The sequence below is a fragment of the Archocentrus centrarchus genome, chromosome 12, assembly GCF_007364275.1.
Source record: "Archocentrus centrarchus isolate MPI-CPG fArcCen1 chromosome 12, fArcCen1, whole genome shotgun sequence".
Taxonomy (NCBI): Eukaryota; Metazoa; Chordata; class Actinopteri; order Cichliformes; family Cichlidae; genus Archocentrus; species Archocentrus centrarchus.
The window spans coordinates 22115976-22173585 of NC_044357.1; the positions used below are offsets into that span (position 1 = coordinate 22115976).

General features: G+C 42.0%; 4 protein-coding genes across 5 annotated transcripts; 2 read left to right on the forward strand and 2 right to left on the reverse strand.

The window, feature by feature from the left end:
* Nucleotides 1-21367: 21367 nt before the first annotated feature.
* On the reverse strand, nt 21368-25261 carry ccnb1 (cyclin B1). Its single transcript, XM_030742635.1, has 9 exons — nt 25114-25261; nt 24751-24879; nt 23466-23576; nt 23188-23376; nt 22946-23104; nt 22622-22858; nt 22387-22527; nt 22030-22140; nt 21368-21944 (listed from the first exon to the last, which is right to left on the reverse strand). The coding sequence occupies exons 1-9, from the start codon at nt 25132-25134 to the stop codon at nt 21840-21842; spliced, it is 1203 nt and encodes a 400-aa protein (XP_030598495.1). The 5' UTR covers nt 25135-25261; the 3' UTR covers nt 21368-21839.
* Nucleotides 25262-30125: 4864 nt separating this feature from the next.
* LOC115789144 (AN1-type zinc finger protein 5-like) lies at nt 30126-39451 on the forward strand. The gene is made up of 6 exons (XM_030742387.1): nt 30126-30335; nt 35078-35262; nt 35375-35528; nt 36403-36506; nt 36756-36884; nt 38284-39451. The coding sequence occupies exons 2-6, from the start codon at nt 35106-35108 to the stop codon at nt 38430-38432; spliced, it is 693 nt and encodes a 230-aa protein (XP_030598247.1). The 5' UTR covers nt 30126-30335; nt 35078-35105; the 3' UTR covers nt 38433-39451.
* Nucleotides 39452-43472: 4021 nt separating this feature from the next.
* LOC115789753 (paramyosin-like) lies at nt 43473-45167 on the reverse strand. Its single transcript, XM_030743266.1, has one exon. The coding sequence runs from the start codon at nt 45045-45047 to the stop codon at nt 43473-43475; it is 1575 nt and encodes a 524-aa protein (XP_030599126.1). The 5' UTR covers nt 45048-45167.
* A 2432-nt stretch (nt 45168-47599) lies between these two features.
* tmc2a (transmembrane channel-like 2a) lies at nt 47600-57052 on the forward strand. 2 transcript variants are annotated; one of them, XM_030743045.1, is made up of 20 exons: nt 47600-47636; nt 47814-47856; nt 47973-48401; nt 49797-49937; nt 50061-50151; nt 50289-50370; nt 50450-50556; nt 50929-51027; nt 51365-51507; nt 51713-51860; nt 52205-52393; nt 52492-52671; nt 53268-53426; nt 53952-54080; nt 55192-55259; nt 55458-55697; nt 55785-55910; nt 56047-56125; nt 56596-56713; nt 56826-57052. In XM_030743045.1, exons 1-20 carry the CDS (start codon nt 47600-47602, stop codon nt 57050-57052), a joined length of 2835 nt encoding a protein of 944 aa, XP_030598905.1. The 2 variants fall into 2 exon arrangements, with proteins under 2 accessions (XP_030598905.1, XP_030598904.1); XM_030743044.1 differs by having other exon boundaries at nt 47814-47852; nt 47954-48401; nt 49782-49937.
* Nucleotides 57053-57610: the final 558 nt, after the last annotated feature.

Genomic DNA, 57610 nt, shown 5'->3' on the forward strand with positions numbered 1-57610 from the left:
AAGCAAAGAACAGAAAACTGAGGCTACAATTTACACGAACGTACTAAAACTGGATAACAGAAGATTAGAAAACCTTGCCTGGTTTCTTGAAAAGCAGTTTGAATCGTGTCCAGTGACTGCATATCTGGCTATTGAGCAGAACATTTCTATATGCAGGTGGTACTGAGTTTGAGGAACCTTGCAGTACCTTCACAACAGTAACTGTCAAGTGTAAGCTGCAGTAGTCTTGAGGCTATAGTTATGGCGGTGTTGGTTCCCCACTGCAGCCCATATGTCAACAACTAGATTTATTACTAAATAGATTGCCATTAAAAGTTGCACAGTTCTGTGATAAATTTCAGTGACTTTGGTGATCCTCTGACATTTCCTCTGGTGCCATATGCTGACATTTATGGACCAGAGTGAAATGCAGCTAAATGAAAGGAATATTGCCCAGAAATGTTTATGCTGAGAGATCATTGGGGATTTAACAGGGTTATCAGGGTTGCTTGGAATGAAAATACATTTTTGGAAGTGAAACTTTCATAAAATGGGAATTAACTGATTGTTGTGCACATTTGGATAAGAAATAAGAGTGTGTTTCAGACTCTGCAGGTTTGATGCCAAGCAGGTGGCATACTTCTGCATGATTTGGGGCTAAAACAGAATTAGATGGACGAAAAACTAGTTGAGATTGCTATCATGCACAGATTTCATGGCTTTGGGGTGCTGTTGGTTTACATTAGAATCACTGGAGGTGCTAAGGTCCAGTGGCGAGCAGTCTCTGTCAGTCTTCCTGTCACATGCGGACAAGAAAGGAGATAGCCAAGTGACCCAAGAGGTTGATTTACAATGTGTCAGCAGGAGCAGCTTTGTGTGCCCTTCCCTCCTCCTCCTCCCTTTTGCACAGTGAGGATTCATCACAGATCAGTGCTGACATTAGCCAGGCAGCCTGACTCACCAAAGCAGGTCAGATTACAGCACACTGTAGATAGCAGGAGACATCCTTAAAGAGATTCTGTCATGCTGAGCGCTTACTTCACCTAAAATTAAGAAAATAAACAGCACAGTGGCAAATTTATGTGGAAAAAACATCTCACACATTTATATAGGAGTATTTTCAGAGTTTTATGGCGTGCTGTTAATAAAAGAAACACAGAAAACTTTAAATCTGCATTACACGGCTCATAAATCAGCCCACGGGTCTTGTCGTCATTGAAAGAAATTTAGTTTTAAAAAAAAAAAACAATCACATGACCGGCACCACAAGCTTCATAGCCATGTTGTTCTCATTATTACTGATCTCATAAATCAAAACACAAACACTGGCACAGTTCCCCCAAAGTGAAACAGGGTGACAGAACCTCCGATAATCACTGTACATGGCAACATTAACTTAATGGCCCTTTAGGGGTTGTTCTGTTGCACAATTATGTTGGGTTAAATACAGGGGCAAACTTTGGGGCCTCGGTCAGGATGATGAAATCATGATGAAACTCATTCAAGATGCCAGTGGCGAGGCGGTAAAACTCATGGATTGTATGTAAGAAATGGATACAGCTTTCTGGCCTGAAAAGTAAAGCTGACGCAGAAGTCCCTTAAACCTGCCTGATGGCCCACAGGGGACACCTCCTCTGGTTGTAAAAACAACGACCCTAGTGCTCACTTGATTTGACCTCAGTAAACATTTTCCTGTTGGGTTTATGGCCTAAAATTGCTACTTTCTGTCTGACTGAAGAGAAATTCTATTTGTTTTACAAGTTATGGTCTAATCACAGACCGTATATAAAGGTCTGCTGAGACTCAACGAGTCACTTGGATGAGCTGTGAAACATTTCTCCCATTGAAAACGATGTGTCTGCTGCTGTGTGAGAGAGTGGAGCCCTAAGTTATTAGTTACTGCATCCATAAACTGTCCATTAACCCACGGACATATATACAGGCTAATAAAATACTAGAATTTTACCAACCAGAACTGAAGCATAAACCTCACACGGCAATCCAGAATATTACTAAGACTAGAAGACTAGAGAGCGCAAACCTCCGCCAAGGCCATAGGGTCACTGATGCTGTAATACGTATATCTAAATACTGTGAAATAATCTTTCATCTTTCCCAGACAACAATAACCCCCTATCCGGCAATAGTGAAGAATCCTTAAAAAAATTCCTGGATCCAGATCATGATCCGGATCACCGCCAAAATTTAATCACTTCTTTCTCTTGTCATTTCCAACCACTTCACAAAATTTCATCGAAATCCGTTCATAACATTTGGAGTAATCCTGCTGACAAACAGACAAACAAACCAACACGACCGAAAACATAACCTCCTTGGCGGAGGTAATAATCCACTAAAAATGCCCCAAAAGGCACCCGCAGCCAAATACACTTTGAAGAGATCCAACATGGAACCTGTGGGCATCACCACAGCTACAACTGCCAATCAAACTTCAGTATCCAGGTGAATGCAAAAATAAATAAATAAATAAATCACCCTCCTTAGAGCTGTTATAACAGGACAAACTATCCCAAACTGGCATGTAGCAGTCTGTAAAACATGCATTCTGTATGCGAAATGACTAGTGGATGCTAGAGGAACTGCAATGGCTGAGAGCAGTGTGTCGAGTCCACCAGATTGTACTCAGGTGAAGGAGGCTGAAGCTGACAAACAGGCCCAACTGGAATCTGTGGAGGCCAAAAAGCAGACAGAGATTCAGGCAATGAAATCATCACTGAGTGATCTTCAGGTAAAGGCCGAATCCCTCCTGCATCAAAAAAACCATGTTGTTGCTGAGCTGGTCCAGGATGAAAGCCTGGGAGACGAGCAAAGGAAAGAGATCGGGAGATTCAGAAAACCAGCGGGCAAAGGCTAAAAATGAAATAATGATGAAGGAAGATGAATTAGAAAAACAGAAGAGGGTAATTGCAGATAAACAGGAAGAGATAAATGATCTGAACATAGAAAGAGAAATTATGAGACAGATAACTGAAAATCTTAAGGATCAGGTGAGCTTGCTCCGGGAGGAAAAGATCTTGGCGGAGGAATGTGAAACTGATGAATCAGAAGAAATGGATGTTCCTGTTGCAAACCTGCCTCCTAACATGGTTCAGAATAGTGGATCCTGGTTTCACGGTGTCAAACACCTTCTTAAAGCAGGTTTGGTTTTTGCCACGAAAAGCCTTCTAATTCCTACAGCTGTCTTGGCAGCCTCAACGTTTTCTCCAGACTGCAACTTTGAATGTGGACCAGTTCCCTTTTAAAGAATGAAACTCTGTGTTCCACCTACAGTCCAGAGAGCCTTATGTTGCTCATATTGCACAAGTGAAAGTAGATGTGTGTGTGTTCTTTTTTCCTCACACCCCCCAACCGTTCGCAGCAGATGACTGCCAACTCCTGGACAGTCTGTGGTGCAACGTGACGTTGGTGGATGGAGCGAGACATGATGTCCCAGATGTGCTCAATCGGATTCAGGTCTGGGGAACAGGCGGGCCAGTCCATAGCTTCAATGCCTTCATCTTGCAGGAACTGCTGACACACTCCAGCCACATGAGGTCTAGCATTGTCCTGCATTAGGAGGAACCCGGGGCCAACCGCACCAGCATATGGTCTCACAAGGGGTCTGAGGATCTCATCTCGGTACCTAATGGCAGTCATGCTACCTCTGGCGAGCACATGCAGGGCTGTGTGGCCCTCCAAAGAAATGCCACCCCACACCATTACTGACCCACTGTCAAACCGGTCATGCTGAAGGACGTTGCAGGCAGCAGATCGCTCTCCACGGCGTCTCCAGACTCTGTCACATGTGCTGTGTGAACCTGCTTTCCTCTGTGAAGAGCACAGGGCGCCAGTGGCGAATTTGCCAATCCTGGTGTTCTCTGGCAAATGCCAAGCGTCCTGCACGGTGTTGGGCTGTGAGCACAACCCCCATCTGTGGACGTCGGGCCCTCATACCATCCTCATGGAGTCGGTTTCTAACCGTTTGTGCAGACACATGCACATTGGTGGCCTGCTGGAGGTCATTTTGCAGGGCTCTGGCAGTGCTCCTCCTGTTCCTCCTTGCACAAAGGTGGAGGTAGCTGTCCTGCTGCTGTGTTGTTGCCCTCCTACGGCCTCCTCCACATCTCCTGGTGTACTGGTCTCTCTCCTGGTAGCACCTCCAGCCTCTGGACACTATGCTGACAGACACAGCAAACCTTCTTGCCACAGCTCACATTGATGTGCCATCAATGAGCTGCACTACCTGAGCCACTTGTGTGGGTTGTAGAGTCCGTCTCATGCTACCACGAGTGTGAAAGCACCACCAACATTCAAAAGTGACCAAAACATCAGCCAGAAAGCATAGGTACTGAGAAGTGGTCTGTGGTCCCCACCTGCAGAACCACTCCTTTATTGAGTGTGTCTTGCTAATTGCCAATAATTTCCACCTGTTGTCTATTCCATTAGCACAACAGCATGTGAAATTGATTGTCAATCAGTGTTGCTTCCTAAGTGGACAGTTTGATTTCCCAGAAGTTTGATTTACTTGGAGTTATATTGTTTTGTTTAAGTGTTACCTTTATTTTTTTGAGCAGTGTATATATATATATATGTATGTGTGTGTATTTTTGTCATAGTACCAGCAAAACTACTTTCACCCCTGGTTGGGGATGAGGGGAGACAGACAGGACAAAAGACATGCTGTACCAGAGATTAATAATAACTAATGATTAAATGCAGAGTGAAGTATAAACAGAGTAAAAAGAGGTGAATGAAAAGAGACACATCATGGGAACCCCCTCAGCAGCCTAGGCCTATAGCTAAGGGAGGGTTCGGGGTCACCTGATCCAGTCCTAACCATAAGCTTGATCATAAAGGAAAGTTTTAATCCTAATCTTAAAAATAGAGAGGGTGTCTGTCTCCCGAATCTAAACTGGGAGCTGGTTCCACTGAAGAGGGGCCTGAAAGCTGAAGGCTCTGCCTCCCATTCTACTCTTAAGTATCCTAGGAACACAAGTAAGCCAGCAGTCTGAGAGCGAAGTGCTCTATTGGGGTGATAAAACTGAGAATTAAATTTTCATTCTTTAAAGACAATAACTTGAATTTTGCTCATGCAGCCTGCTTAAATTTTACTATTAAGTATTTAACAGGGACTTTTTCTGGAGCCTAAGAATCTTTTGAGGACTTCAGTTCTTCCTTGTGCATTTTCATTGGAGGAACCAAGGTCTAAGTGCAATTTAATTTCATTCAGTGATTTAAATGCAGTTGAGTCAAATGTATTTGCTCTTCCAAGATGAGCTCTATAGATTCTCTATAGGCTCCTCTTGTTAGTGTTGTTCCTTTTATTTTATTTATTCATTTGTGTTATTGCTCAGATTAATGTATATTTATTGTAGCTACGCCAGAGTTGACAGGCAGAAAGAAAAAAGCAAAAAAAAAAAGACAATGGGGAGAAAAAAGGAAGAAAAAGATCAGAGGACAGAAAGGACAGTGCACAAGTAGAAAACCACAATGGTTCACCAACTGCTGCATCTGTACAAAAAAACATACAAAAAACAGACAGTACCTGTGTGTGTGTGTGAGTGTGAGAATATCTGTCATATGAACTTGAGCAACATCCCATTTTTAACCCATAGGGTTTAATATGATGTTGTTCCATCCTTTGCACCTTTTAATTCTTCTGGGAATGTTATTCGTCCATGTTCTAGAGTCCAGTGTTGGCATGCTTTGCACCACCGTGTCTGACACTTTGCATTGCACTTCGTGATGTAAGACTTGGATGCAGCTGCTAGGCCATAGAAACCCATTCCATGAAGCTCTCTAAATGTTAAGTAAATATTCTTGAGCTAATCTGAAGGCCACATGAAGTTTGTAGGTCTGTAGTGATCGACTCTGCAGAAAATTGGTGACCTATGCACTATGCGCCTCAGCTGAACCCGCTCTGTGATTTTACGTGGCCTACCCCTTCATGGCTATCACAGTACCATGCTCCTGAGAGCGACCCATTCTTTCGTGAATATTTGTAGGAGCAGTCTGCATGCCTAGGTGCTTGGTTTATACACCTGTGGCCATGGAAGTGACTGGAACACCTGAATTCAATAATTTGGAGGTGAATTAATACTTTTGGCAATATAATGAATGACTTCAGTGGCCCAAATGCAGCTTTAAAAGGCACCCAGCAACAAATTACTGCCTTGAAGAGCATGAAGTTGGACAGTTATACTCTGGTGTAGCTAGTCTGTCTCTGGACAGACATTCAAGACATCTGGTAAAAAGTTGTTTCTATCATTTGAGGAATATTTCTAAGCTGAGGTCAATTTTATCCAAATCTGACCTAGAGATGATTATTCATGCTTTTATTTCCTCTCATTTAGATTATTGTAACTCTCTTTTTACCTGTTTTAATAAATCTGCTGTAACTCGTCTGCAGCTGGTCCAGAATGCTGCAGCGAGGCTTTTGACAGGAACCAACAGAAGGGCACACATCTGTTTTATCCTCTCTACATTGGCTACCTGTAAAATTTAGAATTGATTTTAAAATTTTAGTCTTGACTTTCAGAGCTTTTAATGGACAGGTCCCCCCAATACATCACCGAAATGTTGACTGCTTTTTCTTCAGGCCACAATCTTCGGTCCTCAAGCCAGAACCTCCTGAGGGTCCCTAAGACCCGGTTTAAAACCCGGGGTGACCGGTCCTTTCAGGTAGTAGCCCCCAGGCTGTGGAATGCCCTGCTGTTGTCTCTCCGTATGGCCGAATCTGTTGATTCTTTTAAAAAGCAGCTTAAGACACTTTTATTCAGACAAGCTTTTAGTTAAATGTTTTACTTTGTCTTATCAGCTATTGTTATTTATTTTACTTGCACATTGTAAAGCACTTTGTGATTTTATCTGTGAAAAGTGCTATATAAATAAAGTTTTACTTACTTACTTAGAAAGGAATCCAGGTCAAGACATCTGGTCATTGTTTATGAGTGACTCTAAACTTTAAAAAGCCTTTAAATTGCTGTCAGATAATAGCCAATGGCTTTTAGATTAAATTGCTAATACAGTCTTTTTCTTTCCACATGTAATGTTTACCTACATGAAACCAAATCCTGCTCAAACATGATTGGTCAACAGAACTCAGTCTACAAGCAGACTACAAAAGATGCAGATCAGAAACTCCTGATACCAAAAATTTCATCCCTTGTCTTCACGTTCTGTATGTTCATATGTGAAAAACACAAACAGATTACTGGTCTATTGGTTTCTTCCTTTGATAACGTACAAGTCTACTCGTGCTTTAAAATCACTGGACCAAACCTATCCATCCATCCATCCATTCGCTTCCGCTTATCCTGTTCAGGGTCGCGGCGGGGCTGGAGCCTATCCCAGCTGTCATAGGGCGAGAGGCAGGGTACACCCTGAACAGGTCGCCAGCCTGTCACAGGGCCAACACAGAGAGACAAACAACCTTTCACACTCACATTCACGCTCTCATTCACACCTATGGGCAATTTAGACTGGACCAAACCTATTAATCCCTAAATGTACGTACTGAAGAATCTAAGCTGAGGAAAGCAAATAACCGAGTCCTTGCCTCTGTGCTACTCACCACTCTGCACTGGCTCAGGGTTGCTCCTCAGTGGCCAAAAATAATCTCTGAGAGCTGAAACAAGATAATAACTTGTTTTGTCTCCGCAAAACAATCTTTCTTGCCAAAACAGGCGCGTAATAAAGTTCTGGCTTTGTACAGTGGGTTTAATGCTTCATTTCTTGATTTTCACTCAATTTTAACCAGATTTTTTTAAAGTGGGGTTTAATTTTCTCAAGAATGAAATGTACTATTGTTTATTATATGGCCAGAAATAAACGGAAAATGCAGGCTTGTGTTATGTAAGACTCAACAGATTCATTTTCCTAACTATAAGCAGGCCTGTTGTGGTTGTGCACATAGTCACCCCCCCCCCCTCCCCCCCCCCCAAAAGGCCCATTTTAAAGCATGAAAACCCCTGTTTAAGATTATTTTCTGGTTTATTACGACTTGATTTCTTTGCTCAAGTATGTTCTGAATGTTTTAGTTATGGCCCATGGAATTAGAGCTTTATCTGGTTTATTTTTTTCCGTCTACATTTTAAACAAATATAAGCTATGAAACATCTCTCTGCTCTCCATCCACAGGTCTATCACAGTGCAGTGACCATGGAAAGAAAAGGCACCAGTCTACTGTCTGCAGTTCAACAAACACTCAGCCCCTTGATTGTGAGGAGAAGATGACTTCCTGCTTGGCATTAAGACTGTACAAGCAGAGCTTAAAGCGATCTGGAGAAAATCCTTTTCACACCTGGCTCGTGCACTCCACTGCTCGGGCCACAATGGGAGCCTTTGTTTCCTCAGTTTCACTTTGAAGCGCCAAAGGTCGATAAAGTTCAGGAAGCACGTGATTTTTATTTGAAAATCTATAAATTGTGAAAATGAATGCCCCTCGGTTTATTTGTGCTTCACTTTCAGGTCCAGAGACCTCATTCTGCGCACCAGCTGCCAACCTATTAGCACCCCACAGAAACCCCAACGGTGCTGCCACGGGCCGGCTGTTTGTTTGACTTTGTCATTACTGAATTGAGACGCACAGACTTGGTGAATGAGAGGAGAGAATAAGCACTGACTCATTTTGAAGGGTGCACTTGTTAAATCTCTGGCCATCTTGGATGATGTTTAGACTGGGGGGAGGGGTTCCAAACTTTTGACTCTCTTCTTGGATGATCTGCTTGTGGGTGAAATCTGTAGCTTCACATTCTCTCTGGACCTCAGTGCTGACTCGCAAATTTATTTAATGGGGAGAGCTTGAATAAACATGGAAAAGGACAGAAGCATTTTTGCTTAAGGACATGGAAATGTGCACGAATGCATAAACATCCTTAAAAGGTGTGTTAAATGTCACTGGAGAGCTTATAAGTCCATAAAGTTGGTATGATTTCACAGGGCAGTAATTCAAATGTCGGTTTCCTCAACATTAGATTTAATCACATGACTGCATTTAGTTTTGATTTTGCCTCATTTTGATGATGCTGATAACCAAGCACAAAGCACAAACTATTAAAAATGCCAATCCACACGGTAGAAGTCCAGATATTTCACTAAATGAGTCAAAACTTTGACCTGCAGTTCAGTTGGAGTCATCCTACAGAAGCTTTTAACTCCATGCCAGCCCATCTATCCACTTGTCAAGCCATCTGCTGAGCCAAGTGTTCTCATGTTCTGTATGATGAGGGTTAATCCCTTCTTAATAAAAGCTCATGTTGATGGTCCCCAGTGGTCAGAGATAACCGTCATCATACGGCAGGAAAAAGACACCAAAAGTGGAGCGACCTTCAGCCATCTGAGCTCATCCACAACATGAGGTCAGTCATTAACAGCAACTCAGCCACAAAGTGGTGGGCCACGTAAAACGACAGAGTGGAGTAAGCAGAGGCACATAGTGCGCAGAGGTCATGACTTTCTGCAGAATCAGTCACTGCACACCTCCAAACTTCAGATTAGCTGCATAGAGAGCTTCATGGAATGGGTTTCCATGGCAGAGCAGCTGCATCCAAGCCTTACACCACGAAGCGCAATGCAAAGTGTCGGATACAGTGGTGAAAAGTACACCACCACTGGACTCTAGAGCAGTGAAGACGTGTTCTCTGGATCATGCTTCTTTATCCCATAGACGAGTTTGGGTTTGGCGGTGGTTAGGAGAACGGTCTGACTGCATTGTGCCAAGTGTTCAGTGGAGTGGTGATTATGTTTCAGGAGCTGGGCTCGGTCCCTTAGTTCCAGTGAAAGGAACTCTTAATGCTTCAGCATACAAAGACATTCGGGACAATTTGATGCTCCAACTGTGGGAACAGTTTGGGGATGACCCCTTTGTGTTCCAACATGACTGCACACCAGTGCAAAAACAGGTCCATAAAGACATGGATGAGGGAATTTGGTGTGGAAGAACCTGACTGGCCTGCACCGTTGAAGCTGAGTTATAGCTGTCATTGCTGCAAAGGGTGGGCAAAATCAGTGGTTGCCCAGTGACTGCAAAAATTTTTGTTTTTTCAGTCATTATGACTGCCTGTAATCACAAACACAACCCCATTCAATCGCAGACTGAGTAATTCTGTGTTATTGCACTTTTTTCCCGCCATCTTGATGCACCAAAGTTGCTCTGAAGACGGCAGCCGACTGCGAGTGTTCACAGACCTTGTAAATTATATTTTTACTTATTTTTTTTAGAGTTACTAGAATCCAAGACCTAACACTGGGCCTGGGAAACACCCAAGGGATAATCTAGGCCCAGTCACAGTTTTTGCACCTTGGCTCTACCCCTGTGATTTGCCACATAATGAAAGGTGTCCTTGTTTTCATGGTATGAGGGGAAGCAGTCATCTAGGTTTTCAAATGGATTTTGAAGAGCCACAGAAAACTAACTGGTGAAACACTGGGGACAAAGGCCAGTCGCAAGTTTGTGTAGTACCAATTTGTACCACAAGATGGTGCATCACATCTGCATAATCTTTTTTGACCAGGTTAGCCAGGAGGTAATTTTTATTAATAATGACGGCCTGGGAAAAAGCAGCCTTTCTTGAGGAAATTTGGGTAATGGCTAAAATGAAATAAAACAAAATATCAAGTTACAAAAACACATCTCAACACACCCACTGGTAAACTGCTGCCCCCTGGTGGTGGAAGACTGCTTTATCGTCTGCAGAAGGTAATTACAAAAAGTGCCTTCGACCCAAAATACTTTCATGGCCAGATAAGAGAAGATTTGAGTGATGACATTTGTTCCTATAGTTTTAGCAAAGTGGATTTTAAGGTTATTTGCAAGCATGGTGTTCCAGTGTTCCAGCTGCTGAGCTGTCTTGAAGAGAACAGCTATTAGATTCAACTTTCCATCATAATAAATGTCACACAGCAAAATATCTATGAAAAATGCCAAGTAGTGTTCCAGGCAGCTGCAAGTGTAGGGTTTAGAGCCTTGCACAGGAGGAATCTGTCTTGTAAACTGATATGGCTGCTCAGTCATGACCTCAGCCTTGAAGTATGAATACTCAGTTTGATCTGTGGATTTAAAAGCCAGGCTTTTGCAGGATAACTGAGACTAATTATTACGTGTCTCTGTGGAAAACAGAGGGTGCAGGACAAGATGGATCGAGGGGATGTGCTCTTAAGGTGTCAGGATTACAGCGTGTATGTCATTATGTCGGGAAACAGATGCACATCTTGGATTCTCAGATCAGTTTTGAGGTCAACTGAGTTTTCTGCCATAGAGGACCGTAATCTTCATATTTCACTTTTTAAACTCTGTGCACAAACTACAATAAAACCAGTTTCCTAAAATGTGCAATAATGTTTTTCCCCTTTTAGCAGCAGATGATTTTTGGTCTTGTGGCCTGTATTGCAACAGATGTAGACAAGCTGTTATCCAGCAGGCCTTTAGCAGCGATGGCCTCGTGATCCTGATGATGTACACAGTGCCTTACATCATGCAGATGGCAGATGATCTCTGGACATCCCCCTGAGGATAGGAGGATGAATGGATGGATGAAATAGGGAGGGTGTTTCCCCAAGGCCTCAGCTGTGAATGGGTCTTGGTGATAATAGCCCCTACTCTGCCCTGTCCATTAGCTTTAACTACATGTGGCCTGATGTGATGCGATTATTGTGAGGAGCCTTCACATTTGCACCTCACATGAGCTTCTCCTGCATCTCAGGAGTGTTAAAGCCTGTAACGCTGAGTCGCAACATTTTCTTGGCATAGACAGAATTCTGGAAATTATGATTATTTAAATAGGTATTGTCATTAAGGTGGACAGCTCTTTTTTCAAGCGATACTTGTCTACAAAAACATTTATTACACTGAAATGACAGAACTGAAAGAAAGGATAAAAAATGTGTGATTGCAGATACAAAAACACAACATTTTATAATGTTTGAATAAAATCAAACTTTCTGTCATTCATTCCATTTTTAAGCTGCAAAGCATTCTAACACAATTTCCTCTAATTTCAGTGTCAATGAGACGTACAGCTAATGTTATTAATATCCTGTGACCTGATATTGTAAGTCCTATATTTAAATGTGAAAAGGGAGCAGAGATAATTGGGCCATTTTCAAAGAAGAACCTTATAAATAAACATCACGCAGTGCTGCTCTCTTCTGTTTCTTAAGGAGGACCAACCACTTTAAGAAAATATAACACAAGACCCTAAATATTACAAATTCCTGTTAGGGAAGCCAAAATATTGAACACAACCTATAATAAGATGGTTTCAATCAAGAAGAAGAGTTCGGTAAACTTAAATACAATCAAACAAACATCTCAATGAGGGGAAAAATTGAAGTTTTTATAGAGGTAATGGGGAAAAAGTAAAATAAAGATACTCCAAAAGTTAACATTGTTAAAAAAAAAAAATGAAATAAAAACATAAAATACAATGTTACTACTCATTAAAGTGACTTTAGAAGTTGGTGAGTAAAATAGAACAAAAATAGCTTCATTTAAATAAAGCAAAAAATAAATAAATAAATAAATTACCTTTATATATGATACAGTTAGGAAAGAATCAGCTGTATAAAACACAATGTGCTGTGATACCACACAATTTAAAGGTTTCAAGGTGTGGGAGTACGCATGTGTATTTCTGTGCAAAAGTCTTGATCCTCCTTTCAGAGGAATGTTTTTGTATTTGTGAAGCAAATCTGTGAAACACTGAGCTATGAGTCATTCAAGTATAAAAAGGCATTTAACTCAAGGAATGAAGCAGTGTTGTGTCCACACATAACATAAAACAAAAAAACAATTTTAAACTGTATCTTTAAGCACTTTGCTGCATGCAGCCTGTCACAAAAATACATCTTTTGTTCCCGTTTCTTTAGTTGAACACAGAAAAAGTTTTACAGGCATGAAGTGATATTTTTGTGAGAACTAGAGCTATGAGCCAAAAACATGCCATGTTTTAACATGGTCTGCAGTGCGTCCTTAATCCTACATTTGTCCAATTGGAGAAAACTAGACAAGTGTAGGACAAAAGATATGGCAGGCATAAAAAACTATATAGAGCAGATGAACATCTGAAAGGTTTCTCTTTAAGAAATATGAAAAAAAAAATTAGCAAAGACCTGACACGCGCATTTGATCTACCATGCAATAAATCCTCTGGAAAGCATCTGATTGGCAACAACTTCATTTTTCAGCATGACAAACCCAAACACGCTGCCAGTGCAGTAAAAACTATGCATGGATAGAATAACACCCAATGGAACACATATTTTGAATGCACACTTAAAAAAAAGTGTGATGGAGTTAAAAGTAAGCTAGATAATGGTGATGTTTCAAAATAATACTTGTTTATATACTGGCCCTTCATGCAACCGCTGTCTGAAATAAGCCCATTTCTTTATGCTTTACACCAGCTTACATCTGATTGGCTGCCCGTTGCATACAGAAGGTCTGCACAACAGGCGAGTGAAGCTTCTGTGTCAAGAAGCAAGAGTGGGGGGTAAAAAAAATGAAGCATTTAAAGAAGTCAGTAACCTGATCTTTTGCTCACTTGTGCACATAGGCGTAGGAACCGGGGGGGATGGAGGGGACATGTCCCCCCCAACATTGGAGACAGGCGCATTTGTCCCAACTAAAAATTACACAGCAGAGGAGAAAAATACTTGATTTTGAAATCTTTAACTCGCGTACTTTTATTTTGAAGGCACAACATGCGCTCCTCCCCCCTTCCTCTGAACGGCTCTGAGTGTTTGGGAGGGGGGAGACAGCGGCAGGAGTCAGAAACTCTTGAATGATGTAAAACAGTCTGTCGGGATCGTTGCCATGAACAGAGCCGGACAGGCGACATATGCGGCTACCACCACCAGGGGGCCCCCAAGCTCACATACATTTGTAATGAATTTTTATGCTAGTGCACTGGTAACTTTTGTCTATGCACTGGTAACAATTATCTGTGCACTGGTAACATTTATGTGTGCACTGGTAACAATTATCTATAAATTTGTAGCAATTGTCTATGCACTGGTAATATTTGTGTATGCACTGATAACAATTATCTATGCATTGGTAACATTTATCTGTGCATTGGTAACATTTATCTGTGCACTGGTAACATTTTGTCGCCTTAGAATTATAAGGTTCTATCTACGTTCTGACTAGTTTTGAGATATTGAGCTTTAAAGTTTTTGCACTCTGTATAGCAAAAATTACACATGGAATAAGTCTTGTTCACACATGATTATGAAACACATCCTATATGTATTCTAAATCAGTAATATCAAAATCCTAATAAATGTGCAAATGGGTTTTTTTTTGTTGTGTTTTTTTTGAACAAGTGTAATGCAGATTGAACCTTCTAATTCTAAAAACTCCATCCATCCATCCATCCATCCATTTTCTTCCGCTTATCCGGGGCCGGGTCGCGGGGGCAGAAGCCTAAGCAGAGAAGCCCAGGCTTCCCTCTCCCCAGCCACCTCCTCCAGCTCATCCGGAGGGATCCCAAGGCGTTCCCAGGCCAGCCGAGATACATAATCTCTCCAGCGTGTCCTGGGTCTACCACGGGGCCTCTTCCCGGTGGGACATGCCCGGAACACCTCACCCAGGAGGCGGCCAGGAGGCATCCTAATCAGATGCCCGAGCCACCTCAACTGGCTCCTTTCGATGTGGAGGAGCAGCGGCTCTACTCTGAGCCCCTCCTGGATGGCCGCACTCCTCACCTTATCTCTAAGGGAGAGGCCAGCCACCCTTCGAAGGAAACTCATTTCTGCCGCTTGTATTCGCGATCTTATTCTTTCGGTCACTACCCAAAGCTCGTGACCATAGGTGAGGGTAGGAACGTAGATCGACCGGTAAATCGAGAGCTTCGCTTTTACGCTAAGCTCCCTCTTCACCACGACGGACCGGTGCAGCGTCCGCATCACTGCAGAAGCAGCCCCAATCCGCCTGTCGATCTCCCGTTTCCTTCTCCCATCACTCGTGAACAAGACCCCGAGATACTTAAACTCCTCCACTTGAGGCAAGAACTCGTTCCTGAGCCGGAGATGGCACTCCACCCTTTTCCGGCTGAGGACCATGGCCTCAGACTTAGAGGTGCTGATTCTCATGCCAGCCGCTTCACACTCGGTTGCGAACCGTTCCACTGCGAGCTGGAGGCCCCCCCCGATGAAGCCAACAGAACCGCATCATCTGCAAAAAGCAGAGATGAGACTCTGAGGCCACCAAGGAAGAAGCCTTCCGCCACCTGGCTACGCCTAGAAATTCTGTCCATAAAAATTATGAACAGAATCGGTGACAAAGGGCAGCCCTGACGGAGTCCAACACCCACAGGAAACAAATCCGACTTATTACCGGTTATACGGACCAAGCTCTCACTGTGGTTGTACAAGGACTGAATGGCCCGCAACAATGGGCCAGACACCCCATACTCCCGCAGAACCTCCCAAAGGACACCCCGAGGGACACGGTCGAATGCCTTCTCCAAGTCCACAAAGCACATGTAGACTGGTTGGGCAAACTCCCACGCACACTCGAATATCCTTGAGAGGATAAAGAGCTGGTCCAGCGTTCCACGACCAGGACGAAAACCGCATTGTTCCTCCTGAATCCGAGGTTCGACTAACGGACGCACCCTCCTTTCCAGCACCCTGGCATAGACCTTACCGGGGAGGCTGAGTAGTGTGATCCCCCGAAAGTTGGAGCACACCCTCCGGTCTCCCTTCTTAAAGATGGGGACCACCACCCCCGTCTGCCAATCCAATGGCACTGCCCCAGATCTCCACGCGATGTTGCAGAGGCGTGTCAACCAAGACAGCCCTACAACATCCAGAGCCTTCAGGAACTCAGGGCGAATCTCGTCCACCCCAGGGGCTCTGCCACCAAGGAGTTGTTTAACTACCTCAGTGACCTCACCCCCAGTGATGGTCAAGTCATCCCCCTTATCCCCAGACTCTGCTTCCACTACAGAAGGCGTGTCAGTGGGATTCAGAAGGTCCTCGAAGTATTCCTTCCACCGTCCGACTATAGCCTCAGTTGAAGTCAGCAGCACCCCCCCCACAGTATAAACAGTGTGAGTGAAGCACTGCTTTCCCCTCCTGAGTCGCCTGACGGTTTGCCAGAATCGCTTCGATGCCGTCCGAAAGTCTTTTTCCATAGCCTCACCGAACTCCTCCCACACCCGAGTTTTTGCTTCGGCCACTGCCTGAGCTGCATTCCGCTTGGCCTGTCGATACCTGTCAGCTGCCTCCGGAGTCCCACAGGCTAACCAAGCCCGATAGGACTCTTTCTTCATCTTGATGGCTCCCTTCACCTCCGGTGACCACCATCTGGTTCGGGGGTTACCACCACGACAGGCACCAACCACCTTGCAGCCACAGCTCTGAGCAGCAGCCTCAACAATCGAGGTGCGGAACATGGTCCATTCGGACTCAATGTCCTCAGCCTCCCTCGGAATGCTGTCGAAGTTCTGCCGGAGGTGGGAGTTGAAGATCTCCCGGACTGGGGCTTCTGCCAGGCGTTCCCAGCGCACCCTCACAATACGTTTAGGTGTGCCAGGTCTGTCCAGCATCTTTCCCCACCACCTGATCCAACTCACCACCAGGTGGTGATCAGTTGACAGCTCAGCTCCACTCTTTACCCGAGTGTCCAGAACATACGGCCGCAGATCTGATGATACGATTACAAAATCGATCATCGACCTGCGACCTAGGGTGTCCTGGTGCCATGTGCACTTATGGACATCCTTGTGTTCGAACACGGTGTTTGTTATGGACAAACTGTGGTTTGCACAGAAGTCCAATAACAAAACACCATTTGGGTTCAGATCGGGCAGGCCGTTCCTCCCAATCACGCCCTTCCAGGTCTCACTGTCATTGCCCACGTGAGCGTTGAAGTCTCCCAGCAAGACTATGGAGTCACCAGATGGAGCACTCTCCAGCACCCCGCCCAGCAACTCCAAAAAGGGTGGGTACCCTGAACTGTCATTCAGCGCATAAGCGCAAACAACAGTCAGGACCCGTTCCCCAGCCCGAAGGCGCAGGGAAACTACCCTCTCGTCCACTGGTGAAAACTCCGACGTACAGGCAGCAAGCCGGGGGGATACAAGAATACCCACCCCAGCTCGCCGCCTCTCTCCGAGGGCAACTCCAGACTGGAACAGAGTCCAGCCCTTCTCCAGGAGACTGGTTCCAGAGCCCAGGCCATGCGTTGAGGTGAGCCCAACTATATCTAGCTGGTATCTCTCAACCTCACGCACTAGCTCAGGCTCCTTCCCCACCAGAGAGGTGACATTCCATGTCCCAATAGCCAGTTTCGATAGCCAGGGATCAGTCCGCCAGGGCCTCCGCCCTTGGCCACCGCCCGACACACACTGCACCCGACCCCTACGACACCTCCTGCGGGTGGTGGGCCTGCAGGAGGGCGGGCCCATGTAATCTCTTCGGGCTGCGCCCGGCCAAGCACCACGGGCTAATGCCTGGCCACCAGACGCTCTCCCTCGAGCTCCCTCCCCAGGCCTGGCTCCAGGGTGGGGCCCCGGTAACCCTATCCCGGGCAGGGTAAACTGTTCCCTTGTTTTTTCACTCATAAGGGTCTTCTGAACCGCTCTTTGTCTGGACCCTCACCCAGGACCAGTTTGCCATGGGAGACCCTACCAGGGGGACAAGCCCCCAGACAACATAGCTCCTGGGATCACTGGGACACACAAACCCCTCCACCACGATAAGGTGGCGATTCACGGAAAAAAAAACTACTGATTTTCAAGGAATTAAAAATAGTTAACTTATAGTAAGTTTTAAACCATAAAATTATAGATATAATAGTGTGTTCACAAGTATGGTTAAATCACATTTAATGAATTCTGTGACATTTTTAAAAAATTTATTCGTTCATGGCAAACTGTTTTTATGGACACATTTCCCTTCCCTTTACTAGAAGAAGATGATGCTTGACAAAGTTTTATCTTTGAATGAGAGACAGACAACCATTCACACCTATGGGCAATTTAGAGTGACCAATTAACCTAACCCCAGTAACTGCGTGGCTTTGGACTGTGGGAGGAAACCCACACAGACACTGAGAAACATACAAACTCCACACAGAGAGACCCGGGCCAAGGTGGAATTGAACCCAGATCTAGATGTCAATCTAGCTGTGAGGCAGTAGTGTTAACCACCATGCCGCTTGCTGCACAACATCTATTACATAATTTTAAAATTGTACAATTAAAAAAAAAAAAAAAAAAAATCAAACTTTTCATTAAACTCATGTTGGCAGACTGAGCCCTCTTTTCCGATCCTTTATTTTTCCAAAGTTTTCTTAAGATAACTCAACATATAATTATATGAAAAACAACAAGTAAAAATAAAATTTATAATAAATAAATAGAACAAAATTTGATATAAATTTAGGAGGCGTATACTTTGACATATAAACAAACTCAAATTTCAATAAAATTTGTACAGAGTGAAACAAAATCTGGATAATTTACCACAATGTTTTTTTTTTTCCCATTTAGCCTAGATGTCTTTAAATTTTACAAGCTGCCATCTACCTGAAAAAGCATTCTTTAAAATTCTGAATAAACATTTAGATTCTGAGTCCATGTCCACTGAGTACAAAAATCCAAATAAAAACTCATCCCACTTAAAAGGTAGATTTTTTAAAACTTGGATCTTTAATTAAAATCAGTCTGCTATAAAAATGTCACTGACAATGAACTGTTTTCTTTCGGTTGTATTTAGTCAGGAAAAATGTAACAATTTCTTTGCCGTCCCTTTTCTGGTGTTTTTTCCTTTTACTTGCTCTTCTGGAGTTTGATGACAGAAATAAAAATAGACAGAGCTCATTAGCATGGTACCACTGCTATGTCATAGAATATATTAAGATCTGAAGTCATTCTTCAATCAATAATATTTTATACGTGAGGTAACTTTTATTATGACCTTTGACTATTCTCAATATTACCAACTACATTGTTTGTTTTTTTATGTTAGCACTGACCACAGACAAACAATACAAAACTAGTGTTAGCTTGCTAGCTTTGTAGCTAACAGTGCAAATAAACAGCTCAGTGCAATCTAAAACAAAAATAATCAAAAGTTAAGAATTTTCCTGCCATTAGTATTTCTGTCTGTTGTCAACTCATTTTTGAAATCCTCAAGCTTTAGATGTCTTGTAGCCCCAGCTTACCATGAAACATTTTCTCTAGCATCTCCTCTGCTCCTTTGCTTTACATTGGGCACCAACATTACAAAAAAGAAGCAGCCTGATTGGCTCTCTTGTGAACATTTCAAGTGCCTATTGGTTCACAGATAGAACCTTATAGTACCAAGTTAAAGCTTGATTTTGCAGATAGAACCTTATTATTTTGTGAATAAAATGCCCAAAAATATATATATTTGAAAAAAATCTCTTGCATATTGTTCATAAGTGGTCAGCAAATAAGTATATGACAATAACTCAGTTTTGTCAAAAATGTCGGAACCTTATAATTCTAAGGGGACGATTTATCTGTGCACTGGTAACCATGCACTGGTAACATTTATCTGTGCATTGGTAACTATGCACTGGTAACATTTATCTGTGCACTGGTAACATTTATCTGTGCACCGGTAACATTTCTCTGTGCACTGGTAACATTTCTCTGTGCATTGGTAAGTATGCACTGGTAACATTTATCTGTGCACTGGTAACATTTATCTGTGCATTGGTAACTATGCACTGGTAACATTTATCTGTGATCAAGCCAGTTTGCCCACATCCTACGATTATAAACATATACATATGTAAATTATACATGCAATCATATAAGTGTACACATCACTATTTTTCCAAAAAACATTTGAAAAATAAGAAAATAAAGATCAAATAGCATTTTTTTAATGCTTTTCTCAGAGTATTCATGGATCTGCCAGGTTTCCGATATGTGTCCCCCCCAATAGGAAACTCATTCCTACGGCCCTGCTTGTGCGCACAGAATACAAGACAGACGTAGCCATCATGATTTTATCCATGGGTTAGTGAGGTCCTGTTAGCAAACTTTGATTTGACCTTTTTTGCCATCTCCACCTCGGTGTTTCAAATCCAGATGTGATGAGAGGGGGTAGATCTGAACTGTGAAACTGGACACTCATTAGCTGATGACTTGTGATTAAAATTCATTTTCAAAATGGACTCAGTTTGACCTCAGACTAGTGACTGAGCCCATAAAGTCCTTAAGTGTTTACTGAGGTCAAGGAGCAAGGGAGCCTTAGGATCATGTCCTGTAGATCTGTGTACAGCTGGAAAACTTTGTGCACCTTCTGACCATCAAGATGAAAACAGGTTCAAAGCACTTCCCCATTAGCTTCACTGATCAGACCTGGAAGCTACATCTTTTGCAGTTTATGCTCGTGTATATAGTATAGTGCAGGGATCCTCAAATCCAGGCCTCGAGGTCCGGTGTCCTGCAGGTTTTAGTTGTGTCCCTGATCCAACACACCTGAATCACATATAGAAGTCATTAGCAGGACTCTGGAGAACTTGACTGCATACTGAGGTGGTAATTCAGCCATTTGATTCAGGTGTGTTGGATATGGGACACATCTAAAACCTGCAGGACACTGGACCTTGAGGCCTGGATTTGAGGATCCCTGGTATAGTGGTAAGCAAAAGGTTGATGGTTCAGTTTAAGCTGGAGACAAATCTCCTTTAAGGTTGTGTCAGGGAGGTCATCTGGTGTAAAACCATGCCATATCAAATGTGTGGAGCTACCTGCTGTGGTGACCCCTTGTGAGGGGAGCAGATAAAAGTAGCTTCTGTGCTTATAATACACTGCTCAACTTCATGTACAGATTTGTCCAGCTCTGACTGCAGAGGGTTCGAAACTCAGCTGTTCAAGTACAGAGAAAGGACATCACTCTGTTAGCTAAGTTGCTACCTTTCAGGTAGCTAAGTACTGTTATAGCTATACTTTTGCTCACGTTTATGCATTGCTTAACTCTTCCTGCCGTGTACACAGTGAAGCTGCAATCCTCAAAATACCAGATGTGATCAGCTTCTACTTAAGAAATGGGGCCATCATGCTCAAATTTAATTAACCGGGTAAGAAGTTTTGTTGATACAATGCATTTTACTTAGTTAAAGCTTTTTGGATGCAAACTTCACCTCACTGTAAGACGGGATCAGTCAGTAAATATTAACCTCTCTGCAATCTTTAGCATGGCAGGGAAAAGGCAACATTTCCGCACCTGGACACCAACTATAACCTTGGCTGCTTTTGTGCAGTTCAGCTTTCACATACCAGAACTCAGTCTCACAGCAGCCTCTAGTGGTCATTGAAAGAAATGACAAGGAAAGCAGCTTTCTGGTCAAAGGCATTTAATAGATGCTTAACAAGACAATTCAAAAACCATTAAAAAAAAAAAAAAAAAAAAGAAAAAAACTGTACATTTTTACTATAAGAACACATCCATTGAAAAAAAAAAATTTTTAAAAAGTCACTTGCCCACTGGTCTATTTCACACACTGATCATTTTCAAGTCATGCCACAGGTTTTAGATTCAACACGTCAGCAGCAGTTTTATAAACATTTAAGTGTGCATGTAAGTTATGCAAGGACAGCAACTCCTTTGGGATTCTTGGTTCTTGCATTAGTCAGTGACCTAAACACACAAGCCATAGGGGTCAGCTGTCAATCTGATAAGATTGAATCGTGATTTTGTTGTAGGTCAAAACTTAAACCTTGTGGCATGCTTGAAGTACTCAGTAAAAACAAAAAGAAAATACATACCCTCAGCTAAAACATGCTAACCAGTGACATGGATCCCTCGGTCATGTTAAAAGTCTTAAGTTACATCTGTACAAAAATCAGCACACGGTGCCAGAGACAGTCACCTCACTGTGTGACCTGCTTTGCAAGTTCCTTGACCACTGATGATTTGAGCTGCGAGATGTTGGCGATCCTCATCTGCTTTGAGGTGGCATATTTGCCTTTGATGGCCTGCAAAGGGACCAATGATTAGAAATCTGTCAAGCTTAAGAGCCAGCTATTGAGATTAAGGCACTCCAAAGTCACCGAAACTTACCATGTGCTTGGTCAGCCCATTATTCACTTTGACAACGTTCTTAGCGATGTGTGCCATAACAGGAATCAAACTCTCTGCTGTGTAGTCCATGTAGTGCTGCAGTGTCACATCCTGGAGGCAGAGCAGAATGTGAGGCTAGAGCAAGAGCCCATCTGCCACGATTTGCAGCTAAGCCTTTTGAGTAACGGTTTGCTAATCTCTGCTGCTCAAAGTGTGCATGAAAAAGAGTTGCAGTAATAAATGCTCCGTAGCCAGTCACAGGCTGCAGGCTTTAAGTTACTTATGCTATGTTTGATCATAGCCTCTAGATATAGTATAGATTACTGACACCAAAACAGACCCTTCAGATGCACTCACCCATTCTCCAGCATCCAATACTTTGAGGGTAAGTGCCAAAGCAGCACTTGCCACCAGTGAAGGAGGGAAATGGACCATTTCGTAGTCAACCATGGTGAGCTCCAGGAGATATTTGGCCAAAGTGTGCTGCTCAGCAGTTACCTGTGAAGGGACCCATTAGAAATAAGTTGCTGCATATAAACTTGCAAAGCAGCCAGCCAGCTGCACTTCCTGCGATGCTAAAGATTCTACAAACCTCATAAATCTTTGAGGCCCTTCTGAGGAACTGCAGGGGGAGAGGGCGGCCCAGTTTGAACTTCAGCACCCGCAGAATGGTCATCTCCATGTCTCTGATTTGGGCTGTGGTGTACGCCCTGTCGGTCACGTAGGCAAAGTCGGAGATCTCTGGGGGATACATTTCCTCGTATTTGGAAGCAAGGAACATGGCAGTCACTCCAACAAGCTGCAGCTGCTTCTTGGGGACTGGATGGTCCTGTTGGAGGCAAAGTCACATTCAAGGTTTACACAGTGACAAGTTACAGGGCCATGAATGCCGGCAATGTAGGATAGGACCAGTCACCTGAAGAAAGCGATCAATGATGCCCACTGTCATGTACATCGTCTCCTGCAGCAGCCGAAACTTCAGGTTCACTTGCACAAGCCAGTCAATGAGAATGGCCCTCATGTTGCCTGTCACCTCCTGACCCTGCAGATAATCTGGTCTGATGTTCTGCTCAATCTGAGCAGACAAAAGATGGGTTACCATAGAGGGCAAAGGAAAATGTAGCCAGAGATTAGCACTTAAGCATTTAATTTGCTTGCCTCAAGCTGACGGAGATACTTGTAGATGTCCTTCACGTATTCGCTGCAGAGCATGGGGTTGTCATGGTCATCTGCATCAACATCCCTGATAGCAGTGTTGAGAATGACGTCTGAAAATGCTTGGCAAAGGTCTGCAGGCTCACAGCCTGAAGTCTCCATTGGAGTGGGAGATGCTGGTTCAGGTGGGACCTGAAACAATGCAAGCATGTTTTCAGACAGCTGTGCCACAGCTGGTAGCCAAGAGATTCAGTCACCTAGAAGCTGATGGTAAAACTCACCTGCAGCTCTGTCCCAACTTTAACAGGAACAACAACTTTTGGCTTGATCTGCTCAGCTTTCTCAGCTCTGGCTGTCACTTTAGTCTTCTTGACAGCCTCGGGTTTGACAGTCTAAGAGGGGAAATGGTGTTAAAGCTGCAGTAGCCAGAAGTATAGGTCTACTTTAGAAAGCCAGCCCTCCCAAAAGATGCTCAACTCACATTCCCAGAGTCTTCAGTTTAAATGCATGAATTGGTCTAATTTCTATCTAAAAAGAAAATGTGACATCCAGTTTCACCTTAACCACTTATTTGAGGCCCTAAAAAACAGGCCATCTTCCTTCTATAGTTTGAAGTGCATCGCCAGATAGATAGCAACCTCAGTTAAGGAGAGTAAAAGCCATCATTTAAAAAAAAAAAAAAAAAAACAATCGTGTCTAAATATTACACATTTAATTTTTTTTTTTTTTAAAGAGTCCCGATTTAACATAGAACATCCACCATCTCTTGGCAGTGTAGCTCACACTTGGTTAGAGTACAGCAAGACCAGAACGAGGCCACATACCATTTAACTCCAGCCCCTGCATCCCTAAATGGAAGACTTGGAGGAAGCATGATAAGTGATCAAGGTGAACTCCTGCAGCCAGGCTATTCTGCCATTTTAATGTAGCCCAAAAGAGGGCGACACTGTTATGAGTAACACTACAGATCTTGGCTGACTAACATCTGCCCTTTGAACTGTGCATTTTAGAAGATCTGCTGAACTGCTGCACAAATACAGGCAACCACCTCAGTTCCCATTAGGCTAAATTAAGTTGTTTTAAGGCAATTAATCAGTTTGAGAACTGCAGTTAGTCTAAACATCACTGAACTCAGCAACACAGCCTGTAATGCTGTTTGAGTCAGATTCAGTCAGGTCATTCAAATGTACTTCTAGGGGCTTTCCTGCCTGTAGAGAGTTTTGGCCACCAACAGATCAGTTTTTAAACAGGAAGCATAATTTATGAAAGAGTACTACTATAAAGCAGTCAGTTTTGGCTACCAGCCATGCCAGCAAGTGAGACTTAATTCAGTATTGTGCGCCTGAACATACAACTTAAATTAAAATGCAAGTCCATGAATGTAGTCAGTGGACTGACAGTCTCATTCCTTCTCAAAGCTACTTTTTTGCCATCTTGAGATCATCAATAAGAGTATGGAGGCCATTTTTTCCATAGCATTTTAGAGGAAAGTTAAAATTGTGTTTCATTCTCAACAACAGAGTCAGCTGACAGACTTTTCCTCAAAATTCAGGCTCAAATATTTACCTTCTTCTGTGCGTCTTTGTTAATTGCGACGTTTCCGATTTCTCCCAGGGCTGCTCGGGGTTTCTGTGTGGGCCCAGCCACAGAGCAGGCTTTCCCACCGAGGTCAACCTTGGTGGAAGCCAAGCGATTCTGCAGAAAAACGAGGAGTATGTGTGTTAGTCTGCACGCCTTTAACCTTTACTAGGTTAAAGAGCATTTAGCGGAAATCCTCATCGATCTGCTGCATGATACGATTTCCCGAAGGGACACACGAGGGCTTTAAAACTACAGCTATATTTGAAGGAGAAAAGCGTCAATCGTTCTAAGTACTTTCCCCAAATACAGAAATTAAAAATAGGCAAATGTGGCAAAACAAAATCTTACCCGGGTCACTCTGAGAGCCATTTCGAAACGAGCGCTGCGTCTACAAACAGGCAAAGAGTCGTAATGGAGAACGATGTGGTGTAGCTTCAAGGAACAGCCTCTTGGTTTAAATCCTCGCTCGCTGCAAGCTGATTCGCTGCGCCCAGAATTCTCCGGCCGTCTGATTGGTCGAGCGCATCTGTTTGAAATGCGTTCCCCGGACAACTTGTGATCACGTGATTTGCTTTTTGTTGCTCATTTCCTTTTCCTGTTACGTCGTGCTTGTTTTTGTATCACTGTTTCGTCAAACGCTGTTCTTTAAATAAAAGTGAATAGGAATTAGAAGTTCACCTCTTTCATTTTAGGAGGAAGGGGAAATTAAATATATTCTCTCCTTATTAATTTAGCATCTTTAACCTCAAATTCCTTCAAAATGTAATTTCTTTTCAGCTTGGGTATGATAGATTTCCTCTGAAAGCTCTGTTATTACATTTACTACACAAAAGTCAGTCCCTCCTCTGCATAGCTGTGTCAGGCAAAATACCTTCTTTAACCAGTGAGGCTGGCGTCACTTTTATTTTTCTGTTATAGATTTTAACAGTACATTTCAGATGTAATTTCTCACATAACTCATGCTGTAACAGTTTACCGCTGCCATCCACAAAGTAAACTGCAGTCTACATCTCTTTGTATCACCATTCGTCATTGTATGCAGATTTTTTCCACCAGGTCAAATGTATCCACTTCATAAAAGTAAAGGTGGTCTACTTTTTACTTGGTAATAAGTAGATAGATTCTACAACCCCAATTCCAAAAAATAAATAAATAAATAAAGTTGAGACTCTGTGTAAAATGTAAACAAAAGATATGCAAATCTCATGAACACATATTTTATTCACAGTCAAACATAGAAAAGTTGCCAAATGTTCAAACTGAATACATTTTAAGAAAAAAAGAAATTTTGAATTTGATGGCAACAGGTCTAAAAAAAACAACAACAAAAAACAGGGATGTGGGTAAGCAAAGGCTGGAAAAAAAGTGGTACTACATAGAAACAGCTTGAGGAACATTTTGCAACTAATTAGATAGTCAGAGTTTCTCAGATGTAAAACTGGGAAGAGGTTCATCAATCTACAACTTGTAGAACAATTTCAGAATAATGTTACTCAGCATAAAATGGTGAATGTCTCATCATCTACAGTACATAATATCAAAAGATGAATTTCTGTGTGCAATGGATGAGACTGAAAAGTAATATTGATGAATGTCCAATGATTTTTTTTGGCACTCAAGCAGGACTGCATTAAAAACAGGCATGATTCTATCATGGGAATCACTGCATGAGCTCAGGAACTCTGCCAGGAACCACTGTCTGTAAACACAGTTCACTGTGCCATCCACAAATGCAGGTTAAAGCTCTATCATGGAAAAAGGAGAACCATATGTGAACGTGATCCAGATGTGTTTGTAAGCTTTCAGTCATCCAGGTCATAGCTTAAAAAGTCTGCAACTTCTTATTGGTTCATGAAGACTCTCATCCAAGAGGCTTCTTCAGTTTTAAAACAACTGATGAATCTCTGGTAGTGGTTGTTCCCTTGGAGGTTGTCCTGAGGGTCGTTGACACACTATTAATCATGTGAGTTGTCACACAAACCAATGTATGAAAAAAGGTACGGTTCATTACCATCACTGGGGCCATGGTGTGAAACCACTGTTAAACATCGCCCCACTGCACAATCCTATGAGCTTTTGAGGTCACTTGAGACAAGATGTAACTGTGAGTTGGAACACCTGGGAAGGAATCTAAAGACTGCACTGTAGGTGGCTGATAGCTGGTGTTGTAAGCCACCAAATCTATTCAGCGATGGTCGTTAACTGTGGATGTAGATGGAGTCCTTTTCTCGTCTCTCAGACCATCTGTCTACTTGGTCCAAAAATATGAACACACACACACACACAGAATAACATGAGTTGCATAAAATTATCAAATGTGTAAAAAGAACTGGTACAGAATTTTGCAGAAACCAAAAAGCAGGAATGTTCTAATACTGCTGCCCTGAACCTATCTATAGAAGTTATTAAAATGAAATCACTGGGTGTTCTGCTTCAGATAGATATTGTTGTTTTCTCATTTGTTCCGTCACATCTGGAGTTCTGCCCACTCATTTTTCCCCCAAAACTTCCAGCCAGATTAGTTCTTCATCAGTTCTTCTGTACTACTGACTGTGAATGAAAAATTAAAGGCAAGTCTTCTACTATGCATGAACACTCTTAATATGAAAGATACTCCACACACACTTTTTTTTGTAATACTGGCTTTTGTCATGACTGTATGGCACTTCAGATGACTTTGATTCACAAACTAATTTTATGGTGCGAACTGTTCTGCATGTTTTCTTCTGTCTTGAACAGGTTTGAACAGTGTGATGGGGTGGGAGAGGGTCAGCGCTGACTGTCTTTATTGTGGGTAGAAGCTATTTGAAAGTCTTTTAGGCACTGATTTCAGACTCCTGTAGCGTCTACTGGAGGGCAGAAGTGTGAACATGCTGTGTTGTGGGAGTGTATTGTCCTTAATGACGTGCACCCTCCTGATGACCCTGGTGGTGTAAACGTCCTGTAGTGGTGGGAAGGCCACTCCAGGGATATATTGTGCAGTTTTTATCACTTGCCAGAGGGCCTCCCTGACCTGAACAGTGCCCCTTCCACGCCACACTGGTGCTAAGGAGGTGATAACGCTCTCAGCTGTGGAATTTGTTGAGGATTTTGGTCAAAGTTCCAAATTTCCTCAGCCTTCTTGGAAATCATCTTCTTGGTCTTATCTACATCTAGGAATAGATTATTTTCCTGAAACCTAGCCATCAGCAAGCTTCTGGCATAATTCTGGCTGCACATTTGACCACATTTCTTGGCAGAATTGGTAGTTAATTTAAATTGGTTGGTTTCCTGAAACAGACTTTTAAGTGTAGTCCATAAATATTCAATTGGATTAAGTTTGGGCCTTTGGGAAGGCTATTCCAGAAGCTAAATCTTAGCCTGCTTTAGCCATTCCAAAACCAGTTTTGATGTGTGTTTGGGATCATTGCCTTGTTGGAACACCCAACTGTGTCTAAGTTTCAATCATCTAGTTGTTGATTTGAGGTGAAGTTGAAGAATCTGGAGGTGCCAATGACAGCAAAACAGCCACAAAGCATGATGCTACCAGCACCATGCTTAGCAGCTGCTACACTGTTCTTATGTTTGAAAGCCTCACCTTTACTCCTCCAATCATATCTCTTGTCATTGTGGCCAAATAGCGCAATCTTTGTCTCATCTGACCATAAAACTTTTCTCCAGAAGGCAATTGGCTCGTCCATGTGGGCGGCTGCAAATTTTAGTCGAGCTTGATGATGTCAATTTTGGAGCAGTAGCTTCTTTCTCAGTCATCACCCTGTCAGTCCATAGTGATGTAAAACTGGCTTCACTGTGGACAGTGACGCTGTGTTCCAGCAGTTTCCAGTTCATGGCAGGCTCGAGCCTTGGTGGTTCCTGAACATCCTAACCAATTCCCACTAATCTGAGGGTGACAGTTTGGGTTTTATCCCAGACCTTGGCAAAGTGGTGACACAGCCAAATAATTTGCACGTATAATTGTTTGAACTGATGCTCTTAGAATATGCAGTTGTTTAGAAATGGCTTCAAGAGACCTTTCCAGCTTGTGTAAATCTACAGTTCTCCTTCTTAGATCCTCACTGAGTTTCTTGGATTTTCCCATTGTTCTCAGTATTGTACAGTCCAATGGGTGCTGCCAGACAAATCCTTTTTATGCTGGCAAAGAGAAACTACCCATTGTAGTTAATCATGATCACTAATATGAAGTTAATAGGCCTTGGCCTTATCAAGTTAAAAGACACCGTAGAATCTTCAGCACCACTTATTTAAAAGATATGAGTGTATATGTATACTTGAGTCTGTATTTATATTTTTGACCCTGTAAATCTGAACTAAACTCAAACTTGTACATGCAGTTCTTGTTTTTTCATTCCACCCTGAAAAACGAACAGTTCAAAGAAAACATTAGACCCCCAAATTACCACAACATTCATGCCCATGATGAGTGTATGTAAAATTCTGACAACTGTATGTATGTGAGGCCTTCATGAATGGTAGAACTGACAGCATCATCAGTTGTGCCAAAAAAAAAAAAAAAATGCTTTCTGATGTTTCTATGTGATTTTGTTTTTATGTGTAATATTGTTTCTTATGTTGACAAATAGACTTTAGTCAACAGGATATTTGAAGGGCTTACATGTAAAATAAAGAAATAACTCATTTTGCAAGTATCTTTACAACCTTGCATTATAATATCTACATTATTATCAATCCTGTACTTTTTGGGCACTTAAAATATCTTTATAGAACTGTAATCTTATATTTGTTGCAATTTTTGCAGCCCTCTTGGCCAGATCTCTGTGAAAAAAAGACATTTTAAATGTCAATGACAGTTTTACCATGATAAATAAAAAATATATAAATGTTATTGCAGCTTCTACCTTGTGACTGGAATAGTCTTTCTGGCTCAAAATGACTTGATATCATTCATGACAAGAATAAAACTGTACAAAACATGACACATCTGTTTGACATGATTTACAGATTAGAGGTCAACAAGTCAGTTATTCTTTTTTTTTTTTTTTTGCAAATACCGTTAATCACTATTTAGCACAACACTGTCTATATGCATACTGTGAAGAGTCCATGGTGGTCTTTTTTAATATGGGTAATGACTATCTCTATCCTCTCAAATCACTTCATCACTTTTAAGAAATCACTGAAGCAGTACCTTTGGAATTTAACTTAACTTTTATGAATTTAAGTGCTGTGTTAATGTTTTGAAATATGTTTTTCTCTGTCGGGGCTTTATCTGGGGTAAAGGTATGTTTTTAGAAACAAGGAACGCTCTGCATTGAACTCTTCAGTGGCTCTTCTCCAATAACCCTGCCCTCCAATCAGAAGATCACAATTTCCATGACGTGTACCGGAAACAGAGAGGACGCAAACGCAACACGTAAAACTAAACAGATGCCACTATCTCTCCGAGACTGAGGACGTCAGCGGGAGCAGCTACCGAGACTCCAAGACGGAGAGACCGAAGAGAAAAGGGAACAAGCGACGATTAAACCTAGACGGCCCTAGTTAGTTAGCTCCAAGATAATTCCAGTTGCCTCTGTTAACCGGAAAAAACAACGTTTCTCTGGCACAAAAAGGTAAGTTAACGTCGATTAGGTAAACCACAGTCTGCTGGTTAGGTGGTTGGTTGGTTAGTAGTTGTTTCGGGAAGTGTCTGAACTTATGAGTGAATGCAGCCTCAAACTATTTAAAAATCACATTTTCCAAAACGAGTAGCCTCCACGTTGGTGTAAAATTGGCTTACTTAATTAGCGCGGATTAAAGAAAGGCTGTCTAGCTGCTTAACACGTGTCCCTAAAAACTTTTCCAACCGTAAGACTGAACGTTAAATAGACTTAGATAATATATAGCGACTAAATCTGATACTAACCCTAGAGATATTTAAAGATCGACGCGTCCACTATCTAAAAATTGCCTTTTTAAAAAACTTATCTATCAGCATCACCAATATAGCGTCTGGATTTTTCCCAGGTTCTCTAACTTGCATCGACATTGCAAGAGTTATTTATTAGTGTCTATTTTATTCCCTTTATCCTTTTATTTTCAACTCGTATAGACTTCGGTTTATTCATTTTTCTGCGCTTCTAAACAAAAGAAAATCAAAGAGCCAACAAAGCAAATAAGCCGTGCTAGCCGCGCAGCTAGCTTTTAGCATGTTAACGGGGAGATCAGGAGAGTCTTACTTAGCAATGAGCCTGGCTTTAGTTGTTTTCATTATTTCCAACTAACCCTTTAAACCACAGCTTGAACTTGGAAGAATACCCACGGCTCTACCGAGCATCACGAGGAACACTTATTTCTTTGTTTTAAAGGGGTAAAAACGCTACCAGCGTGCATTAGCTTGCTAGCATGACTCAGTGGATTTGGTGAAGTAACTCGGCTGTGTGGCCCTGTTTGTTTGCCGTGAAGTAGTTTAGGATAAAGGATATTTACTCGCTTGACTGAGCCTTTTGAAGATCTATAAATGCTTGTTTGTCCCCTGAATGAAGGGAGAAGCAGGGCTGGGGAGTGAGATGCCTTTTGTCTGGGTGATAAACGTGCTCCAGTAGCTCTTTGTGTTATCCACAGGTGTTGTAGGGATTTTTGTTATCCCTGTGAGGATGTGTTCAAAGTCCTCCCCTGCATGTTCCGGCAAAGTGTGTGGGCTCTTTTTTTTGTGTTTAAGGAGAAACCTTGCTCTGACTTGGACACGATTTAAGCACGATTCCAGCTCTGGCTGCAAGACTCCCGAGGTTGTCTATAAATAGATGTGTTCACAGCCTCGGTGTGTTGAGGTAACTCGTGAGTTTGCGCGAGTGTGTGCGCGCTTTGGAGATCACATTGCACTCCTGTGACCGTGGAAAGCCCTCATGCTCATGTCCATGTGATCCTGGCTGGAAGTGGAGCTCCGCAGTCTGCAGTCACGCACACGTGAAGCTGCACATTGCAGTGGTGGGTTACTATCCACAGTTCGGGAAAAGGAGGAAGACTTGATGCGTTTAACCAGAACACGCACTTGGTGATGCGAATTCTTCCCTTTTTGGTTCCCCTCTGTACTGTCTGTAACTGTAACTGTAGATCGTTGGTTTGCCCTGAAGCATCATCTTTACAACTTCCTTTAAAAATGTTAGTCATCACAAAGCCATGTTTACTAGAGTAAGTCTGGCTCACAGGAAGTTGGTCTCAGGTTTGAGGAAGGAAATTTATATTACTTTGTTATACATGTTTCTTTTTTTTCTTTTTTAAAAGATTTTATCTAGCATATTGTATTTTATGTAGATTTTTTTTCTTGGAATTTTATATATATTTTTTAGCATTTCATTGCATTTTAAATCTCTATCTAGTATTTTATTTTAGATTGTTTCACTTATTTAATTTATTTAGGCTATTGAAATGTATTTGGCTTTAATTCAAGTTTATTTAGTCTTTTTTAGCTTTATAATTAGCTTTTACATGTAATTTTATTTAAAAAAAAATGTATTACTTTGTTTTATTTTTAAAGCGTTGCTTTAATTACTTTTAGCCTTTTTGTAATTTTAAGCTTTTTATAATGTATTTTACTTTATTATTTAGTATAATGTTGCATTTACCTTGGCTGTTTCGTCCTCTTCTGTCACATGAACTCTCTGCATGGCCTCCTTCACTACATTCATGAATCTTTTGAGATCTTTCTCTTTTCCTCCTGTCTGGCAGCTCTATATTCAACATATCTTATCCAATATATCCACTGTCTCTCCTCTGCACATGTCCAAACCATCTTGGCCTTGCCTCTCTAACTTCGTCTCCAAGCTGCTCGACCTGAGCTGACCCTCTGATTTACTCATTTCTAATCTTGTCCATTCTGGTCAGTTTCTTTTTTTGAATTATTTTTAAATTTGCATTTTTTTGGCCACAGCGGCTTTTATCAGCAATGGAGAGAGACGGGAAACAGGGGAAAGATACAGGGGCGGACACGCGGGCAAATTGGCGACGGGACTTGAACACGCGCGCCCGCACTGCAGCGCAGCATATGCATGTGGTCGCCGGCTTCACCGCTAAGCCACCTGGGTGCCTTGCATTTGTTTTTTATTTAACTTTCACCCATGTTTGAGAGGACACAGGGTGGAAAAAAGATTTTCCATAGAAAACTTTAAAAATGGCAGTGACCACACACTTAACCTGCAAAGAAAGAAGGCTGCTGGTGCTAGCACTGCTGACATTGGCCACGCTCTGCAAACTAATCTGAAATGGCTCTTAAAGATGTGCAGTGCCTGCACAGTTTTTAACCTTGTTCATTAGACTGAGCTCAGTTTGTAATCTTGAAGGATTTTCTTACTTTCAGACTTGATTAGTGCAGTCGCATCAGGAACACCCCCAGGAGGTGTTGGTCTGCTTCAGTTGCCTGTTTGTGTGCAAATACAAAAATATTGTTATCGACCAGCAATGTGATTCATTTGAGTCACAAAGGTGCGACCGTTTAATCTCCTGATCCGAGTGACCATTGAAACAGGAAGGAAAAAAAAAAAAAATCATGTCGTCTAGTCGGTGCTTAAATATGATGTAACATCTTTTTATCTGAAGTCCACTAATTTCAAATGTTGTCTTAAAAAGCGTGAGGCCGAAGCTTTTACTTTCAGTCTGTCTTCCTGGACAAAGGTCAAGAATGCTGTTTGCATTTCACGCTAAATAAATGACATTTTTAACCAAGAAGGTTTACAATCCGCCTCCACACTGTTATCTTGTTTGTGGCACTTCAGGCTCGGGTCATGTGATGACACCTCAGCAGTTTTATTATCTGAATAAGATAAGTGAGATGTGCCCTGCAGCTCCAGTAAAAAGCAAATAAGTAAAGTTTTAATGTTTTTTTTTTTTTTTATTAGAATAGAATCTGAGCAGACACTTGATAAATTTCCATTAATGTGTTGTATAGATATGGTTTAAATCACTATGAATGTTCTGAATACTGTTTTTCTTTTTGTGGGATTTGATGTAATCTGAAGTTAATATTCATCCACGTGAGTTAAATGCAGAGCTTATGCTGTGATTTCAGCTGCATTTACATGTAAAGTGAGCAGTCAGAGGAAACTAGAAGCAACAGAAGGTCTCACTTATCCTTCTCGCCACCACTCTGAAGTCTTTGTTTCTCACTCTCACATTGAACACAGCAGCGATCGAGAAAGCTGTCCTTGTGCCAGGAGATGAACGCATCCTTGTGAAGCAGTAGGATAACGTCCGTGGATTTTTATTTAGTATTTTCCAGGTTTGAAAAGTGACTAAAGTGCCAGACGTAGTGGAGCATAGGTGCTTAATAAAAAACAACCCACATCTACAGGTTGTAGGTGTGTACTGTTGCTGGGGGCAAAGAAAAAATGTGGGCTCTTCTTTATTTGGTGTTTGTGGTGTTTAATCCTTTGGCTAAAAGTCACAATAGACTTTTAGCCTTTTGCAGTGAAGCGAAACTGGGAGATTAAAGACAATTATAAAACAAAACTGCACTGCAGGTGCTGTTTTTCTTAATTGCTGATCTTTTGAAGCTTCTTCCTCATGAGCTGTGCTGTCACTCCTGTTCAAATCCTTTCTTTTAAAACAACTGTTATTTTATTTATCATTTTATTGTTTTTTGTTTTTTAGATTTTGAAGCAAGTTGAGAAATTCCTTTTATTGCAGGCATGAAATGTACGACCTATAACAGAATAGATTTGCTCAATAAAATTAATTTCAAAATGCAAAAATAAATTAGCCACAGACTTTCTGTATATTTTTAGATTATATTAGATTATTATATTTTTATTTTTATTTTAGAGAGTTTGACTTTCATGGCACTGAACAGGAGTGGCCCTCCAATCTCATCCTGTATAATGACAATAAAGGCATTCTATTCTATTAACAATAAAAAAAAAAGTTGAATATAATATAATTAAGTGACTTTCTAAAGTAAAACATCAGTTGGTCAAGCTGATAATTTCACATTTAAAATAATACAAATATCAACGACCCAGTGAACAAAAATCAGTCTTATAAAACATGATTAGCTAATTGTTCAAGTAACTATTAAACCGATATGAAACTTATAGCAAATTTATTACAGTAATTGAGATGGAAGCATGTGAGGCTGATGGTGGTAATGCGTTCAGTGACAGTTCATTAGGAACGGCTGCTGACTGACTCAGTGGGATTTAGTAATAAGGCTGCACATCAGACACAAAATGTGAAGGTAATTGCTTCCGGTTTAGCCCATAGTTACTGATAATCTCAACACTTCTTTCCTCTTCAGTAGCATCTTTGTGCCAAGTGACTCCACTTGGATTTTTCCTTTTCTCCCGTGCTAAGTTTTTTTTTTTTTTTTTTTTTGGGTCTGCAGGTCAGCCCACGAGGTGGCAGATATCGCTATGGCCCAGGAGACCAATCAAAGCCCAGTTCCTATGCTCTGTGCCACTGGCTGTGGTTTTTATGGCAACCCTAGGACTAACGGTATGTGCTCCGTGTGCCACAAGGAGCACCTGTCACGACAGAACAATGGAGGAGTCGGTTCTTTGAGTGGAGTGGGTAAGACCTCAGACCCCCCCCCCAAACACACACGTACACACTTCTGTGTGCAGCTGCTCTGCCTTCACCCCTGATGTCTCACTGTGGCATGTTGTAATTTATTTTTCCTCAGGCGGCAGCAGTAGCTCCACAGCTGAGGCTTCAGCCATCCAGAGGTTAGAGGCCACCCTGAATAATGCTGCAGCTGCTGCAGTTGCTGCTGCAGAGGTGGCAGCTGAGGCCGCTGCTGCCTCCGCTGACGTTGCTGCCAACGCAGAGGCACTCAGGTGAGTGGACCGAGCCATTCATCCATTGCCTTCTGCTTATCTGAAGTTGGGTTGTGGTGGCAGTAGGCTAAGCAGGGTGTTCTAGATGTCTGTCTTCCCAGCCATGTTGTTGCTTGAGGCAGCTGGTGTCCCCCACCGCAGAGAGAGCATACCACCTTTCTTTCCAGCAAAGTGTTGTTATGAATCTGTAGTTCCCAACTCACAGTAATGCTCCATAAATGCAATATTTTGCTCTGACATACAGTGAACTGCTATGCTAAGGCTATAACTAACAAAAAACAATATTTGTTGATTCCCAAGTTGAATTCCTTTAACTTCAGTGTCACCTTTTAAATGCATTTGGGGAAAAAAAATATTGATAACCCAGTCAAAAAATATCAGCATGGAACTAGTAACGATTAATGTAACCCACCCTTTAAGTGTAAACATCATTCATATTCAAATTACGCATTAACAGTAGTCTTAAAAAGGTACGACTCAAAATTGTTGTGTGTGTGTGTATGGAAGATGGGAATATTAAAGTGGACCTACTCTGCTTATTTCCAGCTCCATATTTTTACTCTTGGACTCTAGAGTAGCTTTGCATGATTCAATTCTATGTACCACCATTTACTCAAACGAGTGGTTTAATATCTTTAAGCAGACTTAAAGGGAGAGCATCTCTGATTGGCTGTTTCTGTGCTTGAGATGACCATATTAGCAGATATCCATTGAAAGTGACATCATACAGATCCAAGAGTAGAAAAAAATTATCTGAAACTCCTGCATTTAAGGCAGTCTCACATAGCATGAACACCCACTGTTGTAACAGGGTAAATATTAAAGAGTGTAATAGATCCACTTGATTTAGTTTTTCCTTTCTTATCCTTCGCAGTGGGATTTCACCTGCCGTCTCTGTGACACAACAGATGACTGAGATGAGTCTGTCCTCTGAGGAGAAAGGAGCGTCGGGGAGCAAAGTGGAGCTCACAGAGCCAGGTGGGCACCAAAATGGACCTGCCTCTTGAGTTTCTAGTTGAGGAAAAACATTGTGACACTGACAGCTTTACTTTTGTTCTATGTGAAATGAAAAAAAGGGTAGTTTGTACGAGGTGATCGAAAGTGGAAATGATAGAAAATGTGCTGTGCATTGGAAAGTTGAAAACTCATTTTCTCCACCACTTTTACAAACCTTTAAATGAAGGTTTTCCAAAGCAGAGTTTATAATTGTTTTTTCTGTTTCTCCAGTGGTGAGTCAGCCAGCCGTCTCAGCCTCCCATCCCTCCACTGCTGGCAGTGAAGAGTCCAAAACCCCTGAACCCCCAAAACCCAAGAAAAACCGTTGCTTCATGTGCCGTAAAAAGGTTGGCCTTACAGGTGAGATATCACACAAATTATGGATTTTTAACCCTCTAGGGTCCGGGTTATATTTGGCTGTTTTTGACTACTTTTATAGTTTTACTTTTATAGTTGACCTTACAAACTGTTTACCTTGCCTTGTTTTTTTTTGTTGTTTTTTTTGTTTTGTTTTTTTTTTTTACTGTAAAAAAATCAAAAACATGTGTAACAAATTATTAGGTGTCTCTCTGCACAACTATTTGCAGCGCAATCAGGACTCACATTAAGATGCTACACAAATTATTTAAGGCAACTTAAAAAAACAGTTTGTGTCCTCCACAGGGCTGAGGGGCCCATCACAGGCAAAACTTGCCAGTAATGTTGTCTCTCTTACTACTTTTTCACCTGCTCCTCAGCAGCCAAATGAAGAGCGGGCTGTATCAGTCAGTTAAACTTTATTGGTATAGCACCTTTCATGCACGTTCAGTGAATATAAAAGTAAAATTAAATGAAATAAAATAATGCTAGATAAAATGCATTGCAAAAAGTGCTGCATAAAATTAAAGCTTCCCTTCCAGATGAAAATTAAAAGCCTTAAAACTATCAGAGATGCACAGATCAACCTGGCAGAGCCCACAGCTGGCTGATTTCCAGTGTTCAGTCCTGACTGGTGACTGAACAGCCAGCCTCACGTCTGTCTGAAGACAGTAAACTGCAGGAGGACCGCCACCAAACTGTTCATAACAGACATAATCAGATATTTAAATCGCCCTCACACAGCTTAAAACAGACATTTTAAAGACAAAGCTAAAACTATCCAGAGCTCAGAGCGGGCCACAAGTCAGCAGCCTCGGTACGAGCAAAGAATCAAAGCAGAATTATAAAAGCGAGTAAAGAGAAAAGGGTTATAAATGTACTGGGACATGATTGTTTTGTTATGAATCTCCTGCTTTTGTCTGTCAGGGTAAAATGTCAGGTAAGCGTGGGTGTACAGAAACTCATTTTCAGTTAATTGTCTGTACCTCTGTTCAGTAGCAGAGCACTTTATTTTCAGTTGTTTCAGGAAGAAACAGTAATTTACTGCAGTTTGAGGGAAGCTGGAAAGATTAATTTCTTTTATCATGAAAATAAAATTCAGCATTGAAGTTCATTTTTGCTTGTATATGCTGTCAGTTAGTTTTGCAATCGGTGCATCTCTTAAAAACTACCAGCAAGTCATAAGGATAATTTTTAGACTGTGAATGTAAAGCCACTCTTCTAAAGTCCAAGAATAAAAAAACAGAGCTGGAAATGAGGAAAATGGGTCCACTTTAAAGTTCCTGTTTCATAGGATGTTAAAGGTGCAGCTAAAGCTGCACGGGTGTAAAACGTGAAAGCGCGCTGGAGTGTGCTCTGCCCCGTCCTCTAAAACATTGCCTTTCCTTTTCTGGTGTTCCAGGGTTCGACTGTCGCTGTGGGAATCTCTTCTGCGGACTTCATCGTTACTCCGATAAGCACAACTGTCCGTACGACTACAAAGCCGAAGCTGCCGCCAAGATCCGCAAGGAGAACCCCGTCGTCGTCGCAGAAAAAATCCAGAGAATATGAAAAACTGAGTCTGACTTTGAACCCCGGGAGCGATCGGCTTTCATACGGTGGACTCGCTCGACTTTTCCTCCTGGAGGACTCGTTTTCTTTGTTACACTTTCAGGGTGTATTTTGGGGGCCCCTGTGCATGGATGTTCATGTTTTCAGCTTCTTGTTTGTGTGTGAGTTTAACACTTTGGCGGGGTCATCTTGAACTAATAAATGTTGGGATTAAAGTGTGGCGGCTTTGTGTCACAGGAGCCAACTGATTGAGAAAAATGTGATTCTCCTTTTTTTTGGGGGGGGGGGGGCTTCCTTGCCTTTTTTTTTTTTTTTTTTTTTTTTTTGTGATCCTCCTGAAATTGTTTGAACTTTGCTTGGAAGGGGCTCGGACGGCCTGTTTTGGACTCGGGGACTTCTCAGCTGTGCTTGCTCTCTGCTGGCTTGAGTAGCAAAATGGATTTCTCGCTTTTCCGTTTGCAGCCATCGCTCTGTGAAGTCAGTGTTGAACCCTCCCGACATGCCAGTTTGGCAAGTTTTTTCTTTTTTTTTTAATCTCCTCATTAGGAGACTTTGTTTCTCTCTGGCTCGTATTCCTTCCCTTAAACGTGAGGAAGATGGACCGTTTTCTCTCCCGTTGATTTTTGGACAGATGACTGCTTCAAACCGTCCACGAACGTGTCACAGATTTGTTCATTTTGTCTCTGGATGTTTGGTTAGTATACTGTGTGCTAAAGCATTTGGGAGGGTTTAGCTCCACTAATGTCTTTTACTTTGCTATTGAATGTTTTCAGGTTTTTAATGTGAGTTGAATTGACAGTGTTGGGAGTGCTGAAAGAGGTGGTGACTTAGTGAAGTTAGATATCAGTTTACCATTTATCGGTTGATTTTTGGTCCGGCTGCTTAATCATTTTGGTTTTTACCCCTTTTAGTTATGCAAGTTTGTACAAACCTCTTTATTTATACACTGCTGTGTGCTTAATCTTCTAATAACACAGAATAAATTGTATGATTGTAAATAAATTATGTTCACCACTAAACGGGAAGGAATTCACAGCCTTTATTTAATGTCTGTCTCCCATTGTTCAGTTTCAGTCAGAAACTCTGGGTGTTAAACCAGTTAAACCAGCACAGTAAGAAAAGTACAGAGCATCCATATAGAAATATGTGATTATCAAGATTTTCATCCTGAAACGTTTCAGTCAGTTGAAATAAAACTTAAATATTAAGGCCTGACAAAACTAAATGTACAAAAAAAACCCCTATAATTTGATCAAATTTGTCAAAATGACCTGAATCCAGAAGCTCTGGTGTAGATGTTTGAGACTGTGTGGTGTTACTGTAAGGCGCACACCCATCACATAAATAAAAATACTTTTAATAAAACCTGAACTGATAACGAACCGAAACCATTAAAACAAAGCTGCGCTGCTCGTTTATCGCGCGGTGTGGCTGGCTGTGAGCTCGAAGCAAAGGATTATGGGTATGCAACCTATATACAGATTGTTGGTACCCTTAATATTTTGTTGCACAACCTCTTGAGGCAATCAGGTGATCTCTGTAACTCTCAATGAGACTTCTGCGCGTGTATTTTGGGCCGCTCCTCGTGAGCGGTCTGCTCCGGCTGTCTCAGGTCTGAAGGGTGCCTTTTCCACACGCATGTTTCAACTCCTTCCACACACATGCTCAATAGGATTTAGATCAGGGCCCGCAGAAGGCCACACTTTTAGCTGTGTTTTGGGGTCATTATCCTGTCGGAGGACCTGTGACTGAGACACAGCTGTCTGAGACCAGGCAGCACATTTCACTTCAGAATACTTTGATAGCCTTGAGCAGGGATCCTCAGCTCCAGGCCTCGAGGGCCGGTGTCCTGCAGGTTTTAGATGCGTCTCTGCTTCAACACACCTGAGTCAAATATAGAAGTCATTAGCAGGACTCTGGAGAACTTGGCTGCATACTGAGGAGGTAATTCAGCCATTTGATTCAGGTGTGTTGGATCAGGGACACATCTAAAAGCTGCAGGACATCGGCCCTCGAGGCCTGGATTTGAGGATCCCTGGCTTTGTGATTTCTTTGGATCCTGCACGGATTCAAGACCCCCTGTGCCAGATGCAGTAAAGCAGCAACATAACTGAACCTCCTTCATGTTTCACGGTAAGTTCAGTGTTCTTTGTATGCTTCAGTTTTGCATCTGTTAACGGAGAGCCCATGGGATTCGCCAAAAACCTCCACTTTTGTCTCTTCTGGACGTTCTCCTAGAAACTTAGTGATTTGTCAGTATGCACTTTAGTGGTGTCATCTTCCATTAAGACCACTTTGTCTTGAAGCGGTGGTGCGATCTGACACTGATGAACCCTGACCTTGGAGGTCACCTCTGCTCTCTTTGGAAGTTGATCTGTCTCTTCAATTAAGAGGTTTGGATAGATTTTCCATAATAAATGAAATTATTTAAAAACTGCCTTTTGTACTTTATCTGAGATTAAAATTTGTTTAATCTGAAACATTAAGTGGGATAAATATGCACAAAGAAATCGGGAAGAGAGCAAATGCTTCTTGTTTTATATTTTCGAAGCATTTAATCATGTATATGTTAGGTTTTTGAGCCCTTTTATGTGTTTGTTCCATAGTGCAGACTGCATGTTGCACAATATCACGCACTTTAACCTTTAATTTTACTTTATTTTTAGTAGACATTCAGACACTGCTGTAATATTTTCCCTTAAAAGGGATACGTACAACCTCCAGCTGACATTTCCAGGCTGCTGTGTGTCGCTTCCATGTGACTCAGCGGGGTCTGCTGCAGCGAGCGCTGGCCTCGGGTCACATTATGACACCTGCTCCCTGTTTTGCTACACGTGTGCGGAGTGTACTCATTTATCAGGCACAAGAAAGAAACATGTACACTTAATGCTCCTCACCGCCCCCACAGGCTCTTATCACTCCAGAATGAAGAGAAATCAGAAGCGAATACTGACCTCTCTGAACTTTAATCTTTTCACTTGGTACATCATGTTTTTTTTTTTTAAAAATGGCTCCTTGCCATCTTCCACTGGTCACTTCATCTGCTAACTGCAACAAAATTCAGTCAGTGCAAATTCACTACAGGAAAACTAATCTTACCAATGGAGGAATAAAAGAAGAAACAGATAACCAGCGCCTTTTTAATTTCCTGCAGGTGATCCGTGCTGTGTTTCTAAAATGAGCTAATATTGACCTGGACCATAATATGAAGGTATAGAATAAAAACAGTATGTAAATCCAGTTAGAATTATGGCATCCAGCAATTATGAAGACAAGGCAATCAAGATTAAACAATCTTTTTTCTGCATTCTTTTTGTAATGGTCCTCATGTCTTTTGAGTACACCAGGGTGCTCTTGCTCTCCTCTGGGCAGGCATTCAGTGCACTTATCAGAGGATTTGAGTTGTTTGTAATATCATGACGCACCACCAGGTGGCACAACAGACATAAATTGAGGCACAAACCATGAAGGAACACCTGCAGCATGAATGTGAAGTAAACGTGCAGAAATGTATGATTACATTAAAAAAAATAAATAAATAAAAAATTCAGATCCAAAAGCTGACACCGCACTGTAGGGACAGTAAAGTACACTTTTCTCTGTACATATATACAGGGTATAAATAGTTTTAAATTTTTGCTGGTACTATAACACACACACACACTGACCTATATATGCACTGATACCTGTCCCAGCTTCCTCAATGTCATGGACCTGACACAGTTTTACAATGTGTATTATAAGATTAACATATCTTGTTATAGATACAGTACGGTTAAAATATGCAAAATATGATTGTGTATATGTTGAGCTGTCTGTCCAGAGATATATACGGCACATATACTGAGGACAGAACATGCCAGCCTGACTGGATTTTCAATACTGTCCAAAATAATCGTGATTATTTATCAGACCCAGGACATGCTGGAGAGATTATATCTCTCGGCTGGCCTGGGGTCTCTTTGGATGAGCTGGAGGAGGGGGCTGGAGAGAGGGAGGTCTGGGCTTCTCTGTTTAGGCTGCTGCCCCCGCAACCAGGCCCCGGATAAGTGGAAGAGGATGATTGTGATTATGATTTTTTTTTTTCCATAATTGAGCAGCCCCAGTCTCAAGGCACTTTATACTGTAAAGACCCTACAGTTTTACTCTAGGAAAAATGTTTGCTTGGACTCATTGATGAAGTGAATGCAATTGGATGGTCAAAGGTGAGGTTTTGACCATAACTCATATGAAGACCATATCATGAGTAGAAACACATGGATTTCAGCTGCAACCTGCCTGTGGTAAAATGCAAGGTAGTGATTCCAGCTTAAACATATTCTGCATATTGTTAAATGAAATGTGTGTGAGTGTTTGTCCTGTTTGAAGAAAACACTTTGAAGCCACTGAATGCATGTACGTGAACACCTTTACATGAGGAAAAACTGATTTCAGCAAAACAAAAGCTATTTTATTCATGTACTGGCTGTTGAGTCATTTTATCATGAAACATTACATCAGTCTATGAATGCTGTCGTATTTTAGTATCGATTTTGAGTTGTACATTAAATGTACCAGTTAAGTGTGCCAGTGTTGTTGTGTACTAAGCACAGATTATAACAAACAGGGAAGAATTTTCAAACAAATGCTGGATAGGTTTCAATTGTATAGAAATCTATTTTTATTGAAATAAACAAGTATATATATATATGAAGTGAATCTGAGTTCTCCAATTTTTCAAGCCAATTAAATTAAATCCTATAAAGTATCAGTCAAAAGTTTGGGCATACCTATGGGTGAGTGTCTCCAAACTTTTGACTGGTATTGTACCCCAACAATCAAATGATCCCCTGTGAGCAAGCACAAGGCGACAGTGGGAAGGAAGAACTCCCTTTAAGAGGAAGAAACCTCCAGCAGAACCAGGCTCAGGGAGGGGCAGTCATCTGCTGCGACCGGTTGGGGGGATGAGGAAAAAAGAACACACACACATCTACTTTCACTTGTGCAATATGAGCAACATAAGGCTCTCTGGACTGTAGGTGGAACGCAGAGTTTCATTCTTTAAAAGGGAACTGGTCCACATTCAAAGTTGCAGTCTGGAGAAAACCGTGAGGCTGCCAAGACAGCTGTAGAAATTAGAAGGGTTGTCATGGCAAAAACCAAACCTGCTTTAAGTAGGCGTGTGACACCGTGAAACCAGGATCCACTATTCTGAACTGTGTTAGGAGGCAGGTTTGCAACAGGAACATCCATTTCTTCTGATTCATCAGTTTCACATTCCTCCGCCAAGATCTTTTCCTCCTGGAGCAAGCTCACCTGATCCTTAAGATCTTCAGTTATCTGTCTCATAATTTCTCTTTCTATGTTCAGATCATTTATCTCTTCCTGTTTATCTGCAATTACCCTCTTCTGTTTTTCCAGTTCATCTTCCTTCATCATTATTTCATTTTTAGCCTTTGCCCGCTGGTTTTCTGAATCTCCCAAAGCTCTCCGAAGCTTTGCGATCTCTTTCCTTTGCTCGTCTCCCAGGCTTTCAACCTGGACCAGCTCAGCAACAGCACAGTTTTTTTGATGCAGGAGGGATTCGGCCTTTACCTGAAGATCACTCAGGGATGATTTCATTGTTTGAATCTCTGTCTGCATTTTGGCCTCCACAGATTCCACTTGGGCCTGTTTGTCAGCTTCAGCCTCCTTCACCTGGTCCTCAAGTGTGAATATCTTTTGTTTCAGATCATTTATCTCTTCCTGTTTACCTGTAATTACCCTCTTCTGTTTTTCTAATTCATCTTCCTTCATCATTATTTCATTTTTAGCCTTTGCCCGCTGGTTTTCTGAATCTCCCAAAGCTCTCCGAAGCTTTGCGATCTCTTTCCTTTGCTCGTCTCCCAGGCTTTCAACCTGGACCAGCTCAGCAACAGCACAGTTTTTTTGATGCAGGAGGGATTCGGCCTTTACCTGAAGATCACTCAGGGATGATTTCATTGTTTGAATCTCTGTCTGCATTTTGGCCTCCACAGATTCCACTTGGGCCTGTTTGTCAGCTTCAGCCTCCTTCACCTGATCCTCAAGCTTAGATATCTTTTGTCTCAGATTTCCAGTCTCCTCGTGTTTTTCCTCAGTCACACTTTGGAGATGGGCTAGTTCAGCAGTGAGACAATAGTTTTTTTGAGATAAGACTTTCTTCTTTTCCTGGAGGGTGTCAACCTCTGCCAGCAAATTTTCATTCTCTGCTTCAGTTTTTCTTAACTGAGATTGAAGCAGAGTCACCTCATCCCTGGCATCACTCAGCTCTTCGGGCATCGTCTTGAACACTTTTCCATACTGTTTTTCTCTCTGAAAAACATCCAGTGCTTCTTTTAGACTGTCCATCTCTTTTTGGTTTGTCTCCCTCAGTTTTTCCAGCTTGGGCACTTTAGTGTTGAGCATTTCTTTGAGCTGATCTCGTACGCCTCGGAAACTTGCCTTATACAAAGCATTCTGGGCCTCTACGTCCCTTAACTCCAACCGGAGATCACGAATTCTCTGTTGAAGTTCCATACGCTCCGTTATTTCGCTCTCTGCTGACATGTACAGTGTGGCTGATTCCTCTCTTATTTCTGGGACAGATGTAGAAGTGCTGAATTTGTCCTGTGACATTGCTTGTTTTTTTAAAATCTTACTGGAAAATCAAAAGAATGTTGGCTGAACGACTTCAGTGTTTTCTGTAATCTCCTGAATCGCAAAAACACAAAATGGAACGTGTTGAATTTGGTCTGACGCTTTGGTAGGCGGCGATGTCATAATACTTTAAAACAACTCCGGTCAGCGCTTTTTATGGCTGAGAAATCGGAAGTTATTGCTACGATCAAAGGCAGCATTCTAGAATGTCTGTTTTAGCTCCGAGCATTCTAGAAACAACAGCATATATATGATGTAGGAGCAGAATATGAATGTTTCTATTGGGTATCATGGTGGGCATGACTATATATGGTAGGAGGTTTCTGTGTTTGGTCAGGTGTTCCAGGCCCTATGAGACTTACAGGCAGTGGCGCAAAAAGTGGGTACGCACTATATGCAATGCATAGCTGCGCCGCCAAAGCGGGGAAATTATTTCTCTAACAGCTGTGCATATGATATGATCAATACATGGCGCTGATTAGGCGCCCCTGAGCTCCTTTACCTCCCCTTCTCCTGTCCTCCCCCTGCTTATTGCTAGCGGATCTATTCTGATCCAAAGTGCAGCCGTGACCGGTTCTGAATGACGGCTTTACAGCAGACAGTCGTCGCAGAATCTTTTAGTGGTACACAGTACCGGACCGGACCGGCTTACTTTCACCCTGCATATATACCATGATTGATGTTTATTTGGGCCAGTATTTGCGCTTTCAGTCATCCCCAGACCCAGCAGGAGGGAGCCTGCTTATTAATGACTTTAATACTGAGGTTATTTAAGGGGATCTAGCTCCCCATGTTGCCAACTCTGGAGGGCCCCCGGAGTGTTTCAGATCCATTTTATCCAAGTACCGTCAGATCGGCGGGAGGGAGAAACAAAATAATGCCTTTTCGAAACATGATGATTAATAGTGACACTGTGGATGTGCAGTTAACATACCACGCCCTCCACACCTGAGCTGTTACCTTCTAACTGCTTATACATATTTTATGATGGCCATGCATGAAATATTGATTCAGAAACACTGAACTTTTTTCTCTTTTTTCCCCTCCGAGCTTGCATTATTGCAAAATAAATACATAAATAAAAAATAAGCAGTTTGATTCAATAATTTAGAATTATTGAGTCAAACAGGCTAAACTGGAATTATTTCATAGACTGTATATAAAAGATGGGCACCGCCACCATAACGTTTTTTTTGTTTGTTTTTTTTTATAGAAATGAACACATTAGACAAGCTGTCAAAAGTTATCAGAATATTAGTATAATGTTAGTAATACTCATACAGATAACTGAACTGAAAACACCAAAAGACACAAACTGAAAGACTATATTTGTTGCTCCCAAGTGGCCAAAAAAATCTATTAATTAAGAAAACCAGAAGCACCTCTAAAAATTAGAAGAAAGTACCCTCCATTCAGCAACCACTACTCCTGAAACATTTGATCAGTATTAATGCAAAGAAGCGATTTGTGATATATAAAATAAACTGTAATCAGATTTTTATAAAGGATCCTTGCCACAAATACAGACTGCCAGGATCTCTGTCCCTTGCTAAGTGGAAGCATTTAGGAACCACATCTCAGCCATGAAGAGGCAGACCATGTAAAGTTAGAGAGCGCTATCGCCGAGAGCTGAGTGCGTAAAAGCTGCCAAATCTCCTCTGGCATTAACTTCAGCGCAAAAGTTATGCACCTGCAGGGTTTCCGAGTATTCACAGAATATGTGCCCATAATCTGTGAATAGACAGCAGGTCTTAAAAGGTGTAATTCACCTCATAGCTGTGGGAACTGACAACCGTGTAATGGAATCATTTTGGACGTGAAAAATGATCCCCATTCTATTATTTAACGAGTCCCTGATGCGTTACGCCGCACCGTTTCAGGCTCCGTACATTCGATTAGTCACGGCGTCGGTCTCTGCTTCAGGCTGATTCTCATATCTTCCTTATTATTATTAAATCAGCCAAAACAAAAAGATATTAGGGTTGAAAGGTCATCTTAAGGTGTTTGCTGCCTGCTTGATGTGATGGACATAAAGAAACTGAAACCGTCATTAAATCTTTAGGACGTCTGGCCGGCTTGTGTGTGTGTGTGTGTGTGTGTGTGTGTGTGTGTGTGTGTGTGTGTGTGTGGTCTTCGGTAACATGATGAGTGAGAGTGCCTAAAGGCTCATTAGGTTCTTTGGTCTTTTGGTCTGAGCAGAGACTCAGCAGAGCTACACTGGCCTGATATTCACCGCCCCTGGTGTCAGCCATACCTGTGTGTCATCACATCTCTGTGCTAATAAAACATAAACGGCCCAGCTCCTGAGAATAAGTCAGCCTTTCCGAGGGGGCTCCACCTTTGGTTTCCAGAATTTACTTCACCTATCCAAGAACACACCTGTTGAGGAGGTCACATGCAGCAGTCGCCATGGTGACAAGACAGACACCTGAGTTGGGTGCTTGGCAGAGGAGGGAGAGCCAGCTGAGGGTGTCGGTGCTCTGTAAACGCTGCAGAGGACAAAGAGGGTCGGACGTGTCCTATTTTTCATCATGCCGAGAAAAAGCGACGCAGCTAAACTGGAAGAAGGTAAGTTAACGATTAGAGGACTGTTTAGTTTTAGCAGTCTTACCTGCTCAAGACTTTATATAACACGACACGCTGAGGAGTCCAGCCATTTTACCTTTGGCCCATTTTCACAGTAGGAATAAAGCCTAACACCAGTTTGTTTTTTTTTAAATTGTGTGTCTGTGTGTTCTTCCTCAGTTGGGATAGAGATAGATGGGGATATGAGTGACAGTGATGGTGAGTGAATAAAACAGCATTTCATGGAACTTTTTTATACAACAATGAAAAGTCTCGAGTCTAATTAAATGCTCAGAATATCAAAAATGTGGTTTGAATAGATGGTGGCGCCCAGAGGAGAAGGAACAGGAGGCAAGCAGGAGGAAGAGGAGGCGCACGAGGACGAGGCAGAAAACCTGCCGATGAGGATGAGGACGATGAGGAGGAAGATGAAGCTCCCAGGGGACGCAGGGGGGCAAACAGGAAGAAGCCGGCCAAGAAAAGAGGTGGCGATGATGACGAGGATGAGAGCGAGGATGAGGCTCCCAAGAGGAAGAGAGGAGGAGCGGCCAATAAGAAGAAAGGAGGCAAAGCCCGGGACAGTGATGAGGAAGACAGTGATGAGGAGAAAGGAAAGAAAGGAAAGAAGGGAGGAGGGAAGAAAGGAAGGAAGGAGGAAGAAGAAGAGAGTAAGGGTAAGAAGGGTGATACCAAAGGGAAAGGGAAGGACAAAGGCAAAGACAAGGATGATGACAAGGACAAGAAGAAGAAGAAGAAAAAGGATGACAGGTAGGCCAGAGGAGCTGAATCAGAAACAGTTTCTGCCTCACTTCCTGTTTTTACATTCCTCCTTAATGCAGGATCCACATTCATTTAACACCAAGGAGTTTAACAAAAACTCGTTAGGATTTACAGCCATAGATCCTATTTCTGATGCTCAAAAGTAATCGAACACCAACAACATTTTAAATATGATTCTTTTTAATAATTGGATGAAAATCCTTTGTTGTCAATGACTGCCTGAAGTCCAGAACCAAATGCTGTGTTTCCTCCCTTGATATACTCACCTTCAGTTTTCTACTTCTTTATGGATCTTCCTGCATACTTGCTTTTGCAGTATGCCTCGTGTCATCGCCCATTTGCACTGTTAAGCACCGTCTGATCGGTTTTGAAGCATTTTGCTGAACCTGAGCAGAGAGTGTAGCCGTGCACACGTCAGAGTTCATCCTGCTACTTCTATCAGCAGTCACAGCATCAATAAACACTAGTGACCTGGTTCCACTGGCAGCCATATGTGCCATAGCATTGATGCCTCCACCATATCTGGCAGATGATGTGGGTGGGATGCTTCAGATCATGAGTACATCATGCTGGTACAAGTTCATCTTGTTTTCATCTGGCCAAAGGATTTTTCCCAGGACTATGCCGGCTCTTTTAGATGTTTTCTGGCAAAGTCTAATCAGACCTTCTTGTAAATAGTGGTTTGCACTTTGTTGAAAAGGCTTCTCTTTTGATTGCTTGACAGTGATACGCCCACCTCTCTGGAGTGCTGTTGAAAAGACTTTAGTTGTCTTTTGTGGTCTTTTGGGCTTTTTGGTGTTGCTGAGCTGACCAGTTCACTCCTTCTTCCTACAAATGTATCAGACTGTTGATTTGGCCACTTCTTACTCTCTTTGATAGATTTGTTTTGGTTTTTCAACCTCATGATGGCCTCCTTCACATGTCTTTGGACCTGATATTGAGAGATTCTAGTGAGCAGCAACCAAATACAAGTTCAATGCTTGCAATCAGTTCCAGACTTCTAATCGTTACTTGTCATGAAATAATGAGGGAACAGGAGTCACCTGAGCACGAAACTGCTCATCAGTCAGTTGTATGATTATTTTTGAGCCCCTAAAAATGAAGGACTGTGTATAAAAATGGCTGTAATTCCTAAAGAGGTAATATAAATTTTTTGTAAAGCACCTTGAATTAAAGCTGAAGGTTTGCACTTCACTTCACTGTGGGTGCCGTACAGAGGAAAGATTTGTGGACCTAACTGTTCGCCCGCGCTGTGATTAGAGCAAAATAGAGCAAGTGATGAATCTTTAAGATTATCTTGAGGCTCCTCTGAATTCCTCTACAGTCCTTCATGTGGGATTTGACTCCGTCTGCCCTTTTGTGCTCCAGTTCATCAGATTCCAGCTCTAACTCAAGCGAGGAGGAGGAGTCCATGTCGGAGGGAGAGATGGCCCAGCTGATGGAGGAGGTGGAGGAGAAGAAGAAACTCATCGCCAACATCAGGAATAAGCCATGGAGGATGCAGCGGAGGCTCAAACTCCTAAAGTACCCCCCCCCCCCCCCCCCCTTTTTTTTTCTTTCCATATTACACAGGTTTTAGCATAAAATTAGCTTGCCCTGGAATATTTGGATTTCATTCGCGTGAATGTGTTTCCCATTTTTTCACAGGGAGGCTCAAGAATTTGTGGATAAGTTTGAAGGTGCTTTGGGGAAAGGGAAAGGCAGGAAGTGGTACGCCTACAAAGTGATGATGACAAAGGTTAGGCACAATATCCAAACTTGATCATTTTTTCTCATGTGTGTGTGTGTGTGTGTGTGTGTGTGTCTCTCTTCCCTAATTTATACCATATATAGTCATGTCCACCAATTACCTTATTTTTTTTCTTTAAATCTCAGAAATGGATCAAGTTTCAGAGGGATTTTGAGAATTTCAGAACAGCGTGCATCCCCTGGGAGAGGAAGATCAAAGAAGTGGAGAGTGAGTGTTGCTTATAGCGTTCTGTAACAGCTGCCCCCTTGTGGACAGGTGCTGAAACTAAAAAAGTTCTCGTCCCCAGGCCACTTTGGGTCATCTGTGGCGTCTTACTTTATCTTCCTGCGATGGATGTACGGCATGAACCTCGTGCTTTTTGGCTTCACCTTTGGACTCGTGGTCCTCCCTGAGGTGACGTCACGCACTGCAGTCCTGTATCTCAGAAAAATACATCCAGTGAGGTTGAAACAGGATGTACCAAACAAGCGTGGGTGAAACAGCGACAATATGTCACCATTCAAAACTGGTGAAAACGGCATCATAGATGGACAGATGCTGAGGTTTCCATGTACAATAAGTAGTCCGGTTACAAGGGAAGACATATTGATGCATTTGTCTTTGTATGTTTTTTATCCAATGGTATTTGATTGACAGCTAATTTGGTCATTAAATGCTTGTGTACAGACAGCAACACAACACCTTCGGCACCTATACAGACTAATATCAACAAACACCCTGAGTGATATTTGGAATTTACACCTTTCTTTTTTTAAAATTTTCCAGGTCTTGATGGGCCTTCCCTATGGATCTATACCCAGGAAGACTGTACCCAGAGCAGAGCAGGACACTGCTCAAGACTACTCTGTCCTCATGGACTTCAATGTGAGTTTAAAATTAAATGAACTGTGTTTGTTTTTCCTGCTTTTGGTGCTCCATCAGAGACATTTCAGCCAAAGGGAAATCACTTGAGTTGCATTGAATATTCACTTTTTCTGCACGCTGGCTGCCATAATAAGAGCTGTCTGAATTCTCTGAAGACTGAGAAAAGCTGTTTCAGTATTTCCTTTATGACCTTCTGGAACAAACAAGGACAAGATAACTGAGAAGTGACACATCTCACCATTTAAATCACTGCTGTCTGTTCAGTCTTTAGATCGCTGGCAAACCAAGGCAAGAATGATAAGCAAGAAAACATTAATGGCATCTCCTCCTTTCTCAGGGATACTGCAAATATTCAGTGCTGTTCTACGGATATTACAACAACCAGAGGACCATTGGCGTGCTGAAGTTCAGGTTACCTTTGTCCTACCTCATGGTTGGGATCGGCACCTTCGGCTACAGCCTGATGCTTGTGATCCGCACGTGAGCCTCCAGCACAGTGCAGAAAGCTGCCTGCATTTATTGCCTTTGAGATGTTACCAGTTCAGACAAATACAGAAAAAAAGAGAAACATTTTAACCCAAAACACAAACCCTGACCACTGGCAACCTCCCCAGCTAATTTTCCCCAGGTAGGGGAAAATTAGTTTGGATTAATCTGTATTGAACATCCATTTCTTTATTTTCAGAATGGCCAAAAATGCTGACGTTGGTGGCGGAGATGGAGAGGAAGGAGACTTCACCTTTGCCTGGAAGATGTTCACCAGCTGGGATTACCTCATTGGCAATGCAGAGACCGCTGACAACAAGTACGCCTCCATCACCACCAGCTTCAAGGTAACTAGCGCATTTTTATTTAATTTTATAGGCATGATTTTATTATGATTTACCACCTCTGATTTTTCCCTTTGGCTAACAGACCTAAAGTAGCTAGATTTACTGCTGAAGAAGCCTTTAGGCATGAAAAACACTGAAGACCATAATCAGTGACATGAGAGCATTTCAGATCTGTCACTGTTAAAAGAAACACGAATCGAACCATTAAAAAAAATTATATTCCTGTATTAAGGATAACGGGGTTATACGTGACCCCACTCTATCATTTTAGTCTCTACAATAGCTTAGTTACTTGAGGGTTGCTCCACTGACTGTCGGTTCTCTACATGTATTGATAAGAACAGGAGTCCATTGTGGATGAGCAGGAGAACCAGAAGGACGAGAACATTCACCTGCGCAGGTTCCTCAGAGTCCTGGCTAACTTCCTGATCACCTGTAGCCTCGGCGGCAGTGGATACCTCATCTACTTTGTGGTGAAGAGGTCTCAGGAGTTCGCCAACAGGGACGACCTCAGCTGGTATGAGAAGAACGAGGTAAGGATGGTCTATGATGCCACTTGTGAATACTTCAGCTCTCTGTTTATATAAAGATGATAGAGATAAAACAGTGAGTTTATGAAGTGTTTGTTCAGTTGGAGATCATCATGTCTCTGCTGGGCCTCGTGTGTCCGCCTCTGTTTGAGGCCATTGCCGAGCTTGAGGACTACCACCCTCGAATCGCCCTCAAATGGCAGCTGGGACGCATCTTTGCCCTCTTCCTGGGGAACCTCTACACCTTTCTGTTTGCCCTGTTTGATGAGGTCAACATCAAGGTATGGCAGCTGTATAAAGACCTGACACAGAAGCATAATTCAGGCCAGAGTAAGAACAGGAATAAAAATCATAATAAATAAAAACCACTGAGAATGCTGTCACTTTCTGTGATTGGTAAGAAGTAAGCCATCCAAAATTTTAAGTTGATGCATCTATGGTATGAATTTGAAAATGCTTGGTCACATCATTCTTGAGTTATCACATTCACAAGATGTTCAGAAAACTTGACCTTTGACCTTTACTTTGAGGTTGCTGAGATCCAAACTCGTCCGAGCTTTTTAGTGGATGCATCTGTGTTGTAAATATGAGCATCCTACCTCACATCATTCTCGAGTTTTTGTGTTCACAAGATTTTCAGAAAAGCTTGACCTCTGATTTCTGACCTTGCCCCAATTATGGCAAAAATGTATTCAGGTATTCTAGGGGTCACTGGCCATCTTTCGTAAAATTAGTAGTTTTGCTGTGATAATGTTAACAAACTAACAAACCGAAAACTATACCCTGCTAAAAAACCTACTGCTAAAGGTGAGCTTTACCAACAGGTTTTCTACAGTGTGAAAATCTGCTGACTGTTTATCCTCTTTGTTCCCCTCAGCTGGAGGAGGAGCAGTCCATTAAGAACGCCTCCATCTGGGCCCTGAAGGAGTACTACGCCAACTACTCACGTCTGGTGAATGACTCGGAGGCCACCCCGCCTCCAATGAACCCGGCCGATGTCATTAGAGGACCCTGCTGGGAGACTGCAGTCGGCATTGTAAAGAAAATCACAACTTATTTATATTTGTTCATAAATGTCTCGCTTACAACACAGACCACAACCATTTACTGCATGTCTTCAGAAAACATCAATACTCTGAAGAGCTGCAAGTGTTCTTCAAACCATTGGTGCTTGTGGAAGGATTATGACTCCAAAAAAAAACTGCATAAAAATCTAGGCCCCAATACTTCAGGTAGAATTGGAAAGAGGCACATTTGTGGTGTTTTTTTTGTTTTTTTTTATTGAAAAAGAATCACTGAAAAAGAATGCCTTTTATTACTTTTCAAAACTACCTTGAGGGTCTGGATAATTGGATCAGAAGCTTCCATTTTCCTCTCTTCCTATAAATCTTGATCTGGTCGACCATAAATAGGAAAATTATGGAATTCCAAAAACACGATTCATATTTTTTATGCACCACACGTCGTAGTTTTAATTCTTAACTTGAGTCACGGGAGTACTGAATTTTTATTTATTTTTTAAAAGTCATAAATTAGGAAAATCTTAACATTTCTGTTCCAGGAGTTTGTGAAGCTAACGGTGTCGGACATCCAGGTGTCCTACCTGACTATCCTGATCGGTGACTTTGCCCGAGCCGTCATCGTCCGTTTCCTCAACTACTGCTGGTGCTGGGACCTGGAGGCTGGATTTGTAAGTCTCTTAATTAAAGTGATGGAAACAGTAAATAGCCCCTCTGTGTACACTGCAATAAACTGTGCAACAGAAACACACTTTGACACTGACATAATGAGCCATGACACTGCAACAATGAGCTCAAAAGGAGCCTGAAATTGATGCAGCCAAACAGAATCCAGCCATCATTCATTTACATGTGTGCTTTTACTTTGAAATGCACCACTGGTTCATTGTAGGTCTGGACTTTAGAATAATAAAACTTTTGATGAAACCTTTATTAACTCTGCAGCTGTGATCACTTGGGTATAAGATGTCCGTATAGACATGGGTCAATTAAAATTTAAGGGAACACTCGATCCTCACAGTATAACATGAAGCCTGTTAAACTTTAGGGATATCGATCTGTCCAGATAGGAAGAATAAACCATTGTGTATCCATTTCATCTGCTTTGGTACAACAATTCATCTGGAGAGGCAACAAAAATACAACTGCCCCCATAAAGGGAATGCTTTTGCAGGTGGTGGCCACACACAGTTGCTCTCACTGCGTCTCACTCGACTGACTTTTCTCTAAAACACCAGAAGTGGCTGAGATTTGCTACAGTGATTTAGTGAATTAATGGTGTCTCCTAAGGTGAGAGACCAAACTTTATCTAAAAATGCATTCTTGCATTCATTCTGATAAACAGTTTGTGGAATATTTCACTTTTAGCCAGACCACCAATGTTTACAGGAAATTCTCTACCAGTGGCCAAAACTGCACTTCCTCTGAATGGCCACTAGATTCGGAGTCGGTCCCGATGGACTCCGTGTTAAAATGTCCAACCTTACAGAAAAAGTAAACATGGTTAGAGCCAGATTTTAATGCTTCATAATGATAATGATGTATTTTTTTTGCACTCATCCACCTGGATACTGGAGTTAGGAGCATGGCAACTTTACAACTTAGATATGCAAAAATAGACTGACAGTCTTTATTAAGACTATAATAAATGTGTAATTTATTATATTAATGCTTTTAATTACAGCCTAACCAGATGTGAAATCCAGATAAGTGCACCCACTAGCCTGTTTTCACTGAATTTGATAAAGTGTGAAACTAATAACTGTCTCTGATCACTTTCAGCCATCATACGGTGAGTTTGACATCAGTGGAAATGTTCTTGGATTGGTCTTCAATCAAGGCATGATTTGGTACAAACTCTGCAACCCTTCTAATTATCATGCTGCTCATTAAAAGTTCCAGCTCTAAAGTTGAGAAACTATGCATGTAATTATTGTGTCTTATGTCTCTCCTCAGTGTTTTTTAGTTTGACCTATTTCTAGTGATAAACCAACGTCATCCTCGTATTTAACACCTGATCAAGAATGATCGATCCCCTTTGATTTCAGGATGGGGGCCTTTTACGCTCCTGGGCTGGTGGGCATCAATGTGCTCCGCCTCCTCAGCTCCATGTACTATCAGTGTTGGGCTGTGATGGCCACCAACGTCCCCCACGAGAGAGTCTTCAAGGCCTCCAAGTCCAACAACTTCTACATGGGCCTCCTGCTCCTCGTCCTCTTCCTCAGCCTGCTGCCTGTTGTCTACACCATCATGACGCTGCCGCCTTCGTTTGACTGTGGACCTTTCAGGTGATAACATGCACAAAAATTAATCAGAATGTGAGATGCATGAAGTGATTTGCTAATATGAAACACCGAGTGAGTTGTTGTTTGCAGTGGGAAGGAAAAGATGTTTGACGTGATCATGGAGACGATTGACCTGGACCTGCCGGCCTTTATGGGGACGCTCTTTAGCTATGCAGCTAACCCCGGTCTCATCATACCAGCTGTACTTCTCATGGTGTGAGTGTAGATACATACATAACACACGTGTATTATTTTAGATTTTCAGCCACTTTTGTAATCTTAATCTTATATTTTAAAATTGAACAATAGAAACACACCAAAAAAAAAAAATCCTGTCATCTCTCTTTTACAGACTGGCCATCTATTATTTGAACTCAGTATCTGAGGCCTACAAAAACTCCAATGTAGAGCTGAAGAAGAAGATGAAGATGGTGCGTAAAAATGTCCAGAGTTCAGTGCAGAAAAGGGATGTTGCTGCAGGGCTGAGAACTGCCCTCAGACAAATCTATCATATCATAGCAAGTGATTGTGGTCATGATATTTGATAGAGACATTCATTGTCATCTCCTGAGGTTGATTAATACTAATTAATACTAATTAATACTAATTAATACTAATTAACTAATTAACTAGTTGTTAGATCCAAATTCTGTTTAAAATGACTTCAGAGGGTTGTTAGATGTCCGCAGCATGTCCAGATCTGCACAGTTTTCCTCTATTTTGGGATCTTAACTCATTTAAAGATCTGCTCAATGAACCAACCAGCTGAAATTCCCAAGTTTTTCTTGTTTATTTATCGCACACAAAAACCAAGCTCAGGAATACATCACATGTATCTATTCTTGTGTGCTATAGAGTGAGCTCCAGCACTATTACTGCCTAACTCCATCTCTCAATGCAGGCTCGCGATGAAGAGAAGAACCGTAGGAACAATGCAGACACCACCAACCAGGTCATGAAAGACCTGGAGGACCTGCTGCCGAACCGATCCCTCATTCCCCCTGCTCCACCAGAGCCTGGTCAGTATTATATCCTGATGAGAGCTTTAATTTCCAAAGCATAACTGTCCGCTGAGGCCGTGAAAGTAACATGACTACAAACCAGACTGTAACCATTTCTCTCTCTGAACAGAAAAAGCAACGGAGCCAGAACTAAAACCAACAAAGACAAAGCCCGGGTCAGCCGGTAAAGGTGTTAACCTGCAGAAAGATGTGTCTCTAGCATCACCCAATCCTAATGCTCGAGGGCCGGTAAGAAGGCCACCTGGACCAGGAGGACCCGGTCCGGGTCCAGGCCGTGGGAGAGGGCCTGGACCCGGACCGGGCCCAGGCCGTGGGAGAGGGCCCCCTCCGAGATAATTTCACAGAAGATGTTAGTAATAGCTCCTGATTATGTTTCTGCTCTGTGGGTAACATGGGACTATGTTTAGCCATTTTAGGCAAATGCATATATTATATGCAAATATATGACCCAAGTGGGATGTCTGCTGGTTACTGTTATAGCTTCTGTCTAAACTTGGTATATCTCATAGTGCGGTGTTGGTCTTGTTTCTACATCATATTAATACTGGGAAACGGAGAGAGAAAATCTTGTCCTGTAATAATAAAAGTCACGCAAAAAAAGCTAAAGTTCACAGTGAGGCAGGTTAAAAGTGGATGAAAGGCTCACATCATGTGCCTTTTGGGTTCATTTTCAGAAAGTCTTTCAAGTCCTTCCTGTATGTGGTCATTTCTCCCATGTTGCAATGTCAGTTGCAATGATTGTACTGGAGCAACGTTAATTATCATGCTGCAAGAACAACGCCAACAGAAATATATCGAGTTATGTTTCCACGGTTTATTTTAAGTTTAGTCATAGACTGTATATAAAAGATGGATGTCAAGACTGTGATTTAGGCTGTTTGGATGTCCTCATCT

What these genes read in the sequence shown, in the direction of transcription:
- ccnb1 (XM_030742635.1), bottom strand. Translation starts at nt 25,134, where the DNA reads ATGGCTCTCAGAGTGACCCGG. An exon ending in TGGCTCTCAGAGTGACCCGG is followed by an intron (nt 24,880 to 25,113) that starts GTAAGATTTTGT and finishes GTTTTTCTGCAG; the next exon opens with AATCGCTTGGCTTCCACCAA. An exon ending in AGTATCTCCGTCAGCTTGAG is followed by an intron (nt 23,105 to 23,187) that starts GCAAGCAAATTA and finishes TTGTCTGCTCAG; the next exon opens with ATTGAGCAGAACATCAGACC.
- LOC115789144 (XM_030742387.1), top strand. Translation starts at nt 35,106, where the DNA reads ATGGCCCAGGAGACCAATCAAAGCCCAGTTCCTATGCTCTGTGCCACT. An exon ending in CGGTTCTTTGAGTGGAGTGG is followed by an intron (nt 35,263 to 35,374) that starts GTAAGACCTCAG and finishes ATTTTTCCTCAG; the next exon opens with GCGGCAGCAGTAGCTCCACA. An exon ending in GCCAACGCAGAGGCACTCAG is followed by an intron (nt 35,529 to 36,402) that starts GTGAGTGGACCG and finishes TATCCTTCGCAG; the next exon opens with TGGGATTTCACCTGCCGTCT.
- LOC115789753 (XM_030743266.1), bottom strand. Translation starts at nt 45,047, where the DNA reads ATGTCACAGGACAAATTCAGCACTTCTACATCTGTCCCAGAAATAAGA.
- tmc2a (XM_030743044.1), top strand. Translation starts at nt 47,600, where the DNA reads ATGCCGAGAAAAAGCGACGCAGCTAAACTGGAAGAAG. An exon ending in CCATCACCACCAGCTTCAAG is followed by an intron (nt 51,861 to 52,204) that starts GTAACTAGCGCA and finishes TGATAAGAACAG; the next exon opens with GAGTCCATTGTGGATGAGCA. An exon ending in CCAGCTGTACTTCTCATGGT is followed by an intron (nt 55,911 to 56,046) that starts GTGAGTGTAGAT and finishes TCTCTTTTACAG; the next exon opens with ACTGGCCATCTATTATTTGA.